At 40.9% G+C, this 72,089-nt stretch overlaps 1 non-coding gene across 1 annotated transcript; it reads right to left on the bottom strand.

Moving 5' to 3' along the window:
* Positions 1 to 50,456: 50,456 nt before the first annotated feature.
* Positions 50,457 to 50,529, bottom strand: Trnas-cga (transfer RNA serine (anticodon CGA)). The gene has a single exon. It is a non-coding gene; the product is annotated as a tRNA-Ser (tRNA).
* Positions 50,530 to 72,089: the final 21,560 nt, after the last annotated feature.

The raw sequence follows: 72,089 nt of genomic DNA, 5'->3' as shown, positions 1-72,089 counted from the left end.
GGTCCGACCATCATGATGCTGTAAGCAGAACCAGGATTCTACCGAAAATATGATCTTTCGCCATTCGTGCACCCAGGTTCGTCGTTGAGTACATCATCGCAGGCGCTCCTTTCTGTGAAGCAGCGTCAAAGGTAACCACAGCGATGGTCTCCGAGCTAAAAGTCCATGTTGTTGCGAATGTCGTCGAACTGTTCGCCCCATCTGTTGATTCAGGGATCAAGACGTGGCTGCACGATCCGTTACAGCCATGCGGATAAGATGCCTGTCATCTGGACTGCTACTGATACGAAGCCGTTGGGATCCGGCACGGCGTTCCGTATTCCCCGCCTGAACCCACTGATCCCATATTCTGCTTACAGTCATTTGATCGCGATCAACGCGAGCAGCAATGTCGCGATACGATAAACCGCAATCATGATAGGCTACAATCCGACCTATATCAAAGTCGGAAACGTGATGGTACGCATTTCTCCTCTTTACCCGATGCATCACAACAACGATTCAGCAGGCAACGATGGTAGACTGCTGTTTGTGTATGAGAAATCGTTTGGAAGCTATAGTCATGTTAGCATGTTGTAGGTGTCACCACCGGCGCTAAGCTTGTGTGAATGCTCTGAAATGCTAATCATTTGCATTCACAGCATCTTCTTCCTGTCGGTTAAATTTCGCGTCTGAAGCACGTCATCTTCGTGGTGTAGCAATTTTAATGGCCAATAGTGTACATCAGATGTACTCGAAAGGTGACAAGTCTGGAGACCGTGCTGGCCAGGGTAATTGCTGCTTGCCTCGTAGAGGTCATTGAGTTTCACTGGCCGTGTGTGGGCGAGGTTTATCCTGTTGGAACAACTTGTTTCCTGTTGCATAAACGGTAGCTGTACGATCTGCCACTGCTGCCCTTACAATACCTGGCGGGAGTCTGTGCTCGGCAGACGTACAGAAATTCGTTTACGGGGCAAAGAATGTTCACATGACCACTGATACCACCATTGTTGCAGAACTGACGGAGCACATCCATTAACCTGTTCTGTGAAAGGACCCTCCTACCACTCGGAAGGCAGCTGTCTGACACTATTCAGATTCGCTCAGTTGACTGCAGGAAAGACGAGTGGTCTCCTTGGAATTGTAGCCTGCTTGTATCAAACGTTTGTATCAGTGGATCAAGCACACAAACACACGGACTGGAATTCATGCTTGTAGTCAGCGTACTTCGTTCGTAAATAGTAATAGTGATAGGACAACTGAGATAGAAGTAGCCTAGATGAACGATTCTGACTCGGAAATCCAACCTGCTACCATAATTTTAGTAGCTGACAGTGGCGAGTGATATTAAATTAATATTTTGTAAGCGAGAATGCGATAAGTAAACATCTGAAAACGCAAAATGCTTGAACATATGGTTTTAAATTTGGAACTAAAGTGATGGTGATTCGTAGATTTTTTTGATTGTTCATCCCGCTTAGGCTGAGAATAGAGTTTCGTCGTCACTCGTTCACATTGAGACGTTTGTTTATTGTAAAATACCGTACTGAAAAAGAGAAAAAATAAAATATAGTACCTAAAATCTAATCTAAAGTTGAAATATATAAATAATTTTACAGCTAATTTAAAAGGGAGAGAAGGTAACGAAATTCCGTTTTACAAGCAGCGGAAGCTCGTTATGTCAGAGGTGAGATACAGACTACAAAATGACAGTTGTTGATTGAGAGCGGTTAGTGTGCCAAAAATCGCTTCTTACGCTACAATCCATTAAACAGTAAAAAGAGATTATAAGGAAGTATTGAGATAAAATAAAAGGTGGATATCATTTGAGGAAATTTTACACAATTTTCAAAAGGTCTCACTTAATTTTCTGTGAAAGACTGTAATAAGTAAGGAATAAATATATAACAGAATACCAGAGGTAGCGTTTAACGGAGTTTCTTATCGTTGACTTGACTACATCGAACCACCAGATAGAGCTTCAAGCCTTTTTTTAAATTCATTAATATCGGATATGAACAATGCCCTGACAATTATGGAGGTGCAAGTAACTTACGGTAGGTGAGAATTATTTATTTTGACGACAAAAGTATTCTGAAGTACAGACCATACTGGGAGGGAAAAGGGAGATTCTAGATTCCAGCTAAGTCACGTTAGTGTTCATTTATTCCTCGTCGTACGATCAATACATCGTAAAAGTGTTTGGAAACACTTTCAGGTTATATTATTGAGTGATAGGTTTACGAAGTTTTCTCCGTAGCAACGGTTTGACAAGTACTTGTGTTTCTTTACGTTCATGATTAACAGTAAGTTAATTCTGAAAGAGTGGATATCCATCTAATCCGGAGGTTATCAATAGTGCTGGAAAGTATAATTCCCATTTCAGATAACATCTCTATTATGTGTTGCGTACGTATAAATTAATTCAATATTTGTCGTTACCTGTGTACTTCTGATGAATAGGATGCACCTCTCTTGCGTTTCTCCATTACTATTTAGCAACATATTTTTTTTAAATTTATATGTTCTAGATTTTGCTTTGTGCTGGGACCACGTTGTGCCTAAACGGTTTAAAACAGGGCAAGTTAGGTGGACATTTGCGGACCCTAATTTCGGCACAGTGCAAATCCAGCGCTCGCTAACGTTAAATCAAAACAAGATAAACAAGAACTTCCAATTCATGACACGGCGCAGCGCACTACTGGGATTTAATGTAGATTTTAACCACAGGATCGTCTGGCAGCACAGTCGGCGCCCACAGCGCACGCGCAGAAGACGTTTCTACGACTCCCGCCAGGAGGCACGATGAGCGCCGATTTTCTGCAACTGCGAGCGTCCTCTCGTTCATGCATATTGCCTTCTCCTGGTCTCCTAAATTTCGGCACCGTCTCGCTATTAATACCAGTACCGTCTTGCAGCAGAGACGACAGCAGCTGTAGACATCGATCAGTTGTATAGACGAGGTACTGTGAAAGTTGCACGGTGAGATCCGGCGGCAAACCCGATAAGTTTACAAAGTTTGCTGGTTCGTGTGGAACATGATTTGCTGACAAACCAGCAGAAGCAAGGGAGAGAAGTCACTTGTTAACTGCCGGCTGCCGTCTGATGCGTCGTGTCCACATAGAACTCTCTCTCTCTCTCCGGCAACGGCTTTTAGACAATAACTTATACATCTTTACTTGGACGTTGTGTTGACAGTAGTATTAACGTATTATTGTGACAGCTGTGAGTAACGGTCCCACAGACCGTACTGGAAGGGCCCAGTTGTCTATTGTACACTGAGCACAGAGAACTGATTAACTTTCAAAAAATTATTTCACTGAGAAGAATCCCATCAGATGGCCACATCCAAGCCAACCGGACATGGCCAGCCTTTGCACCTTGTAATGAAATAGCTACTACCACCGCAATAATTATCAAGGCTAAATTTCACCTTCCAATTTAATAAACAACGAGCTATTTTTATTCCAAAGCATATGATGTTACTTCCAGGGTGATCTGCTGAACCTAATTCTGGGTTTTCCGTGCTTACGTGCAAAAGTTTCGTGTTTGCTTGCTCGCTATGCGCTTGCTGTTAGTCCTACAGAAATTTTAACAGGACTGTTTTGTGAGAAGTTTAATCAATGTTATACTGGAGCACATTTTTGCTGGAAGGCAAAATTTTCGAGTTACTCAAGAAAAAACGCGTTTGAAGATCGCTTTAGTACGTTTTACTACAGTAATTCGCAAACTAGCGATTTATATGCATTAAATTTCGTAAAAAGGTCCTGTTAATTTTTTTCTGTTGGACTAATAGTTTGCCTGTAGTAAACGAGGGAATATGAAAATATTGTATGTGGTTTTCATGGTGTTGCGGACCGCATAAGACCCAGGGGTAGCAACAGCTGAATCACTTGTATGTTTGACTATGTTCGCAACATTTAGCAGTTGTCATACAAACTGAGCTGGGAGTAACCAAAGTATGAGGCGATGTAAACTGATGTCACCTGGTATCATTTATTGCAACTGACTAAATGCTGGTTTTGATTCTCTGCAGACATCTTGAAACGAATGCTATGTTTAAAACTGTATTTAATAATTACTAAATTATTTAGTGGTTAAATAATAGTATCCATACAATAAGCAACCTAATATTTTTGCCAAAATATCTAAATTTGTTTCGAAGGAGAACAGTACTCATAGGGAGACTAGAGATGCAACGCGTTTCAGGGATGTACCAAACGACAAAAACCCTCGAGCCAGCCCATCCTGTTCTTTGAGTTCTTTGTGAGAGAGCGAAGTGGTCAGTCGTGGACATAGTGCACGAGGAAGTTTCTAATATACATTCGTATAAAAAGTTATCTTGCTGTATTATGTAAATTACACCATCATTATATATAAGGTAGACAAAGTATTCTACAGTTATTGTACAGCCAGCTTTTACAGTGATGAAATAGACGTCAAGACGTTGCTTGGTCTGGTTAATGGCTAACTGTAGGAAGAAAGTAGTATGTAGGAATGCTATCTACTGGATGGAGCTAACAGGTAAATTTGCTGCAGTTGTCGGAAATAAGTATCAACGGTTGTAGAGGCTTGAGACTGATCGTTTCAGTGGCTACAGTACTCAAATATTTTATCAAAACTGTTGGGTTAAAATGTTAAGTTACAAATATATACTGCCACACTAATTTAAGTGCTTTACTTTTACATCTACATCTATACTTTCCAAACAACTGTGAAGTACATAGCAAAGAATAAGTACCATTGTTATTAGGGTTTCTCCTGTTCCATTCAAATACAGAGCTCGCGAAAAATGATTGTTTAACAACTCCTCTGCATATTGTAATAAATCTGTTGTTGTCCACACGATCCCTGTGGGAGCTGTAGGTGGGTGTCAGTAGCACTGTAGTATATTCCCTCAGTCATCATTTAAAACCAGTACTTCAAACCTCGTAAATATGCATTCTCTGGATAGTTTTCATCTATGTTAAAGAGTCGGGCAGGCCAGTATCTTCAGCATCTATGTGACGCTCTCTCTAGGGTCAAACAAAACTGTGACCATTGGTGCTGCCCTTCGCAGTATACGTTCAGTGTGCCCTGTAAGTCCTATATGCAAATATCAGCACATCCCTCAAACTGGGGAACTATCAAGAATGGGGTTCCATAAGGGTCTGTCTTGGCTCATTTGTTGTTCTTAATATATATTAATGACTTGCCATTCTATATTCATGAAGAGGCAAAGTTAGTTATCTTTTCTGATGATACAAGTATAGTAATCACACCTGACAATCAAGAATTAACTTATGAAATTGTCAATAATGTCTTTCAGGAAATTACTAAGTTGTTCCTTGTAAATTGACTCTCACTGAATTTTGATAAGACACAGTACATACAGCTCCATATAGTAAATGGTATGACGCCATTAATAAATATAGACCCTAATCAGAAGCATATAGATAAATTAGAATATTCAAAATTTTTAGGTGTGTCCATTGATGAGAGATTAAATTGGAAGAAACACATTGATGATCTGCTGAAACGTTTGAGTTCAGCTACTTATGCAATAACAGTCATTGCAAATTTTGGTGATAAACATCTTAGTAAATTAGCTTACTGCGCCTATTTTCACTCATTGCATGGATATGGCACCATTTTTGGGGTAATTCATCACTGAGGAGTAAAGTATTTATTGCACAAAAGTGTGTCATCAGAATAATAGCTGGAGTCCACCCAATATCATCCTGCCGACATTTATTTAAGGCTCTAGGGATATTCACAGTAGCTTCTCAGTATACATATTCTCTTATGAAATTTGATATTAACAACCAAACTCAGTTCAAAAATAATAGCAGTGTGCATAACTACAATACTAGGAGAAAAGATGATCCTCACTATTCAAGATTAAATCTAACTTTTGCACAGAAAGGGGTGAATTATACTGCCACTAAAGTCTTTGGTCACTTGCCAAATAGTATCAAAAGTCTGACAGATAACCAACAAGTATTTAAGAAGAAATTAAAAGAATTTCTGAATGACAACTCTTTCTACTCCATAGAGGAATTTGTAGATATTAATTAAGAAAAAAGTTGTTATATTAACTTAATTATGTTGTTACATTAACGTAATTAAGTCATGTATTGGAAAATTTGACTCATTCCTCATTTTTCCGAAATATCATATTCATGATCCATGGAACTAGTATTACTCTAATCCAATCTTTTGTACAGGTCCCACGCATCATTCTACAACATGACGCACAAGTGTTCTGTAAGTAATATTCCTTTGCAGAACGATTGAATATCCCCAATGTACCACCTGCTTAACCCACGGCTGAGCCTATGTAACCATACAATTTCGTATCTTTAAAAAGTGTTACACCTAGTTGTTTGTATGAACTGGCCAATTCCAACTATGATTAACTGATATTACAGTCATAGGATCCTAAACTTTCTCGTTTTCTGAAGTGCACCATTTTATGTATCTGAACTTTTAAAGGAAGTTGCCAGTCTTCTCACAAATTTGCAATCTTATCAAGATCTAATTATTTATGCAGCTTCTTTCAGGCAGCACTTCATCGCAGATAACTGTTTCATCTGCAAAAAATCTGACGTTGCTATTAAAATGGTCTACGAAGTGATTAACGTACAACATGAACACCAGGTACCTCAGCACACTGCCCTGTGGTACACCTGAAATTACTTCTACATCTGACAATAACTCTGCATCCAAGATAACAAGCTGCGTCCACCGTATCAAAAAATTCTTAATCTATACGCTAATTTCACTTAATAATCCATACATCTCATACTTTTCATAATAAGCATGCATGTGGCATTCAGTAAAATGCTTTTCGGAAATCAAGAAAACCTATAGCTACCAGGATGCCTCGATCCAAAACTTGCAATATGTCATGTGAGAAAAGTGTGATTTCGGTTTCATATGATCGATGATTTCGTATCTGTCCTGGTTGGCGTGAAGAAAGTCATTGTAACGAGATACCTCATTATAGTACTAGCAAACCGTCAATGTTACGCAAATGATTAATATGTATGTCAACTGGATATACGCCCTAATATATCCCCCACCTCACTTTCTGCCACATCCTCCTCTCTCCGTGTCTTTACCCATCAGTCCCTCTTTCCACCCCTCTCTCTCTCTGTATTATCTCCAACCCCTTCCTTCTGTTCTTCTCCTCGTAACTCTATGTCCATTTCTTTTTCCTTCCTTCCTCTCTGTCCTCTTAGCCATCTCTCTGGCCTTGAGCCTAGTTTATTAAAAACAAAATCTTTATTGGGAATAGGAATCCCTGAAGACAAATGGGTAAATGGGCTGGGAACACTGATATGTGGGGCATGGCAGACATCTCTCCAGGTGATGATTCTGTGAGGATAATTGCTTTGATGACAATATTCCACATACTTTTAATTATTTAATGAGTAGGATTACAAAGTTTTGGGGGATTTGGATTCAGTAATAGTATTTTAAAGATCGGTTGATAAACCATATGTAGTTTCACAGTTCTCTGTAAAACCGACGGCGAGGAAAATAACAAAACAGCACAAGTTTGTCTATGCAATTTTTGTTTGTAATTATGCATAACGAGAAATAACGTACAGGGTGAATCACGCAAAACTTCCACCGCAGATATTACGGAAATGGAAAGTGCTATTGATATGCAGTTTTCACAGAATGCATTGTTAGTCATGGGTTCGTATTATTAATCGATAAACAAATTGTAATTTTACTTAGAAAGATTTATGGGTAAACATAAACTATTTTTAAATGTAACATTCCCTATTGACATTAACAGATATAAAATTGGGTAACTAAGTGTGTCAGTGTCGTCTGTTGTAGGATTATAGTGTTAGTCGTTCATAAGATATCGTATTTTGAAAAGTTCTCACACTGGCACATGTTTGTGGCATTCAGCCTGTGTAGTTGTTCCGTTTACTGACAGTGTGCTTGTGTCTTATTTGAGTGCACTGTAACTTCCTGATCGGTATGTGGCAGTCCAAGCAGTAGCTCGTGAGTGGACGATTGGATTTACCAGTTCAAAAAAAGCTCACATGCTCATGGTGTATGGAGAGTGTACAAAGAATTTAACTCGTACTGGTGTATGTGCCAAGATATCACACCAGACGTCTACCATCTCGGCAAGTATTTATCAACTTCCTTCTCGATAATCAAGTACCTGCGAATACAATTTTAGTGAGAACGTGTGTAAATGTGAAGATCTTTTACATTAAAGTGACTATATTGTGCTCACCTCCAGACTGATGAAATGTCTCTATTACGTCGTTAGTGTACTGTCTTATAACTGTCACTATTTTGATAAGATGGTAGATGACGTAAATAGATCGAAAATGAAATGTTAATTATTGTGTATTAGCAGTCTGACAGTTTCACTCTCATGACGCTCAATGTTTACAAAAATTATGCACAAGAACAGCGATATTGTTTTATTAACTAAAATTTTTTTACGTTTGTCTCTGGTTGTGGCATATGTGACTTCTTTTTTATCCATTTTCATATTCTAAAAGTTCAATTAAGTTTTTTTAGGTAGTACATGTGTCTAAATTCTTTATGCTCGTTTAATACCTCTTGTAGTTATTTTCTCGCGTGTTTCTAGATTTACATTTCTTCAAGGACGTTCATTGTAAAATCTATTGGTATTCTGTGTAGATTCTGGAGTATATTTTCGATCGTATCAGTCGTGTGGTTTTGATTTTTCAAATGTGTAAAGAAGCTCCACTGATTATTTTCGTTCTCTAATGTGTTCCTTATATCTGACGTAAAAAGTTCTTCGTATCTGGCCAATTTAAAAGGTATTTATTACAGCCGCCACATGTGATTATGGCCAGTTTATCATATCACGATGTTCTAGTGATAAAAGAACATTATCATATTGAAAGGCTGTTATTTTTTCGAAAGGATAGTTGAAAGTTTGCGCCTTTAAAAAAATGGATGTATTTTGTTGGAGAAATTTACCAAGGGACCACCTGTATTATTTTCTGTGTAGATGACGTTTCTCCATTTTGGCATATCTCGCTATGTATTGTGTTCTTCATTGGTGTTTTACACTTGTAGTACAATTCTGTGATTATTTTGGGGTCAAAGTAGTTTGTATAGGCTATACCACGAAGTGAGTTAATCTCTTTTTTAACTGTTGGTTTCTGTAATGACAGGATATTTAATCAGTTAATCATTGAATGGAATAATGTTAGTTTAAGAGCTGTTAGGTGACGGTAACTGACAGTTATAATGTTAACAGAAGTGCTGTTCTTTCTATAGATACCGAATGTACTGTGATTATTATTTGTTTAAATTCTGAGGCCTGGATAGTTAATAGTATTGCCTTTCTCTATTTCTGTAGTTTCTTGAGTTGTTGGTGGGTATTTTCGATATTTGTATGGTTGCCTTCTACCAACACGAGGGTATCATCTACATATCCTAAGCAGTACACAATCTGGTCGAGAATAGGCCAATCTGAGTTAAAGAATTTTTCTTCCAGAGAATTTAGAAAATATCGGCTAATGTGCCTGCTACACTATTACCCACAGTCACTTCATCTGCTTGGGTATAAATTTTGTTGTTAAATTAAAAATAATTTTGTTAAGCACTATTTACAAAATATTTATAATTGCAAGTGATCCATTCATGGATATGTCCCTGTATTGTAGAAGGTTATATTTTATTATTTGGACAGTTTGCTGTACTGGTAAATTGTTATATAGATTAGTGGCATCAAATTTAGTAAATTTACAGTTACGTGTACAGGGTGGGGAAATAAAAATTGCCCGGAGAATAGAGCTCCAGGGTACAAGGAAACACAGCAGAGGAAAAGAAATACAGTACTAATCTAAGTATAGCACATGGTAAACGTGACCACCATACATGTCTTGGTACTTTTGTGCTCTGATCAGCAAGATGCTGAAGAAGGATCGAATCAGGACTGCTGGCATTGCTGCAGTGTCATCCGAAACGTTCTACTGTAGTTCTTGAATACTATGAGGGTGGTTGCGGTATGCTTTATACTTGAGGGCTCCCCACACAAAGTAGTCGTACACTGACAGATCGGGTGACCTGGGTGTACAGCTAGGGTTGCGGACAGACTGACCTCTATTGACAACTCTGTCAGGCGTGAAGACTGTGTAAATGTGCTCCAACGTTCTACCAGCAGTATAGGGTGTTTTTACATCCTGTAGGAAGTAACTGAAGGTCTATTCCCCTCCGTTAATGCTGTCACAAATGGGTTCAAAATGTTTGTAATATAAAGCACCGTAGTCAGCGTCTGATGAAAGAAGATTGGACCAGTAATACGGCGTGCAGACACGGAATAATAGATCCCAACCTTCTGATAATGCAACAGTGATGGTAGAAGTTATGTGGTTTTTCCGCTGCCCACCACTTGTGATTCTGTGAGTGGACGTAACAACTCAGGTGAAACCAGGATTCATCAGACATAAACAACAGATCCATGTCCAAGCTATTCACTGTTACCTCAGTGAACAGTCACTCATGAAACTAGAGGCACTGAGGCAGATCTGCTGGTTTTAATGCGTGAACAACAGACATTCAGTGCAGGTCCAGCTAGAGTATTGGTCTGCATGATCAACGTGATGTGCCGGTGGTCTCTCGCAATAGTCGTACAGTTGATTTGGTACACCTCTGCAGCATTTTCTAGTGAACTGAAGCCATATTTTCTAATGTGCGGACACGTTTAGGAAGGTATTTCGACTGTTTCCAAACAGATCCTGTCTGAGCCATTTGCATTGCATTCCTTTCTGACACTTTGACACCATTAACGTTCTCAGCAAACAGTGGAACACACCGTTTACACGACTTCGTTGTCACATATGTTTCCACAACGTACACCCGCTGCACCACTGTGAGATCCGTTGTCCCCTTACCACGGCTCTACTTAACAGCCACAGCCCGCATTACACACTTAACCGGTGTGGATCACCTGGCAGGCGTACATGTGCTATGCGCGTCACGGTGTGTGTTTATATCCATACAGTCATGTGCGATTGTATCCCCTCGTCCAGGCCACTTCTGTTTGCCCCAGTCTGTATTTTTATGTCTCTCGTATCTCTTGCCGGTTTACACGAATTTTTTATCGTGTACTTTTTGCAGAAAGTAAAAACGTTTGTTATCAGTACGCTTAGCTTTTGATTATCAAATGTGATCGTTTATTTATGCTGTTACTGACGAGGCGAATCAAAAATGTCTGTTTGTGTGTTCTTGATTGAACTCGTAATTTTGGTGTACTTGGGTTCATCACTATACATGTTCTGTTTTCGTGTTCAGTGTAATGACTTTATTTATTTTACCAGCAAATCTGTTGGTAGGGTTGAGAAGCAATTCTGTGATCTTATTAGATTCTCATAATGCCATGACCTTATTTATATAGTAGTTTCCGTTAAGCATAACCACGCTGTTTCCTTTATCAGCTTTTAACGCTATAGCATAACTTAATGGCAGTTTATGTTTTATATTATTCAGAATTTTGTGTTCTGTTTTGGGATAGTATTTCTATATATTCTGTTTGCATAGTTTCTTGTCTATAATTTTTGTTACATAACTGGAATTTCATTCAGTTTTCTATATGGGAGGTTCGCTAGTACACACAACTGGTCTAAGGATTTACATGCCCTGTTATTGTAATTCAGACTGACTGCGCGGAAGGGAATGAAACCGCACTTCTTCACCCCACAGCTCTGAATTTTCTCTTTCGCAATAGATTTTAACAGAAAAGAAGTACTTTTTTTTAATATCATGCACCCAACGTCCAACTGAGTTTTTACTAGTGAATCATGTAAAAATTTGAAATAAATCGGTAAAGATCTTTTCGAGTTTTTTGATAACAACGTTTCCCTGTTGTAAGTTACGTACACAATATTTTTTTTAAAAATATTGTGGTAGACGTCCATCCCAGTGTTGATTAGAATATTATAGATATCTCATTATGTTTGAGCTCTTCATGCGTTCATGATTTTGCAGCAGATCGACGTCAAGGCTACTGCATGGTAGTTTGGTTGATCAGTTCTAATACTCATCATGTACAAATATTTACTGTACTTTCCTCCCACTATCTGGCATGATTTTTTGTTCGAGGAAACAATGATAGTAGTTGAAAGAGGAGCTAACACAGCCTCAAATTCAGTAGAGAATCATAAGGATTCCATCGGATCTTGGAGCTTTAATTAATTTTAACAAGTACCCATGTAAAGCCATTCTCTCTGTCACCTGTGTGAAATGATCTTAATAACTGCGTAAATGACACCTGCTTCTGTTGTTACCTATTTTCGTTTTACAAGCAGTGAGTGAACTCACTCCCCTGTCAACGCTCAACAGGTAATACATATTTCGCAATTCTGTACGTTTAATCCCGACGAACGTAAAAAAGTACATTCAACCAAGTATGTCTAGAATCAGATTACTGTCAATATTTGTGCGAAGTGAAATGAAAATTAGACGGATACGGCGAATCTTAGGTATCAGAACATATTCATTATTCAATGGATGCACTGTGGTAAAACTCGTTACAGTGAAGACCATTTTTTTCTGTTTGCGTATGTTCAACTTACATCACTGATTGCTCAGTCTTGATTTCAGAGCACCTTCTCTGTTAACATACGTTCACTACAGTAACTATTCGAAATAGTTGAATTCAAAAACGTTATTGCTAGTTCTGAATGTTAATTATGCAATCGCACAGATAAACACAGCCAAACACTGCACCATCAGCACAGCGCCGTATTCTGCGTGTTTTATCACATATTTGTTGTTTAATACTGTATGCTGTGCTTGGTGATATTATGATTTTATTTGAGAGTGTGTATGGCGTTGGGCAGTGTTACTTAACTTAATGGACACCATTTATGGTATTTATCTCACGCCCCAGCAATCTCGTCATTAGAGTGAATGGTTTATTACAGCTAATGAACTGTCAATCACCACTCCCCAACCAACCCCCCCCCCCCCGCCCCCTCCCACCTGGGTACGGTGTTTTGGTACAGGTTATTAAGTGTAGTAGCTCGAATGATCTGTGTTATTATAAGATATACATTACAGAATTAGTTACCAAGCAGCTACTACACGCTGTTGCTGTTGTTTCAGACGGATGCCTCACGATCAGCGCAAGGAACGGACGAATAAGGTGAAAAGTGACGGCAGAACCGCAACCAGTGCACCAGTGTTCTATTCCACGCTGCTGTGTAGTTGTTGGCACGCCTATAACCTCAAGCGTAAAAATTATCTAGGGATTCAAATCAGATAACCGCCACAAATAAAAAATCAAAACAGTCAGGCACCAGAAAGGAACTTACAAGTTATTAAATAAAAATCTTTGTCGTTCATTCCGGTATTTGACTATAGACATCGGAGTCTTAGCTGCGTCGATGCCTGACTCAATGATTTCTGTGCTATGAGGCAATTAAGTTTGTTAATTCTTCGGTTACAGCTATAGAGCGGTGTTCTTTGACTTGTAGAGCGTTCATCAATGTGTGAAAAGTTCTTGAACACCTAACTGGTGATGTCTGTGGAGTTGTAAAAACTGAAGACCAGTTCTTCACTATTCGAAAACGGCATTTGGTAAGAGCTGTCTTCCCCGACAAACGGTGATTATTTGGTAAGAGCTGTCTTCCCCGACAAACGGTGATCATTTGGTAAGAGCTGTCTTCCCCGACAAACGGTGATATCATCGTGCAACTAATAAAATGTAGAAGCATCAGCAGAAGTGTTTTGAGAAGGTTCTGATCAGGAGTAGAGTAATAATTTTAAGCATGTGAGCATGAATGGGGATGGGATTTTAAATTAACTGCTACATTTTCGTTAAGGAATCAACGGCTAAATTAAACAGGGCACTGATAAATGGTGTGTATATTATTCAAGCATTCACCAGTGTTTTATTTAACACTGTGCTATTGGACGGAGAGTTTTAGAAAAAAAGATTCATCGTCGAAGGAAGGCTGAACGGAGGCTCGCTTGATCATGAGGAGAGGGTATCATGAGAGCAACGCTAATGTGCAAACTCGGAAGAATAATTAGCTAATCACATGAAACTCTGTACAGGCGTCTGTGTTGACTGCCGGCAGTTCTCGTTGCTGTCCTCTAATTTCATACACCGACAATGAAAGAACCGTTATTCTACAGGACGAGGAGCAATGTCAGTAGAAGTGTCTGGATGATAAAGTTTGGAGCGTAAAATATTTTCTAAGGATTACATTTGTAGCTCCATTCAGCGCTCTAAATCACAAATAAATTAAATTTATGCATATGCATGATCCCATGTAACAACATCATCGAAAACAATATTGTACCACCTCTGTGGGTTGGTTGGTTGTTTGGGGAAGGAGACCAGAGAGCGTGGTTATCGGTCTCAGCGGTGTACGAAAGGATGGGGAAGGAAGTCGGCCGTGACCTATCAGAGGAACCATCCCGGCATTTGCCTGCAGTGATTTAGGGAAATCACGGAAAACCTAAATCAGGATGGGGAAGGGATTGAACCGTCGTCCTCCCGAATGCGAGTCCAGTACCTTACCACTGCGCCACCTCGCTCGGTTACCGCCTCTGTCTCTTACATTACGAGTACATATTAAATACACAGATATAACCAAGGGATTTGGTCACAGAGAGAGAGAGAGAGAAAGAAGTGAAACATTATGCGGCATCGCTGAATGCAACATCGAAACATGGGGATAAAATTTGAATGCGGCTCTTGCAGTAAAGTACTGAACCGTTGCACGATCGGCATTTCGCGCTACGTGTCTCCTGGGACACGGTCTTTGGCGTGAAGGGGCACGTTTGCCACGAGTGGCGCCGAGGCCGTTTTCCGAGGGAGTCCGTGAGTGGACCAAAATGGACAGTTTTGGCTGTTTGTTCTGACACGGGCTTGACTTTCAAGTTTTTCTGGCATCTTCTAGACACGAGGTGCGTTCACCGGAGATGGGAATGGACACACTAAACCTTTGGCTGACCGGATCTGGAGGCAGACGGTGGTCGTTGTCATCCATCTCCTGGCGTCTCCACGTTTTCCCACTGTTGGCCATCGCACAGCAGCTTTGGATGCTCGGTGAGCTACCTTCAGTTCGTTGCTTCCGTTCAGAGACCACGCGACATTCGTAAAGACCTATGTTGCTCCCCGCTATGAGCGTTATAATTGTGACTGGTTAGCTGCCTGTGCGTGTTTGTGGTTTGCTGCTTCTATATCGTACTCCGTGCAGCCTCCCCTTATTGTTCCCTGTTCCAGTAGCCGGCCAGCCGATTTTAGAAGCGTGTCTCTCATATGAAATCATAACAGCTTCAATTTGGAAATTGTCGTAGAGTTGTGGTTTGATTGTGATTTTAATTATTGTGGTTTCGGACTGATTGGGTTTATATACATAAATATATATTTACATTCAGTGCGCCATTATTCTTGACTATTTTTTATCTGGTACGTTGTCGCCTAGTCACTTCCCTCAGTTGTTCGGAGAACGCAAGCTTATGTTTAACGTAGGTGAGGTGCATCGGTCAGCCATTCGCGTCTACCTCACACCTATGTTATCCGCGCTACTCGACAGTCATTTACCGTTTCCGCCTAATGGAGTGATTTGATGCTGAATTTCTGTTGAACACTTAACTTTTTTCTAATCTGGTTACCTTATTCTCTAGTAGAAATTTATCACAAATGTTTTGTCTACGCTACGAGCGTGTAGTCTGACGACTTAAGTCTTTACTCGTTCTACTGGAAAGTTACATCTTTATTTATCAAGCTATCCTTGCATTATGTACCCACTGTTTGCTTAGGAAAGGCGGAGCAAGCAGCGTATCGAGCCTGCATTAAGTAATTTCGGGGCAGTCCGAGCAAGATTGCCCGATTTGGGGTTCCTTTAGATAAACCAGTTTTATTGTTTTGGTTTCTTTTTAATTAAATCTGAGTTAATTGTTGTATATTAGTGGGACACATTCTACAGACTTTTATTGCCTGCCTGATTTGATGATGATGATGGTTGGTTTGTGGGGCGCTCAACTGCTCGGTCATGAGTGCCTGCACAAATTCCCATTCTAGACACTTTCACGAATGATGATGCAACGATGAGGACAGCAACAACACACACTCCCCAGGCAGATAAAATCCGCAACGTGACCGGGAATCGAACCCAGGAACCCGTGATACAGAGGTATGCCTCTTTTGAAGACTGTTTTCTTACAATGATATACTTGTTATAAAACTGTTATTTTAGGCGTTCTTGCAGTTCGTACTCAATCGCTTGTACTGTGAACTAAGGCAAAGAATTTTTAAATAGATTGGATATCCATTATCGTTAATTGTTCTTAAATTGTACTATCTAATTGGATGGTTAAGCCTTAGTATGTCAAGGTCCTGTAGATCGAACGGGTAAAGTTACCTTTCCTGAGGAGTCTTGATAAAAATCTTGATACGAATGTTGTTCAACTGAAAGCTTTTGTGTTTTATTAATTAAACAATGGAAGCGCTATATGCGCTCTCAGAATAGTAATGTGTAGTATCTTTGTCAGTTGGTACAAAAGGGATGAACACTTTTTGTTTCATTGCCTTCTGGGTTCTGATGTTGTAGCTGACGTACTCTTATTGTTCACGGTCTGTAACTTATACAATAATCTATAGTAATACTAGTAATATTTTGAAAATATATAAAATAATCATTCAGAACTGTTTTTTTGCCATAGCAAGTGTCTTTCCTGCACATGATGTAGTTACGTAATAATAAATGTTGCCCTGGCCATTTTGTATAGACTCATTGATGTAGAAACGCCATTAACAGTAAAAATTATATATGCTATTTTAATACTCATTTAATGTTAAAAATATTTAAAACAAATTATATCAATGAATACCAAGCGTCGTATTGTAATTCATTTGTGGCCAGAGCTATAGTTTTATTACGAGTAATTTCTATAAATGCGAACTCTGCCATTGCAAATAGGCAGCTATCCTGGAGCATGAAGCTTCACAGAATAAATAATTAAGCATTGTGTTTAAATGGCTTATTGCTAATATTAAAGAAATATTTATTTAAATACATCGTGAGTAAGACGGATGTCTTCACCTTGAAATACGTATGATGTTTCTGGCGATAGCGCCCTGACAATATTAACCGTGGCTATTAACAAACAGAAAAGAGAATTTTTAACAATACATTTCATTCAACTGTCAGAACATTCTCTTTTCAAAAAAAAGTTACCCGGTAACTTAAAAAAAAATGTTGCCCGGTAACAGGCACACAGAGCAGGGCTCGACGTTACACAGAATTTATGTATGACAAAAGAGTATATTATTAAGATAAGAAAATTAATGCTTGTATATGTAATGTGTTTCATGTGTACAAGAATTATTACTTTCGATGTTAAGAGAAACTGGAGACCTGGAACGCACCCCAGATTTGAATAAGAATAGTAGCGACACTAAAAACGAAGGTATGGGCTTCAGAAAACATCTCTTGCTTTCGTTTGTTGTGTTGTTTGCCAGTATTCATGGTTTGTAATGGGTCGTAATGTTTTGCAGACAGTAATTCAAGTAGGCAAGAAAATTTACATTTGCTGTAAATTTTATCTAGATTTAGAAATTGTAGATTGTATTATTATTGATATTGTTGTGATTACCGTATGAAAATAATTGTGACAGAAAAATATCCCGTTCAGAGTCCATGAGATTACGTAGTAAGACTAGGAGAGAAGTTGATATGGAAGCAGATCACTAGAGGGTAGTGGTAGCGAATTGGAGGAAATCTACATGGGATCTATATCCAACAGAAATATGCAAGAATATATTACAAGTCATCAAGAAGAAACTTCACATCGGCGCTCAGAGATAGAGCGTAGTGTTGATAGCAGTGTGTTATCAACTGTTGCAGGTTAAACTGCCACGCCCGCAACTAAGCCAACAGTTACGTGCGCCGCGCAGGGCTATGGAGCCGTAACTGCAATTCTGATGAAGTTACATCAGCTCCAAAAAAGCACGAGGAGAGAGAAAGAGTCAGAGTAGAAAGGGAAAAAGAGAGGGAAAACAGAACATATGAACAGCTTAAAAGTTTCGAAGTCACGAAAGCAGACGTAGCCAGTTTGAAACGAGCGTACCAAGAAATGCCAAATTTGGTACCCTGTCTAACAACAGATGTACCAAATATGCAGACAGAGCACAATAGCATGAAGGAAGATATTCAGAACATGACTGAGAGGGTAGAAAATTTTGTGATAGGAAATGAGGAAAGAATGCAGAATTGCCTAGCGGAACTTACTAAAACGATCGCTGAGGAAGTAGAAAAAATGGCTAGATAACAAAGAGAAAGCGACAGACGAAAAAATACAGAAGTGACACGCGCAGATCTTACAGTTCACTCGGCTAATCAAATCAGACAGAACGGGAAAGAATAAATAACATGAGTATGTAGGACGATTATATATCTGCTTCTAATTTTTCACACGAAACTCCACCGTTCGCTGCCACATGTAACACAGTTTGTGGGCTACAGGCAGGAACGTGTGTAGTCCTGACAGTGAACAGTTGCATGGTGTGGAGCCTGTGCATACTGTGTCTTCACTGCTGATGGACGAGAGCTTAACTAAAAACCGCCAGTTTCAAACGTTATCCACCGACAAGAAAAATATTCACCCGGTAGTATTTATAAAGAGTTTTCGAAACATATTGCCCAGAGCATGGATCGAGAAACAAAAGGTAAAGTGCATAATTTAGCACATAGTAAGAGATGCTGCCCTATGGGAGACAGATGCAGCGTAAACTAGCTACACCTGTGAACAGCTTGAGAAAGCCTTTTAGATAAGGGCTGGTTACCTTGTATTCAGGAAAGACTTATAAAAAAAGGTATACTGCACAGAGACATGTAGTCCTACACAAGAGAGTATTTCGAAAAACATATTAACAAAACGTGATATTCGCACGAACCAATCTTAACATCGTGATGTGATCTGGTTATTAAAACCAGACTCCTACACAAAATTAGAGAGAAACTAATCCATGTGCCAGAAAATGATTTGCATAACTTCCTCTTTGTCTTGGATTCAATAGACTTAATTCAGGAAGACTTGAAGTGGCAAAGAAGCAATGGAAATGGTTACAAGTGTAAAGAAAAGAACAATAATAGACAAAATGGTGGGAATAACTGTGGGAAATGTTCTAATGGACGAAACCACAATGGTAAATCTATGAACGGAAATCATTCATTTAACAGTCAGCCGAATGAAGACTAAGGTAATAACAATAGATGGGCTTGGGGAAACAGTTCACCTCAATGCAGACGAAAACTAAGAGATGAGGAAAGGTTTGGCCCAGGAGATGGCAATCAACAGCAGATGCGAGACGCAGGTCCACAGGGGAAGAATAGGTTTGCAATGTCATGGTATTCGAGACAGGATAATCAGAATATCACAGAAAGATACTCAACAACAGAAATAGTAAGAACGAACACGGTCAAGCAGATACTTCAACAACACAGCTTGGCAGACTCAGAATCTAAGTGTGAGGATAGTTGATGTGACGAATGACAATCGTCCTACATCAATAAAACTGCCTGGTTTCTAACTATTGATCTCTTTCCTTTTTGTTAGGTTATTCATGGTTTGTACCTTTAGGTGTACTACGCTCACGACCAATTAATAAATTCTTTAGCCCCTTTTAAAATTCTAGATATATCATTGCATTTGTCATTGCATGTTTCTAATAAATTTTATTATGACATGTCCTGCAGAAAACTTTTACTACATACTAGAAAAAAAAACCTTCATCTTGACTACAAATAAGGTGAAAATTCATTAATGAAAAGAAATACTTATTGAGTATAAAACTACATCTATTAAATACACACATAATATTTATAAAAACAATTCAAATCATTACATGGGTATATTGTAACTGCCAGTAACAGGCTGCCAGAAGTTATTCCCCATTCTAGCCAACTTACGTGTTTCTAGTTTCACTGCATCCTTTTTACTTACAACCTCTGATGACCTCTGGTCTCTCAGAGAATACTCCTATATGTTCCTTTAACAGCTGAGATAATTGTAATTGCTGCAGTGTAAGATATGTGGATTCCTCTACTTTATCTTTTATAGATCCCCCCCCCCCCTCCAAAAAAAAACAATGCTGCATATACAGAATTTTTGGCAGGTTACATTTAGCTTTCACATTCTGACATTGTCATGAATAGCTTTTGTGTGCAGCAATTCCAGTTTCATCCTTACTTCTCAATTCTTTAAACTGCATATACCTTGAGAGAAGTCCATATAGGCATCCTTTCCCTCAAAAACTCCCAACCCAGAATACAGGCGATTCTCAATCCCTTTACAACTATGAAAGTGCAATTGAATACTCCACTTCCCATAAATACGTCCACGTGTACGTGACTCTTCACTACCAGCGCTTGGGCACCAATGGCACCCGACACTTTGCAGTTCTGAAATGGCAACACTGGCACTTTATGCAATTGGCAAAATTTCGTATAGAAATCATAACTCATCAGATTAACTGTAGCTCCTGTATCAATTACGATATTGACCGGTGTGCCAGGAACTCTAGCCTGAACCATGGCCTGCATCAACACACTATCTACTTGGTTACATCTCTTACTCTTAGATAAATCGGATTCTCTTTAGTCTCTTATGAGCGCTCCCTCCGTCCCACGGCCACAAACGGAGAGCTAATGGCAGTCGTCTTTAGCTTGTCGAATCGTTTGACGCAGAACGATTGTCATTCATCTCATCAACTAGTCTCACGCTTTGATTCTGATTCTGCCAAGCCGGGTTTTTTGAAGTACCTTCTTGACCGTCTTCGTTCTTACTATTGCTTTTGTTCAAGTATCTTTCTGTGTTATTCTTATTATCCCCTCTAGGATACCATGACATGGCCCTGCTTCTCGCATCTGCTGTTGATCGCCACCTCCTGGGTCAAATCTTTCCTCATATCTTCGTTTTCGTCTGCATTGAGGTGAACTGTTTCCCCAAGCCCATCTATTATTATTACCTTTGTTACCATTCGGATGACTGTTAAATGAATGATTTCCGTTCATAGTTTTACCATTGTGGTTTCGTCCATTACAACAATTCCCACAATTATTCCAACCATTTTGCCTATTATTGTTCTTTTCCTATACTCGTAACCATTTCCATTGCTACTTTGCACTTCCAAGTCTTCCAGAATTAAGTCTATTTAATCCAAGACAGACAAGAAGTTACGCAAATCATTTCCTGGCACATGGATTAGTTTCTCTCTGCTGTTGGGTGGAAGTCTGGCTTTTAATAACCTAATCACATCACGATTTGAGATCGATTCATCCCAATATCGCATTTTGTGAATATATTTTTTCGAAATACTTTCTTGTTTAGGACTACCTGTCTTTGTACTGTATACTCCTTTTATAAGTCTTTCCTGATTACAAGGTGACCAGCACTTATTTAAAAATGCTTTCTCAAATTGTTCACAGGCGTAGCTAGTTTCAGCTTCATCTGTCGCCCATAGAGCAGCATCTCCTACTATGTGCAAAACAATACACTGTATTTTTGGTTTCTCGGTCCATCCTCTGGGCATTATGTTTCGAAACCTCTTTATAAATACTACCGGGTGAATATTTTTCTTGTTGGTGGAGAACGTTTGAAACTGGCGATGTTTAGTTAAACTCTCCTCCATCATTAGTGAAGACACAGTATGCATAGCCGCCTCACCTTTAACCTATTCACTGTTAAGACTACACGTTCCTGCCTGTACCCCATAAATTGTTATAGGTGGCAGAGAACGGCGGATTTTCGTGTGAAACATGAGAAGCAGGTATGTAATTTTCCTTCATTCTCATGTTATCCATTCTTTCCTTTTCAGTTTATTAAGCTGACTAGCCCAGTGAACTGCACGAATTCCGCATGTCACTTCTGTCTGTATTTTACCGTCTATCGTTTTCTCTTTGTTATTTATTCATTTTTCTACTTTTTCTGCGACCTTTTTAGTACGTTCCGCTAGGTAATTCTGTATTTCTTTTCTCTTTTCCTACGTCAATGTTTTCCACCCTCTCGGTTATGTTCTGAATATCTTCCCTCATGCTGTTCACTCTATCTGTAGATTTTGTACATCTGTTGCTAGACTAGCTACAAAATTTGGCAATTCTTGGTATGCCTGATTCAAAATGGCTGTGTGTGCTTTCGTATCTTCGAAACTTTTAAGCTGTTTATGTAATCTGTTTTCCCTCTCTTTTTCCCTTTCCTCTCTCTCTCTCGTTCTCTCCCCACCAGCTGTTTCTAGAACCGATCTAACTTCTTTAAAATTGCAGTTACGGAGTCGTAACCCTACGCGGCGCCCATCCGGCACGAGGTTGTGTACGGCTCGTAGCTGTCGCGCGTCAGCTGATCCCTCGCCTCGGTGACGTCACAGCCTGCAGTACACGCTGTCGGGGACGCTATCAGTCGCTCATGCCCTCATCACTTCACCAGCTTACCGCGGAAGAAGGTTAACCATGAACATTCTAAGCTTTGTGAAAAACATTAACGATGAACTGAAGTTATATCATTTATATCTGTATTTATATTTTTAAATATTGAATAAGAGTTGAGTGTCATAGCTCTGCCATCGATTGCGCTCGGCGTTCCAGTGCCTTTTACCCAAAGGGGGGATCATAAAACAAATCATTCCGAGGAAAGACAGTAGAAAGACTGCACTCATTTTCAGAGTAAAATCATCTATGTGCAAGAACTGCAAGAAAGTACCTGTATTATCACAAATATTGAAATCACATTTGTCTGTAGTCACCTCTTTAGACGTAGGCATACTTCAAACTTATTATAATAATGACAAATCTGTCGTCACCTGTTTGGACGCAGACGAAATTAATCAATACTAATAATAATAATAATAATAATAATAATAAATGTTATGAATCTGTCATCTTCTGTTTGCACACAGACGAACTTAAAATATAGTAATTCCATGATTAAATCAAATATGTATACCGTCACGTGTTTCTATGTAGACATTAAAAATCTAAATTATGCTATCGTTGAATATGACGATGCTATATAACTATGCAATTGACATTCCAGTGGGCTTTTACAGCATAGCCTGCACAGAAAAAAAGAGTATAAATTAAATTATCGATACACAACACTGGAAGAGCTATTTGCGCTCTCAGAATAGTAATTTGTAGTATCTTTGTCATTTGGAACAAATGGAATGAAGTTTTTACTGTTTCATCGTGTTCCTGGGTCTGATGTTGTAGCTGACGGACGGATGTTGTTCACGGTCTGTAACTAATACAATTATCTATAGTAATACTAGTAACATTATATATATATATATATATATACAATAAAAATAATCATTCAAAATTGTGTTTTTGTGAGTAGCAACAATCATTCCTCCCCATGAGTTACTAACGTGATAATTAAATGTGGACCTTTCAATTTTGTATTGTCTCATTGTTGTAGAGACGCCATTAAAGTTGAAAATGATATATGCTCCTTTAATAGTCATTTAATGCAAAAAATATTTAAAAAATCTAAGTCAATAGTACAAAACGGTGTCTTATAATATTTTCCAATTCATTTTTGACCAGAGGTACAGTTTTATAAAGAGTAACTTCTAAAAATGTGTACGCTGCAGTTGCACATTGGCACTCATCCTGGAGCTTCAAGCCTCACAGAAAAAATAATTAAGCATTGTTTTTAATTGGATCATCGCATAATATTAAAGAAAGATTTTTTTTAATCCATCACAAGACGGATGTCTTCGCTTTCGAATACGTGTGATACTTCTGGTGATAGTGTCCTGAGAAAATTTAGACATGGCTTTCAACCAACATAAAAGAGAGTTTTTAGCAAGACATTTCATTGAATTATCTGAATATCTTGTTTTAAAAAAAAGTTACAAGATATAATGTAAGTCAGAACACAGGAGGAATAGTGGTTTAAATACCAATTCATTTATTCCTTCTTAACATCACATGCAAATGATTGCTAAAGAAACGCCAAACAAACATTTTTATCGGACAATATGTGGTCTATGGTTAACAAAGTGATCAGCTGGGGATCAACGCACCACACTAACCAGAACTTATGGCTTTATCACTTCTTAAATGTAAATCTCTGGTATGGACCAAAAACTAAGCTACTGTGAAGGATATATACTCTACAATTGCACAAAGGAAAATATAGTTCCAAAGAACAGTGTTTTCAGAAGCATATATTGCAGCTCTACGCCATTGCAGCCAATACTTTACCCTTGAGCAGGTGAGGGCGGCACAGCACGATGCCCTCGCCGAGTGCAGTCACGAACATCGGCAATCTGTTATGAATGGCACGCGTCCAGAAGTATGCAAGTACGCGGTCTCGCGTTCGGTTGATACGGACTACAGATACTTCCCTATGAGCCTCTGAAAACCCTGTGGAGTGCAGTGTGCAGGTAAAACTAATTGCTCGACTATCAAACCAATCTGACTCCATGATACGCCTGTGCGTGATGGAGTATGTCAACCATTTAGACAGCTGACTCAAAACAAGTAAGTACACCCACGAATCACTCATTGTGTGTGTGTTGCTAGAAGCAGTACCTCTGACAGTTCTGATAGTGACTGGCACAGGCTCTACGTAGCACACTAGCAAAGGACACAAGTCTCACCGGCTACGTAAACACCTGTCGTTCTTTACTAGCTAAATGCTAGTACAACAGATATCTTCTCTTTCTCAACAGCTGTCCTCTGCAGCTCGGTAGAACAGCACATTTGCATGCTTAGACTACAGCCACTTTAGCACAAGCCAATCACGAGCTTGAGGTAAGCATTCGAAGCTGGGAGACCACCCCCTTGCTCTGTATAAACAGATTTGACCAACCAGCGACTTAAAATTTTAACTAGGAAAAAAGGAAAAAAGATTAAGCTTCACGCCCTATTTCCCACACGGTTACGCAGTGTCTTCGCTAAAGGCATGACTTGGATGCTACCGCAGCCCTCAATATAAAGACCCTTGTCTCCCCTGTTGCGTCCAATTTGAGCTTTCTAAAGAACGGCTATAAACTCGGCAAAAGCCTCCTGCCTTCAGAAATATGTTTTGTAGCAGAGTCGGTACACCTGGGCGCCACTGCCCTGTCACACGGAATTCGCAAAAACTCTCTGCTGTCTCATCCGCTTTCTACCTAACAAGAGCCCATATTCTGTTTTATTGCCAGCCATCAGGTCGTACAATGGGCCGGTCAAACCTGCAGCGACTCCTCAGCCCTAGTCAGCCCACCCAGATGTGGCCACTAAGCAACCGGCGCCATCCAATGTGTCTGCACAATGAGACTGGGTAAGAGGGCTGTCAGTAAACGTTTTCACCCAAGTTCTTGAGCAAAATCTCTCCTCAGCACTCAGCCATAGTACGCTTTTACTGCTGTCAATTAACTCGGCACTCTCTTCCTTCGAACACAGGTAAAACCTACCGCTATGCCTTCACTACAGCACACTGGCAAGAGCGTTAACTACTGCCAACCATTTCATCACATGAAAGAAGTCAGATTATATCATCTGTAGCAACTAAGTAATAAAGATCACCTTCCCTATCAACATTACGCAGTATGACACCGTGTGAAAAGTGTGAATGCCCTGCAATCTCTTACATCCTTCCCGTACCTCTCAAATTTTTTCTTGGGAAGTGTCTCACTTTGAGATGATTAACGTGACATAGAACAGAAAAAACTGTGACACTTTAGTTGGGTGATTATCAAAGAAATAAACATGAATCAATCTTTGTTCACCATAAACCCTGTCCATACCACAATCAACCAGGGGTCATACACACACTCTGTGCTGCATGCCTACAAAATTAAAGTGAGGAAAAAAATGTGATGGGCATACCATCAAGTCATATTCCTTTTTACCCAGAGTTTGATGATAATTATTAAACGGTTACAGGGTCATGCAGATATTTATCTACTCATTCATCCTGAAATTGGGGCCAAACGGTGTTATTTCCCTAGCCAGAATATAATATTGTTGTCTTGAGGATTCTTTGCCCCATAGAAAACTACTACCTTTGCTCAATTATACACATGACTGCACTCATTCCTTGACAGAACATCGACCCCAAACGTTGTCACATTCATCTAGTATAAAGGAATCATAGTGTTCTTGTGGCATGTCACCTGTTCAGCTTATTTCTTTAACATGTGTTAGTCTGTTCCTTTAGTACAAAAATGGAAGTGTCAAACAACATATAAGTATAAAAAAGTTAAGCTTTACAAAAAGACAATAATACATGAGTTTATTAAGAAGAAATAAAACATGGTAAGAAAACACAGGATATAAACGTAATCTTGTAAAAACAAAAATAGCAAGACACATACAAAACAAATTAATGGAAATTATCTAATATCTCCTAAAGCTACCTCTCAATGGTCTTTAGAGAGCTCAATTCTTTAAATTCACAATTGTCACACGAATGAACTCAGCACTTCACATGTCACAGGTTATATGTGGCAGCTTTGTGGGTTGAGTTTGGCAAGATGGGCTACCCTTTTTATTTGGCATGTACAGGACAGGCAGCAGCTTCGGTGTGGCAGGATGTTCTTGACTGTGGCCAACAATCAGTGAACCACCAGCTGCCCATACCATCTGTGTCGTAACGTGTCTCCAGAGACATAAGCTCCCCCATTCAGCACTCCGCAACTCCTCCCCTTTGGCAGCGCACGCCCTTTCATTCAGCGGTAGGTCCTACAAGATCTTGGAAGCTAGAAGCGGCGTCAAAAGTAGAACACCAGCCCTTAGTTTACACCTCGTGGCACACAGAGGCTCGTCCGCTCCTGCCTCTCGATGACGTCATGTCGACTAGCTACCCTACTGTCGCTACGTGGGTTACTGCTGCCTGCAGCTACAACTGAAACCCCACCCCCTCCATCTCCCCCCCCCCCACCCACCATCCTCCTCGGTTCACAGGTCTGGCGGACGACGTTGACCGGGCCAGTTTTTTTAGCATGCCGCCTCCCCCCCAGCTGATATGGCTTTCCCGTTGTCAGTGTCCTCTCCAAGTACCTGATGCATCACCATCCAATCAGCTCCCATAGTCTGCACAATGCTTATATGTGTGGGGCTTAGTGCCATGTTTTCTTACAAATATGTACAGAGGATAAAACAGACAGAATGATAACGAAATTATAAAGGAACGCTTTACATGATAACTCCAAGGAAAATAAAAATAAATTGGTTTACAAGAACTCTTTTGACAAAATAAAAAATAAAAGCAAATTCAATTTTATAATTGCTCCTTGATTGTATTACAGCAATAACTTTCAATGATTAATGTTCTGTGTCTTAATCTTTTTAATCGTAAGTAGTTGAGAGTTCATGACGTTGTAATGTATGATAGCGTAGTGTTCCCACGACCTTTCGTGCAACTCAATGTACTAACCCGAATTAGACTATACACTCACTTCAGTCCCTCTCACACCATCTAAGTCTACTACTTATTCTTGCAAGGCGAAAACTATAAATGATATACGATCAACTGGAGGTACTAGAGATTACAGCCCCATTACTTGGTCGTTATCTACATCTACATCTTCATCTACATCTACGTAATTACTCTGCAATTCACATTTAAGTGCTTGGCAGACATTTCATCGAACCACAATAATACCATATCTCTACCATTCCACTCCCGAACAGCGTGGAAAAAACTAACAACTAAACCTTTCTGTTCGAGCTCTGATTTCTCTTATTTTATTTTGATGATCATTCCTACCTATGTGGGTTGGGCTCAACAAAATATTTTCTCATTCGGAAGAGAAAGCTGGTGACTGAAATTTCGTAAATAGATCTCGCCACGACGAAAAACGTCTTTGCTTTAATGACTTCCATCGCAACTCGCGTATCATATCTGCCACACTCTCTCCCCTATTACGTGATATTACAAAACGAACTGCTCTTTTTTGCACCCTTTCGATGTCTTCCGTCAATCCCACCCGGCAAGGTTCCACACCGCGCAGCAATATTCTAACAGAGGGCGAACGAGTGTAGTGTAAGCTGTCTCTTTAGTGGACTTGTTGCATCTTCTAAGTGTCCTGCCAATGAAACGCCACCTTTGGCTCGCCTTCTCCACAATATTATCTATATTCTCTTTCCAACTGAAGTTATTCGTAATTTTAACACCCAGATACTTAGTTTAATTGACAGCCTTGGTTCAAATGGTTCAAATGGCTCTGAGCACTATGCGACTTAACTTATCAGGTCATTAGTCCCCTACAACTTAGAACTGCTTAAACCTAACTAACCTAAGGACATCACACACATCCATGTCCGAGGCAGGATTCGAACCTGCGACCGTAGCGGTCACGCGGTTCCAAACTGAAGCGCTTAGAACCGCACGGCCTCACCGGCCGGCGACAGCCTTGAGAATTGTACTATGTATCAAGTAATCGAATTCCAACGGATTTCTTTTGGAACTCATGTGGATCACCTCACACTCTTCGTTATTTAGCGTCAACTGCCACCTGCCACACCATACAACAAGCTTTTCTAAATCGTTTTGCAACTGATACTGGTCTTCGGATGACCTTACTAGACGGTAAATTACAGCATCATCTGCGAACAACCAAAGAGAACTGCTCACTTGTCACCCAGGTCATTTATATAGATCAGGAACAGCAGTGGCCCCAGGACCCTTCCCTGGGGAACACCTGATATCACTTCAGTTTTACTCGGTGATTTGCCGTCTGTTACTACGAACTGCGACCTTCCTGTCAGGAAATCTCGAATCCAGTCACGCAACTGAGACGATACCCCACAGGCCCGCAGCTTGATTAGAAGTCGCTTGTGAGGAACGGTGTCAAAATCTAGAAATACGGAATCAGCTTGGATCCCCTGTCGATAGCGGCCATTACTTCGTGCGAATAAAGAGCTAGCTGCGTTGCGCAAGCACAATGTTTTCTGAAACCATGCTTATTACTTATCAATAGATCGTTCCCTTCCATGTGATTCATAATGTTTGAATACAGTATATGCTCCAGAACCCTACTGCAAACCGACATCAATGATATAGGTTTGTAGTTAGAAGGATGACTCCTATTACCCTTCTGAAACACTGGTGCGACCTGCGCAATTTTCCAATCTGGAGGTACAGATATATCGGTGAGCGAGCGGTTGTATATGATCGCTAAGTAGGGAGTTATTGTATCAGCGTAATCTGAAAGGAACCTAATCGGTATATAATTTGGAACTGATGACTTAACCGTATCAAGCGATTTCAGTTGCTTCGCAACCCCTAAGATATCGACTTCTAAGAAACTCGTGCTAGCAGCTGTTCGTGTTTCAAATTCTGGAATATTCCATTCGTCTTCCCTGGTGAAGAAATTTCGGAAAACTGCGTTTAATAACTCCGCCTTAGCGGCACAGTCTTCGTCAACAGTACCATCGGCACTGCGCAGGTATTGATTGCGTCTTGCAGCTTGTGTACTTCACATACGACGAGAATTTCGTCGGATTTTCTACCAAATTTCGAGGCAATGTTTCGTTGTGGAACGTATTAAAGGCATCTCGCATTGAAGTCCGTGCCAAATCTTGCGCATCTGTCAATTTTAGCCAGTCTTCTGGATTTCACGTTCTTATGAACTTCGTGTGCTTTTTCCATGGCCTCTGGAACAGCGTTCACACCTGTTTTGTATACCATGGGGGATCAGTTCGATCTCTTACCAACTTATGAGGTATGAACCTCTCAATTGCTTTTGCTACTATACCTTTGAATTTGAGCCACATCTCGTCTACTTTTGCATAGTCAGTTCGAAAGGAATGGAGATTGTGTCTTAGGAAGGCTTCTAGTGACACTTTAGCCACTTTTTTAAATAAAATTATTTTGGGTTTGTTTCTGGTGGATTTGGAAGAAACGGTATTGAGCGTAGCTACAACGACCTTGTGATCACTAATCCCTGTATCATTCATGACGCTCCTATTAGATCTGGATTGTTTGTGGCTAAGAGGTCAAGTGTGTTTCCGCAACCATTTGCAATTCGCATTGTTTCGTGGACTAACTGCTCGCAATAATTTTCGGAGAAAGCATTTAGGACAATCTTGGAAGATATTTTCTGCCTACCACCGGCTTTGAACAAATATTTTTGCGAACATATCGAGGAAAGGATGAAGTCCCCACCAGCTATAACAGTATGAGTGGGGTATTTATTTGTTACGAGACTCAAATACTCTCTGAACTGTTCAGCAACTATATCATTGGAGTCTGGGGGTCGGTAGAAGGAGCCAATTATTAACTAAGTTCGGCTGTTACGTATAACCTCCACCCGTACCAATTCGCACGGAGTATCTACTTCGACTTCACTACAAGATAAACCACTACTTAGACACAAACACTCCACCACCAATTCTGCCTACTCTGTCTTCCCTGAACACCGTCTAAGACTTCGTAAAAGTTTCTGCAGAACTTATTTCAGGCTTTAGCCACATTTCTGTACCTATAACGATTTAAGCTTCTGTGCTTTCTATTAGCGCTTGAAGGTCAGGGACTTTCCCAGAAAAACTACCATAATTTACAACTTCAAATCCGACTGTTCATTGATCCAAGCACGTCCTGTATTTGTCACGCACCCTTTGAGATTGCAGCCCACCACGTACTTTCCCGAGGCCTTCTAACCCAGAAAACCACCCAGTCCACGCCACACAGCCTCCGCTACCCGTGTAGCCGCCAGATGAGTGTAGTGAACTCCTGACCTATTCAGCGGAACCCGAAACCCCACCACCCTATGGCGCAATTCAAGGAATCTGCAGCCAACACGGTCACTAAACCGCCTGAGCCACTGATTCAGACCCTCCACCCGACTCTGCACCAAAGATCTGCAGTCGGTTCCGTCAACGATGACGCAGATGGTGAGCTCTGCCTTCATCTCGTAAACGAGACCGGCAGCCTTCACCAAATCAGATAACCGCTGGAATCCAGAGAGAATTTCCTCAGATCCAAAGCGACACACGTAATTAGTGCCAACATGTGCCACCACTTGCAGCTGGCTGCACCCTCCACTCTTCATGGCATCCAGAAGGACCCTTTCCACATCAGGAATGACTCCACCCGGAATGCACACGTAGGGCACTCTGGATTTCTTCCCCTCCTTAGCCGCCATATCCCTAAGGGGCCCCATTACGCGCCTAACATGGGAGCTCCCAACTACCAATAAGCCCACCCTCTGTGATTTCCCGGACCTTGAAAGCTGAGCATCATCCTCTGAAACAGGGCAGGCAGCTGCATTTGGCTCAGCCAGAGACAGTACCTGAAACCTGTTTGTCAGATGCACCGGGGAGGCTTTCTGGTTAGCCTCTGGGGATGACTTTCTCTGCCTGCCACATCTTCGAACGACCTAACAATCAACCATAGGTGAGGGCTCAGCCCCACTGCAGGCAGCATCCGCGGCAACCACAGCGGCAGACCGATCTGGGGACCGACGAGACGAGGTTGACATCCCCGTAATACCCAAGTCCGGTTCCCCATAGTGGTGCCCATTGACAACAGCCTGAAGCTGCGCGACCGAAGTCAGCGCCGCCTGCAGCTATGAGCAAAGGGATGCCAGGTCAGCCCTCATCCGAATACAGCAATCACAGTCCCTGTCCATTCTAATCGATTTTGAGCAACAGTTACTGAAACACGAGTCCATACCTAGATAACAGAAGGGAAATACGCAAAGAATGTATGAAGTAAACTGTGCAAATGCCTAACGACTGTGCTACAATCTGCCTGAATCTACGATTACAGTAACTAAATCTAGAAATTACACCTCCTATACGAAACTCACACGCAATTTTAAATAAGAATCTACAAAGTAAACACAGAAAAGGAGATATGTAACAAATAAGTGAGCTAGGAGTATACGACTTGCTGCTGGCAGCTGCTTATCCAACGGTGGCAGGAAGCACACTGGCTGTGACCAACCGACACTGGTCGTTCAAAACAAAAACAGAAGACAGACGACTACGCGAATTTACACTATTCATGTATTAAACGCGATGTTACAACTCTCAAATACAGTTATTCTCCAAAAATTTATGAATTAAACAATGCAAGTACACAAAAACACGCATAGAAATTAAGAATTAAACTATATAACAAATATGTGCGCTAGGAGTATACGACTTGCTGCTGGCAACTGCTTATCCAACGGCGGCAGGGAGCACACTGTGTCCAAATCTTTTTAATCGTATGTACTGGTGAGGTCATGATGTTGTAATGTATGATAGAGTAGTGTTAATTTCCCACAACCTTTCATGCAACTCAATGTACTAACCCGAATTAGACTACACATTCACTTCAGTCTCTCTCACACCATCTAAGTCTTCTACTTATTCGTGCAATGCGACTACTATGGTGGCACTAATACTGGTGTGAATCTCAATGAGTGCTGATGTCAACAGTCTGCTCTCTCTGTTATGTGGGCAAAACAATTCTGCTGCGGAATTCTTTTTTGCTGAAACAGACACAAATGTTTCTCAGATTGGTTTACCAATTTTCCACTCCAGCTGCAGAAACAAAGATACAAAAAAAGGTATTAGCGACGTATGACTGCAAAGCTACATTTCTTCCGTTCCTCTCTTTCTCACAAATTCGTAGTGTGTCTAGCTCACTCTGCAAGGACCTATCAAAGTGACTTGCACATTTCATGCTTATGCCATGTAGTACAAACTATCGCCCAACATCTGCCACTCATACGCTGGCGAACCACTCACGAAAGCCCACACGAATGTCATCCCATAATCGTGCGGAAAACCACATATCAAATCCTCAAGTGAAAAAGCTCAGTGAACAACAGCCACATTTGACGCGAAACCTCATCTGTGTAAACACACTCGAAAATAATATCCTATTCATGAGAAACATCAAAGACGACATCCCCAGAACAAAACACGCCACAAATACCTCACGCCACTGGCGATGATAATAAGCAAACGAAAGCGAAGACATACTGCACTGAGCGATGGTCACAAGCCACGGCGAAATCACACAAGAACGTCAACACGCCTCTCACGTGGACAGTATACGACCATCCTGTAAAATACCTCCACGGGTCTTGCAAACTAATGTCAAGGACGCTCCTCTCACACACTATGGTCCAAATTTTATACCAGGTCGTAGCAAGTGCGTTTACTGCATTGCACACACAGTAAAAAGAAGAAATTTGAATGTAGGTGAACTCCAAGATGCTACGAGAAGAATTCCTTCCCCAATACTCGTGCCCTTGTTTCGGACTCCAAGACATAAATTACTGTCGTTGTTGTGACACCTGATTCTGTTATACCGTGCAAACTGCAAACCTGCTATGAGAATATATCATCTCGCACAAAATATGACTCAATTATATAACGAAGTTTCCGTTGTGAAATCGGCACATACATACTCTCAACAATTGTAATTAGTCTGCTCTGGGATGAACACCTGTACATCTATAAACTTAATACACGTGAAGAAGAAATACATGTACAGTGGAATTCTATCAATGCCCAAGTCTTACGACTAGAAGTAATGGGAGAAGTTGATATGCTAATTACCAATGTATCTTTAAGATCGTCGTATCTAATAATTCTGAAGAGTCTAGATCCGAGATGAGCTGCAAATGCGTTTTGCGCCTCTCCCGCATTTTCAACTAGTCATTGACGTTGGTTGTCATTTCCTCGCGCTCCTCGTTCTGGGTTCGATCCCCAAATATCAATTTCCTCAGCTTGACCTCCATTTTCGTTTCCTCCGTTGGTGTTCGAGCACATCTCCCATTGTGATTGAAACCGTATCCATGGTTTCGTCATCTGTTGTTTTGTGCTACGCAGCCGTCATTGCTCCTTCCATTACAGCCTCTGTTGCGTAGTACATAACTATTAGGGTTCCATACAATGAAGGCTTTCACTACCGGATGTTTCAGCTGCCGAGAATTCTTCCGGGTTGTATGGGCGTGATCCATGCAACTCTTCTATCTCTATCCCCATGTTTATATAGAGAAGCCATCGAAATATATAAACATGATGATAATTTTAGCAGAAAAGGAGAAGCTATGAAACTCAGAGATATATGGACATTGGCGCTACAGAACCTATGAGAAGTTATTATCTTTGACGTAATAGGATGGATAGTTACATTTTATCTTTGACAAGGTTCATATCTGCTATCACGTGAAATCCAGACCACGCCCGCTTTCCACGGTATTTATGTCGTTCTTCGACGTCCGAGTCGTCAGTCGCCATGACTCAGCACAACCAGGAGCACCTCCGAAGATGTCCAACGAGGCTTTGGACGAATCGTCAAGGATAGAAGAGTTTCATGGACCACGGCCATACAACCCGAAAGAATTCTCGGCAGCTATTACGGTTCCCATCCCAGTCTCTTTGTTGTTCCACGCCATTACTCCCGAAATTTCCTGACCATGAATGGTTTCCGTAAGGCTTTCCATTTCGAATATTTTCATTCCTATTGTTGCAATTGCTACGTTGTGGCCGTGACATAGGGCCTGCGACGTATCTGTCAGAATTTCTTCTCTGATATTCTCTGCTTGGAATACATACTCTAAATAGTGAAGAGTGTTACGGAAAGTACTGAGGTCCACATGACACCTGCCACCTAATACTTGTTGATATGCTTACGGAAGTTTGGTGTAACAGTGACGTTTGAATTCACTGGTAGAGCATGCTACGTCAAGATACTTGTTCTTATCAATCATTGCATTGCTTTAGTAGCCTGAACTCTCGAAATTCTTGCCAGCAATCATCTCGTTCTTCATGCACTCTTGCGTCTCCGTGGACCACCAGAATTTTAAGAAGCTGTCCTTGAACTCCTGGTAACTCCTACACGTCCCTGATATTCCGCGCATTTTCTACGCAACTGATCCTTGCACGTGCCTGCAAATAAAGTCTGATTTGTATTTTAAAGCCCAATTTTGGGGTAAAGAGAATCCAAATTGCGATATCCAAGTGCGTGGGCGAGTAAATTTACCCTCATCTCGGAAAATTTCTAATTTCCGGACTTGTAATAAATGTTGAAAATCGAATGGGGTTTCGTCGACAATTTCCGTGTTACGGAAAATATTAGTCTTTTGGATGTCCTCGTTCGACATCCCCTGTGTTGCCTCCACGGCTTCGAGAAAATACAACGTTCATCACCATGTCCTCTGCTCGCTACTAACTGCATGCAGTTATCCTTGCCGCCCGAAATTGTTTCTGGTACTGTTACGTCCGCTCTTGGCCGTATTTGAAATTGTTACCTTAGTGCCTCCTCCAATTTCTTCTCCATACGCGTGTTGACAGCTTGCTGTTGGGATCTGAACAAAAGAAGAGTCCGGATTCTTCAGTCTTGCAGCCTGGAGTTGCAGTTTTCACTTGCGAACCAGTCCCTAATTTGCGCATTTCAGACTCTAATTTGTCTATGGCTGCTGTCGCATGAAGCTCCGCGCCATTTTGCTTCTTTTCCACCCCTTCGACTTTCTTGTTCAAATTCATCACTGCCTGTCGTCCTTGCTGTTCTGTGTGTTTACTCGTTTTCGATGCTTTAGCTGCTACTCGTCTTGCGGAAGTTGCTACTGGCTTGGCGCCCTCTACAGTCATACAGCCATCATGTGTTATCTGTAGACTTTCGATTGCTTTGAAGTTAAGCTTACGTAGGTTTTCCTGTAGTTGATTTGCCCATGACGTGTTCCTCTCGCATCTGATTTACCTGAGCACAATGAGACAGGGGATGTTGGCTGTCTACAAACGTTTTCACCCTGGTTCTGCGTAATAACCTCCCCTCGGCTCCCAGCCGCCGTAAGCTTTTACTGCTGTTAATTAACTCAGCACCCTGTTCCTTTGAACGCAGTTACAGTCTACCGCTGTACCTTCACTACAGCACACAGGCAAGAGCGTTAACTACTGCCAGCCATTTCATCATATGAATCAAGTCAGATCGTATCAAATGTAGCCACCTTCCTTGTGAACATTAAGCAGCATGACACCATATCAAAAGTGAGAGTTCTCTTCAGTCTCTCACAATCATCATTTTGCCCAGTGCTTGCGCACCCGGACCTGTAGCGCATACCACTTACCAGTTTATTTCAACATCTTAGCAGAAATTGCGAGATAATATATGCCAGGTAGAATGACATACCTGTTTAGTATCAGTATGAAGAAACCTACAACAATTAATAGATAATATCTGGTGGCTAGTATCCCCAGAGCCGTTTGTCCAGTATTCTCAAAACTATTTCGCCATTCATGTTCTAAGAGATTCCAGTATTTTGTGCTTTCATTTCACAATGATTTCTTTCATGTCATATGTTAGAGTCAGAAAATTTAAAAAAATAAAAAAATAAAAAAAATATATATATATAAAACACTATTCGCATCTATCTGTACTTTATCAGTTTAACTACAAGATCTTATGTATAAATCTCGAGGTACACCATCTTAAGATAGTACATACCTGGTCACAGGTAGCTATTACAAAGTGGTAGCATTCACCTACATTTACGTCTACATGATCAGACTGCAATTCACACGTAAGTGCTTGGCAGAGGGCTCATCGAACCACCTTCTAGGTGTTTCTCTTCCGTACCACTCTCGAACAACCCGCGAGAAAATCGAACACTTAAATCTTTCTGAGTGAGATCTGATTTATTTTATTATGTAGATCATTTCTCCCCGGTCCAGGAGGTCCCGACGGAGGTTCGAGTCCTCCCTCTGGCATTATCCTTAGGATAATTTAGGTTTAGTGGAGTTTAAGCTTCGGGACTGATGGCCTTAGTAGTTCAGTCCCATAAGATTTCACACACGTTTTAACATTTCCATTTCTCCCAAAGCAGGTGACCGTCAATGAAATATTTTCGCACACTGAGCAGAAACTTGGGTCTGAAATTCATGCCGCAGAGAGCAACGTCTTTTTGTCAATGGCTTCCACACCAATTGTCGTACCACATCCTTGACATATTCTCCACTATTTCGGAATAAGACAAAACGAACTACCCTTCATTGAAAGTATCCGATGTCCTCCGTCAGTCTAATCTAATGCGGGTCCCACACCGCACAATACTCCAGAAGAGAGTGCACAAGCGTAATGTAAGTAGTCTCTTTAGCAGACGTGATGCATATTCTAAGCGTTCTGCCAGTAAATCGCAGTCTTTGGTTTGTTTTCCCCACAACATTATGTTTGCAATCTTTCCACTTTAAGTAATTCGTAACTTCAACCCTAAAGTATTTAGTTAAACCATCAGCTTTTGGATTTGTGTGATTTATCATGTAACCGAAATGTAATAGATTCTTTTTTTTAGTACTCATTTGGATAAGTACGCACCATACAGATATGCTGTCTAAATCACTTCGCAGTTGGTTTTGTTCGGCTGGTGACTTTACAAGAAAACATCACCTGCAAACAACGTAAGAGGGCTGTCTCCTAAATTGCTTATGTAGATCAGGAAGAGCAGAGGGCCTGTAACACCTTACTGGGCAACGCCACATATTACTTCTGTTTTACTCGCTGAGTTCCCGTCAGTTACTAGGAACCGTGACTTCTCTGACAGGAAATGACTAATGCACTCGCACTACAGAGTCGATGCATCTAAGGCACGTAATTGCACTAAAAGTCGCTTGTAAGGAACAGTGTCAGAACCTTTCAGGAAACCTAAAAATATCGGATCAATTTGACCTCTTCTGTCGATATCATTGCTTCGTGAGAATAAAAAGTTTTGCTTCACAAGAAAGTATTTTCTGAATCCGTATTGATCGTCAGTCAATAAATCATTTTCTTCGAAGTAATTCGTAATATCCTAACACAGTATATGTTTGAAGGTCCTATTGCAAATCGGCGTTAGTGGTATGGGCTTGTAATTCAGTGGATTATCACTTTTTCCTTTCCTGGGTATTGGTGTAGGGAAACGGTCTTGACGCAGTGGATACACCGGTTCCCGCCAGATCACCGAAGATAATCGCTGTCGGACGTGGCCGGCACTTGGATGGGTGACCATCCGATCTGCGATGTGCTGTTGCCGTTTTCCGCGGTGCACTCAGCCTCCTGATGCCAGTTGAGAAGCTACTCGACCGAATAGTAGCGGCTCCGGTCACAGAAAACCATCATAACGACTGGGAGAGCGGTGTGCTAACCACACGCCCCTCCTATCCGCATCCTCAGCTGAGGAGGGCACGGCGGTCGGACGGTCACGATGGGCCCCTTGTGGCCTGAACACGGAATGCTTGGGTACTGTTGTGTCTCGTACAACTTAGGTGCGAATCTTTCTACGAGCTAGTTGTTGTATATGACTCTCAGGTAGGGAACTATTGTATCAGCATACTCCGAAACGAACCTGACTTGTCCATGTTCTGAACCGAAGGCCTTGCCTCTAGTAAGAGACGTACACTGAGGGGAGGAAAGTCCTAACATTGTCCCTGGAATTCTTTTGCCGGCATAGTGCAGCAATAGTGCGTGGCATGGAATCAAAAATTCGTTGGAAGTCCTCTGCAGAAATACTGAGCTGTGATGCTTCTACAGCCATCCATAATTACGAAAGTGTTACCAGTGTAGGATTTTGTGCACGAACTGACCTCTCGGTTTTGTTCCATACAAGATTGATCGGATTCATGTCCGGTGATCTGGGTGGCCCAATAATTCGCTTGAACTGTGCAGAATGTTCTTCGAACCAATCGTGAACAATCGTGGCCTGGTGAGACGTTTGGCAACATGAAGTCCATGAATGGGTGCAGATGGTCTTCAAGTAGCCGAATACGACCGCTTCCTGTCAATGATTGGTTCAACTGGCCCAAAGAACCCAGTCCATGCCATGTAAATACACCCTATACTATTATGAAGCCACTAAAGTGTCTTGTTGGGTCCGTGTCTTCGTCGGTCATTTGCCCAGGAAAGGCGATGTCGTGTCCTTAGCAAAAGCACTCGCGTCGATCATTTGCTGCCATAACCCATTAACGATAGATTTGGCCGCGCTGTCCTAACAGACACCTTCACCGTATGTCCCACATTGATTTCTACGGTTATTTCACATGTGTTTCTAGTCTGTTAGCACTGACAACTCTACGCAGACGCCACTGCTTTCAGTCGTTAAGGGAAGGCCGTCAGCCACTAACTCGTCCGTTGTGACAGGTAACGCCTGAAATCGGATATGCTCGGCACACCCTGACATTGTGGATCTCAGAATATTGAATTTCCTAACGAATTTTTGAAATGAAATGTCTCATCATCTAGCTCCGCCTACCGGTCAGCGTTCAAAGTGTCTATATTCACGTTGAGTAGCCATGAACTCATCTGAAACCTTTTCGCATGTATCACCTGAGAACAAATGACTGCTTCGTCTATGTACCGCTCATTTATTCCCTGTGTACGCGATGGTATCGCCATCTGTATATGTACTTATCGCTATCACATGATGTTCGTCACCTCATTATAAGGTACTTTGCTTCACTGTACATTTGTATGCATGGCGATTAACACGCATTGTTTAACATTAGGTCTGCTTTTAATTTTGTTCGGAAATTGTGTGTTCTTTCCTTGGCCTCCCCCCTTTCTACGAAACTAACATTTCTCCTCCTCTCTCTTGAGAAACGTGCCAGTCACCTGTACCTCAGATTTGGGGACCCTCTGGGGGTTGTAAACGTTAGGTTCTGAGGCCTATGAAGACAGACAGGAAGCTGGTCACTCGAGGCTTCGCGATCAACCCGCCGGCTCTGCTGTTGAAGTGAGCCCAGACAAAAGATATCTTGCTTCTCCCCTGTAGATCCCCAGGGCGCCCGCCAGCCTAGTGAAACTTTCATGCGACTTAAAGAGCAGTCTTACGTCAGAGCAGGAGGGAGTAAAAAAGGGCAGGCGGCCCTCCGAGTGGCAGAGCATGTCCGGAATTAAGGATGAGCGCCTCCTGGCAAATTGTCCGCATCTGGACGGGTTTTCTTTCATTTCTGCTTTGTTGAATAGCACGGCGGAGGGAAAAGTCTGAGGGATGTAACTCGGAAAAACTGTAATTGCAGTAACAATTAGTTCCTTTGTAGTAACAGCGAAATTTAAACGTTAGGAACAGCTCATTTTACGAAAAGGTCTCACAATATAACGTCAGAAGCAGCTGGCAGCCAGTCTTTACAGGCGACTTCTTGAAATTAGCAAGGGCGATTACGTAACTAAAAAAGAACTTTTTTGTAAGCTTGACGTAGGTGGGAGTGATAAGGTTAGTAGGTCTACATCTGTTTTGTGATCTTGTGCCCATCAGAATATTTGCTCCAAGCTTATACAGATTGATTTATTTATTTTATTTTTCGAGTCCAGGACATAAAATAATTACAAAAACTAATAAATATTGATTCACATAACAAATTTGCATAATTGAATATATACGCTAGTAGTTATGACACAGATTCAATAATATATACAAACAAATAGAAGATAAACAAGCAGCAAGATGATTATATTTTTTGACGGGCCTAGTATTCGGCGGTTATCACAGCAGTTTCGCTGGCTGCAGCAAGATCACAGATAGTGCATGCAGCCCGTAGGTTCCTGCAGACCAGCAGATGTTGTTCGTCCTGTACGTCACCACACTGACAAGCATCCTCATCATTACTGAAGCCCCACTTCCTGAGGTTGCCTTTGCACCTTGACACCCCAACTCGCAACCTGTTCAAAGTTTATACAATTTATACAGATAAGTAGAGGTGGTGCTGCAGGTTTTGTTATATAAAATCCACTCTTCTCCCACTACTGATAAGTTAACAACTTTGTTGCTGAGGTTGAAGATATAGATTCTGCTTTGACCCTATAATCATCCAAAGATGGTAGTCATCAACAAAATTGCCTATATTGTACCTCGTTATTTAAGGAGGAATGCACCGCTCTTTATTCCCTGTGTACGCGATACTAACGCCATCTGTATATGTACTTATCCCTATCACATGATCTTCGTCACCTCAGTATCAGAAAGAAAACTGGCGTTCTACAGATCGGAGCGCGCAATGTCAGATCGCTTAATCGGGCAGGTAGGTTAGAAAATTTAAAAAGGGGAGTGGATAGGTTAAAGTTAGACATAGTGGGAATTAGTGAAGTTCGGTGGCAGCAGGAGCAAGACTTTTGGTCAGGCGAATACAGGGTTATAAATACAAAAATAGGGGTAATGCAGGAGTAGGTTTAATAATGAATAAAAAAAGATATGAGTACACGTAAGCTACTACAAACAGCATAGTGAACGCATTATTGCGGCCAAGATAGATATCAAGCCGACGATTGCTACTGTAGTACAGGTTTATATGCCAACTAGCTCTGCAGATGACGAAGTAATTGAAGAAATGTATGATGAAATCAAAGAATTTATTCAGATGGTGAAGGGAGACGAAAATTTAATAGTCATATGTGACTGAAATTCGGTAGTAGGAAAAGGGAGAGAAGGAAACGTAGTAGGTGAATATGGATTAGGGCTAAGAAATGAAAGAGGAACCCGCCTGATAGAATTTTGCACAGAGCATAACTTAATCATAGCTAACACGTGGTTCAAGAATCGTAAAAGAAGGTTGTATACATGGAAGAAGCTTGGAGATACTGACAGTATTCAGATACATTACATAATGGTAGTAAAGAGACTTAGGAACCATGTTTTAAATTGTAAGTCATTTCCAGGGGCAGATGTTGACTCTGACCACAATCTTTTGGTTATGAACCGTAGATTAAATCTGAAGAAACTGCAAAAAGGTGGGAATTTAAGGACATGGGACTTAGATAAACTGAAAGAACCAGAGGTTGTACAGAGATTCACGGAGGGCATTAGGGAACAATTGACAGGAATGGGGGAAAGAAATATAGTAGAAGAAGAATGGGTAGATTTTAGAGATGAAGTAGTGAAGGCAGCAGAGGGCCTAGTACGTAAGAAGACGAGGGCTAGTAGATATCCTTGGGTAACAGAAGAAATACTGAATTAAATTGGTGAAAGGAGAAAATATAAAAATGCCGTAAATGAAGCAGTCAAAAAGGAATACAAAGGTCTTAAAAACAAGATCGACAGGAAGTGCAAAATGGCTAAGCAGGGATGGCTAGGGGACAAATATAAGGATGTAGAGGGATATCTCACTAGGGGTAAGATAGATACTGCTACAGGAAAATTAAAGAGACCTTTGAAGAACTGAGAACCACTTGTATGAATATCAAGAGCTCAGATGGAAACCTAGTTCTAAGCAAAGAAGGAGAAAATAGAAACGTGGAGGGAGTATATAGAGGGCCTATACAAGGGCAGTGTACTTGAGGACAATATTATGGAAATGGAAGAGGATATAGATGAAGATGAAATGGGAGATACGATACTGCGCGAAGAGTTTGATAGAGCACTGAGAGACCTAAGTCGAAACAAGGCCCTGGGAGTAGACAACATTCCATTAGAACTACTGACGGCCTTTGGAGAGCCAGTCCTGACAAAACTCTACCATCTGGTGAGCAAAATTAATGAGACAGGCGAAATATCCTCAGACTTTAAGAAGAATATAATAATTCCGATCCCAAAGAAAGCAGGTGCTGACAGATATGAAAATTTCCGAATTATCAGTTTAATATGTCACGGATGCATAATACTAACCCCTATTCTCTACAGACAAATGGAAAAACTGATAGAATGACTGTAGACGACAATGGCAAGGACAGCTTTTCTGAAGAAGAGAAATTTGTTAACATCGAGTATAGATTTAAGTGTCAGGAAGTTGTTTTTGAAAGTATTTGTATGGAGCGTAGCCATGTATGGAATTGAAACATGGACGATAACTAGTTTGGACAAGAAGAGAATACAAGCTTTCGAAATGTGGTGCTACAAAAGAATGCTGAAGATTAGATGGGTAGATCATATAACGAATGAGGAGGTATTGAACAGGATTAGGGAGAAGAGGAATTTGTGGCACAACTTAACTACAAGAAGGGATCGGTTGGTAGGACATGTTCTGAGGCATCAAGGGATCACCAATTTAGTATTAGAGGGCAGCGTGGAGGGTAAAATCGTAGAGGGAGACCAAGAAACGAACACATTAAACAGATTCAGAATGATATAGGTTGCAGTAGGTACTGGGAGATGAAGAAGCTTGCACAGGATAGAGTAGCATGGAGAGCTGCATCAAACCAGTCTCAGGACTGAAGACCACATCATCATCATTTGTCGCTAGGTACAATCCATCTTGAAATTCATGGTGATGAAGTGGGAAACCTAACAATCAAGAGGATAGTATATACCACTGTAGTTCATGAAAAAGACATAGGCGATAAAATGATGAAGAGGATATTGGAATTCACGGTAATGCGATGACAGACCAGACAGCTGAGACTGGTACTTCAATCCAACAAACCCAAAGTCAATCACTCCCATAAGACTCTCTAACAAAATTAGTAAATGATTGATTTCGGAAAGATTGCGAAAAAAATTATTAACAACGCAAAGTAAAATGAAGAAGCAAGAAGACCTATTACACAGTGAAAAAGTTACTTCCGTAAATGCATAGCACACCGAAGTAGGAACAGAACGACTAATCATAAGTCATGGTTTTTAGGTAGGTACTTGCACGATTTCGTACTTTTCATCACCTAAGACGTGTAAATTGCATTAGCTAATTTTAACTGCTTACATGAGTAAAAATACAAAAACGTAAAAGTGTTAGGTGTGGAATATCGTGTTGGAAATCCTAATAATCAGTGCCCATATACAAAGCGCAAGAACATTGAGAATAAGATGTTAAGAACATTTATAAAACTTGGAAAGGTATCTGACAATCAGAAAATACTATTCGAGGTTTTGTGAGATACATACACAGGCTAGATAAAAGTGGTTCCAATAGCTTTTAGCGCTATGGGAATTTACATCTGAGGTCATCAGTCCCCTAGAACTTAGAACTACTTAAACCTAACTAGCCTAAGGACATCACACACATCCATGCCCGAGGCAGGATTAGAACCTGTCACCATAACGATCGCACGGTTGCAGACTGAAGCGCCTAGAACCGCTCGGCCACTGCGGTTGGTGACAGATAGTTGAACAATTTGGTAGATACACGAAAAACGTGTGATGGAAGGTGACAATGAAGAGAAACGTACAGCGAATAATTGGAAACGGAGAATATAAGTTTGCTCGCAATCGCCGTATTTGTTTAATTCTTTCATCGAAACTACAACTACGAACTTCAGAGGAATAACACCAGTTGCAAAGAGTTTGCAGACTTCACTGCCAAAATAGCTATTAGTCAAGAACAAGTGCTGAGCACGCTTTCTACTATTAGGACTCACTTCGAGATGCTTTGAATTTTAAATCATTGGTAAGAAAACCAAAATCAACACAGTAAGTAAATTAAAGATAATAATCAAGTACGCAGACGATATAAGAGGGTTACAACGGAAACTCGAAAAGCGTATGTTGCAAGACGAGTCGGGGTTCAAGAGACGTACGTTCAAAATCATAAAAAGAACTGCGCGAGATAAACGTTATTTCAGTTGAGGAAGACACTCTACGCTAGAAAGTAGTTTGTAATGAAAAGTATAAGCAATCTGTCGAAGTATTTATCTGGAGACTGCTTCTGTATGGGTGTGAAACTTAGACACAATTGGTGAGCGAAACTCCTAGCAGATATGTCTTCGTAGAATGACAACAACAATCAACTTGAAAGAACGAACAGCAAAGATCTTTTGAAAGGTGTCAATGAACAGAGAAAACTTATAGCAATTACAGTGAAGGAAAGAAATTATGGTACATGGAAATACGACCTCGATTTTGATCCGATGACGGCATATGCCAGCTGGGTGGGGAGGGGGGGGGGGGGGTAGCAGATGTGCTTATAATGGTTTTCAACATCGTCCGCCAACAGTTAACCGTAGTGGCATAGATACCAAAGCGCCATTTGTGTCAACCCATTAATAGGGAAATGTCACAGCCAGAATGTGGTGTAGACGTGTGAAAAAATCAAGCAACCATGCCACTGAGACACGTAACTTCTACAGACAACTGAGTGCGTATGATAAGGGCCAAACCTTTGCCTTCTGAGGGATAGGCTCATCCTTTCGGAAAACTGCTACACACAATGGAAGTGCTCCATTCGTTGTGCAACGGTGCTGATATTAGTGACCACGTGAACTTAGGAAGTGGGGATGAGGGGTACACTTAGGATGGAAGGTCAAGACCCCTATAATGTCACTCATTAAACACGACAACTAGCAATTCAAGAAATATATTAACAACTTATTTTAGACCACATTAATCAAATAGCTAACATACAACCAACATGTGGGCATCATTAACACAATATATGGCAGCTCAATTCTTAAGCAAGCTGGAAATTACAATTACTTAACGAACAGTAAATTACATCAGAGTGATTTAAAGAAATGTGGAATGTGGCACCATATATATATATATATATATATATATATATATATATATATATATATATATATATATGTGTGTGTGTGTGTGTGTGTGTGTGTGTGTGCGAGCGCATGTATATATATATATATAAGCGAGTTTATCAAACTGGAAGTGACTCCAGGCTGACCTGGGTGTAATGTGACTTAAGATTACGGATTTCAGAAGCAGCAGAATAACCAACCAAACAACACCTAAACGCCAGGGCCCAACTGAGAGTCACTTCCCACTAGACGGCAGGTCACATTGTAACCTCCCCCTCACTTATCGACCTTAATAACAGTGAAAAATTAAACCGCATGCACCTAATGGAGTTTAGGAAAGCAATCGTCACCGAAGTTAATTTGTCGGTAGGGAGAGAGGAAGAGGTTACATCTAAATGAAAGGAAGAATGCAAATGAAATTGGTGGAAATTAATTTTGAGAAAAGGGTAAAATTAATATTGGAAGTAAATGTGCGGTCGCTACGTTAACAATTAATTGGCGTTAATTAGATATTTGAGATTTGGGGAAAACTACGGTCGCCAGTCCTATGGACCACTACTTTAATAATTGAAAATGAAAGATTAATGCACAAATAATTAGCACTAAAAGCGTGGCAACTGAAGGTTGACACTTGTTTTGTGAAAGCTGAATGTCTGTCAGAAGTAATAAATTTCGATACACTCTGACTTAATTTAGCAAAAGAATTAAAAAAACCGTAAAATTGAAAATTAATGTAGTGTCTGAAATTAATAGTGAACTTTGTTTCTGAAGCACTACGAAATTCAATAAAATAAGGTTAGTCTTGGGCTACCTCAACAATCATTTCAAAAGCTACTTGAATCTACACAATTTAGAAATAAGAGATTACCTTTGAACTTGAATTAAATGATTCTGAACAATTAACAATAGTAAAATTTAGTACACACCAAGCTGAGCTGCAGTCACAGGTAAGCTAAAATATGGTAACAAAACTAGCACTCTTAATTTGTGCTTGAGTAATCTAAATATTGTAGCCAGTTATGAATACTTTAACTCAACTTAGAAATTAAAGCAGTGGAATGGAATGACATTACTTTAATGCTGGCATTTCAATTTCAACGACTTTCGGGTTCATTCCGGAAAAAGAAGGGACCCTGCTTGGTAATGCAATTGGGACAATGAGCAACAAAGGTTCATGCTAAGTTGCTATAATTTTGTGATGCAAAACTAACAGTTTTTTGAAAAACTGAGGTTTACCATACAGTTTTAAAACTTAACCTGCTTTCAGTCTTCCTTGTTGGTTGATTGGAAGTTTGAAGTCGTCGATCGAGGAGGTAGCGACAGTCACTCATTGTCGGCCGTCGCTGTTGCAGAAGCTGGATGTAGGCGCGCCTTCTTCTCGACACAGTCACCAGGCGAAACGGACTCCTGATGTGCGCTAGCTAAAGCTTCCCGTCCGCGACACCGTGTCAGAAACTATCATAGCAAGTCGAGGGCAATTACATGCTGCCAAACCCCGAAAACGAGGCACCTCGCGAGAGCGTCACACAACACACGTGCTCCACCGCCCTACTCCAGCCAGACTCCCCTACTGCCCGCGCTCCACGCGGCAGAGTTAACAATACCAAAAATACTAAACACTTTGTTTCTCCACACGACCCATCGATATAATCGATTGCATAGTTTTCCCCAGGCCAGACCCAGCGTGAAAATACAAATAATATTTACAAAGCAAACCAATTATACATCGACATATATATATATATATATATATATATATATATATATATATATATATATATATATAATCAAATAGCAGAACCATTACAATATATAAAGACACAGAAATGCCGTATCTTCAGGTAACAAAATAAGGAAAACATTTATAATACAATAGATGGAAATAGGAGGGTATGCATTTCCGGCGTTACATCTTCTGTGCACTGAAGAAGGGACGTGGCGCCGCACCCATACACCCCAGTTCGCAGGAAAACTGGAACACAAACAGACCGCAGAAAACACGGCAAACTCCAAGGAAACATCAATTAATATGAGTTAAGAACAAATAAATAATATTTTTTTAAAAAAAACAATAAGTGCTTTTGATAAAACGTCTAAAATATCAGACTTTTACACTCTCATGAGCAAAGAGTATTTGCATATATCATTAGGGCCGACAATGAGTACAACGATGAAATGGAAATAATTTCAAGATAATATCAGGTTATTAAAATGCACAAATGCAGCACAAACTAGGTTTTGTGCATTTTAATTTACTTGCATAGACCTGCAATTTACTGCCGATAGTATAAGTATGGTATGTAGAAAATTACAACTACAGTATGACCTAATATCTTCAGTAGCTTACAGTCACTACATCTTTCGGGGTCGCTGATTTCCTTAAAGGAAGTATTGACTGCTGGTCTCCTTCCGGTCACACATCTTGGCGGCTGCTCTCACTTCATCAACACATACACTAGACCAACCAACCAACCCACAAGTGACAGTCGCTACAACGCAAATGGTTTCACGAAACAAAGGCACCAAAACCACACACACCTCCGATGGAAAACGTTGTTCGACATGGTCTCGAGGGAAGTGTCTGTTCGAGAAAACAGGTACCAAGGCAATGCGACGAGCAGCGACCGGAGTTGACATCAGGCAGGTCCACCACAAACTCGCGACTGTCCTGCAAGGTAGACCGGCCGCACCGCTGCTGGGCGAGCCCGCGTGTTTTGCTTCTTCGCCCCCTCAAGCACGTACTATCGCCTCGTAGCGAGTCCCACGAACAACTCCCCAACAGCAAATACTCGCCGCCAGATCACAACAGGGACAAAGATCTTAGTACAGCCGGGCAATCGATAGTACTGCTAAAGAGTTGGTGTGTCATGAAAGGCGAACCACGGCTCAATTCTCACATCAGTAGAGGGGATTTTCGACGTCCAAGCAACGCAGGCAGCTGCTAGATTCGTCGTACTGCAAAGGCAGTAGTGATCGATCGTACAGCTGCCACAGCAAAAATAAGAAGGCTTGTGAGCCCAGACGTGTTAACACGAACTGTCACGAACCGGTTATGAGAAGTGGTTCTTTGGGCACGCACACATCTAGCCCGTCATCCACAGATGCCACAGCATCGACATGCACGGCTCTGCCGGTGACGTCAGAGGATCACTTGGAACACGGAACGCCGGACCGTTGTTTAAAGACACTAATGCACATTCTGGCAGGACGCAAGTGATAGTCGTTTGCACGCACGATGAAGATGTGTTGAGATATGTGCATTTGTCCAAGACATACTGGGCTCTCCCCAGGACTTATGTTCTGTGGTTAGGATAAACTACATCTCCACCTTTGCTGTTTCTCGACGGAAAGCTAACTATCACTATGTACTTGCAGAATGTTGCTATACTGTTATTTTTCCGTTCTTGAAATACGAATTTAATTTGTTGTTCCAGCGGGATAATGCTCGATAACACACTGCACGTGAAACTCAACGCAAGCAGCAAGATGTGCAGCAACTTCCCTGTCCAGCACGATTTCCAGACTTGTCTCCAATCGAGGACGTGTGGTATATGATAGGATGAGAAATGTCATTTGTGACTCTTAAAACAACCATTTTTACAGAGTTACGTCAATAGCTCGAGGTGGAATTTTAGTATGCATCCCAGTGCAGTATCAGCCGGATGTACGAACGACTGAATGCCAGAGTCAGCCCTTTCTTCCCTCCCTTGGACACTACACCACGTACTACTATGGGTGTTTCAGCATGATTAGGTACCAAGTACCTCAAAACCGCTTGTGGTGTGGATATGTAAATGTAATCATCTCATGGGAGGCATATCAACCGTTACAACAATAACTATTAAGTGAAATAGAATCCCCTAAAAGGGTGTACAAATATTTCTAGGGCAGTGTATCCAAGAACGGGACGAATGTTTTCTGTGTTTAATGAGTGCGGCCGTCGATGCAAGCGTAAAATATACGCGCTTCAGTCTCTCTAGCAGACCCATCTATATAATTAAGAATAAATATGCCTTTATAAGTTTATCCTCTATGCATTCCAAAACTGTCGTCCATTTGGTCAGAAAATATAAACTCATCGGAAAGAGATGTTATTGGCAGTAACATTGTATATCATATTTGTTTTCGTTTTCCGCATAACCGCCGTTCACACCTACACATTTTCTGTATCGATCAACCAGATTCTTTCACCCGTCTGCATTGAAGTCTGTCGTCTGGGAATTGAAATAGTTGGTAACGCAAGTCTTCAGTTAACTGTCGTTCATAATAGTCGTCCACACAGTCACTTTTTCAAATGCAGGAACAGTAAATAGTTGCTTGGTGCTAGATCGTGACTATACGGAGAATGATCGAAAAAATCCCAATGAAAATCTTGAATTCCTTGATTTTGGTAGCAGTGCGGGTACGTGCGTTGTCGCGAAGGATGGAAATGGAAATGAGCGTTTTGAGTCATTGGCCAGGAGGAACCTTACGGGGTAGGTCCGGTCGCCTTGGTGCGGGTCTTGTTACATTCGACGCCACATTGGGCGACCTGCGCGCCGGATGGGGATGAAATGATGATGAAGACCACACAACACACAGTCCCTGAGCGGAGAAAATCCCCTACCCAGCCGGTAATCGAGCCCAGGCCTCTTTGGATGTCAGTCCGTCACGCTGATCTTTCAGCTATCGGGGCGGACGTTGCGAAGGACGATCATGCCAGATGACAGTTTTTCACGGTTTCGATTTTGTATCGTACGTCTCAGTTTGGTTAGAATTTCTTCGTAAGCATTAGCTGTAACTTTTGACCCACGGTACATTAAATCAACCAAAATACTCTCTTTTCGCCCGGGAAATGGTAGCCATCTTTTCTCGTTCGACAACTAAGAGAGAGATTGTGCAGCTGCACTGACTGTTGTTTCGATTCTTTATTGTACGATATCCGGGTCTCGTCGCCGTATCAATGGGGAAAAACTAATCGCCTCTATCTTGTCTATAGGGCTCCAACACCTGGTGGTGGTGGTTGTGGTTAGTGTTTAACGTCCCGTCGACAACGAGGTCATTAGAGTCGGAGCGCAAGCTCGGGTTAGGGAAGGATTGGGAAGGAAATCGGCTGTGCCCTTTCAAAGGAACCATCTCGGCAATTGCCTGAAACGATTTAGGGAAATCACGGAAAACCTAAATCAGGATGGCTGGAGACGGGATTGAACCGTCGTCCTCCCGAATTCGAGTCCAGTGCGCTTACCACTGCGCCACCTCGCTCGGTCCCAACATCTGCGTGCACTAAGCATTCTTTTCTCTATGTGCTACAGTGAGAATTTCAGGAACCACCTCGCACACAGTCTGTGATAATCAAGCTGTTCAATGGCAGCCCTGTACGCTGATGTTCGAGCAACATTTTGGAATTCATTAGTCAGACCACTAATTTTCATTCACCGATCACTTCGAAGTTTTTGGTTCACCTGATCAACGATATCGTCGGACCGAATACTGGGCCTGCCGCACAGCTGTTCATTATTAATATTTGTACCAACTCTTTGAAATGCTCGACACTACTTTCGAACATGTTCCGCGGGTGCGGCAGCACTGCCAAAGGGCAAATGCAAATACGTAAACCGGCCCAAATGAGTGCTGACAACACACTTTTTTTGAGATTCTTCACCTAGTGGTATTTGAAGATACTTGTCACATCAATCAATTTTTGAAAAGTGGTGACCAGCGCCTAACTTGTTCGTAAGATCCTCCGGGTGTGGTATTTCATAAATATCAATCACAGTTTGTGAGTTGACTGTAGACTTAAAGTCAACACAGAGGTGAATGCGATCTGAAGGTTTGTGGAGCAAAACTAGTGTTTCCCACTGAGTAGCTTGGTATGGGCGCAATAGCTCCGCTATCTGGCAATTCTTTACGTTCAGCAGCCACATTGTCCCGTAATGCAATGGGAACAGTTCGGGCCCAGCAAAATTTCGGCACAGCATTGTGTTTCATAGTAACAGGTGCAAGAAAATTGTTAGCATTGCCGAAACCTTCAGAAAAGAGTTAAGCGGATACTTTCAGCAAGCTAGCGAAACTATCTTTGGCATTGAATGCAGTCACTGACAACACGTCGTCCTGAATTTGAACGCCAAACATATCAAACGAATCAAGGCCAAATATGTTCTCACAATCGCGAGACTGTAGCACAGTGAAAGTCACAGTTCGCGTTTGGGCGTGACGCATTCGTTAAACGTCTTTCTCTACATTGAACCTGCAACTTCCGAGTAGATTTTTTGTAATGGTTAATTCATATTAGATTACGATCAAATCAAATTTATTTACGAACTTGATATCCAGATGTGACAAGCGGCAGATAAACGTGGTATTCTGTTCGGTAATTCTACCCTATAAAACTCCCTCGTCAGTCGTAGGTGAAGCTCACGGTAGACTTCAGTTGCTGTGTAGGATACTACGAAATGCAATCTTGCTACAAAGGGGACTGTGTTAAAAAAAATCGTGCAACATATCCTAGAATCTTCCGACCTGTTTTATATCCATACTAAAGCACCGTATACAGTGAAGAGCAGCAAAAACGGTCACAGGATTGTTTGCCCCAAGAGCGACCGAGAGAGAGAGAGAGAGAGAGAGAGAGAGAGAGAGAGAGAGTCGAGAGAGTCCAGGAGTTGCCGAAAACCGTTAACTGGCCGATGCTTCAAGACAGACGACAACTATGCTAGAATACGCTAAATCCAAGGTGGTACACCGCTACACGTAACGAATCGTTCGTTCCCATAGATAGCGCGAATAATGACGTGACTGCGGAATGCAAGAATTCATAAGAAAGTAGTTATTGCCGTTTGTCACGCTCTGTTCGCAATTGGAAAAGGAAGACGCTTTACTACGGGGTGAAATTAAAGACCTCCAACAATATAGTTTAAAAATTTTTCAAGATGTATAAATGATTGTCGTTCTCCTTTGGTACTATTAATTTGTACGATTTATTATGTGTGATCAACTGCTATAGAAACATGTATGTACTATATTTTACAATATTCAGAAACTTCTCTTAATTTTTATTTAGCTTTGCATATACGAACGTTGCATATCCTGGAAAACACGTTGTGATTTGACGTTGCATATATTATTTTCTGTTACAATGGCGAAAATTATTGAAAGCATTAACAGAATATACTACCTAACATACTGAAATAATAAACTGCATTTATTTTATTAACTTCCAAGCTGCAGAAATCTAGTTCTATATAGGATAAGGAACAACAGAAAAGAAAACATTAAATAGAGAAAAATATATTGAACCTTTCACTCAGAAGATGAGTTGACATAATATTCCCTGCATTGTACATCAAGGTATTCACACATACCCAACAAGTATCTCATTCTGTCTGGAGCTTCTTATACGGGGTGTTCAAAAAGTCTCTCCGCGGTGCCGTATGACATTTAGCCGCGCGTGTCGTATGACTGTTCACCTGCCTGGGTTTTTCAACGAAACAATAAACGCACAACGATGCTGCAGTGGTATTCAGTACCCATTCATAGGGGAACTTGCGTTATGTGAAATACTGAACGGTTATTTTCAACAAGATGGTTTAACCGCGCATACAGCTCGCGTTTCAATGTCACTGCTTGCTGATGTTCTTGGTGCTCGCATAATTTCACAGGAACTTTAGCCTCAACGATCGCCTGACCTATCACCACCTGACTTTTTCTTCTGGGATGCAGCGAAAGCAACGGTCTATAAAAACCGTCCAAAATCCATTTATGAAGTGAAAACTGCAATATCCACTTTGACTGGTTCTTTTACAGAAGAAATATTACAGCAGTGTTTGAAAACATGATTAGACGAATTTAATTGTTTATTCAACTACAGGGGGTACACTTTCAACGTTCAATGTGACAATTTATAAGTATAAATGAATATTCTATAAATTAATAAATTGTATTTCACGGAGTTGTATTTCGGTACATTCACTGCGGCATACGGCACGTGCGGCTAACAATCATACTGCACTGCGGAGACACTGTTTGAACACTCCGTACAACAAAGGAAACCTCATAACTGTTATAAGGATGTTAACGTGGAAATAATTTTATTTTTTGTTTCTATCCAAGGCTGAATGACATTATAACTAAGACGCAGATACACTACAACTTTGCCAAAAATATGTAGTGCAACCTACATTGACGGAAACCTTCAATTACTGCTAGAACGCGCTACCTAGCCCTTATCGGCGGTTTGAAGAGAATGTAGTGATGGTTCAAATGGCTCTGAGCACTATCCGACTTAACTTCTGAGGTCATCAGTCGCCTAGAACTTAGAACTAATTAAACCTAACTAACCTAAGGACATCACACACATCCGTGCCCGAGGCAGGATTCGAACCTGCGACCGTAGCGGTCGGCCGGCACCAGACTGCAGCGCCTAGAACCGCCCGGCCACTCCGGCCGGCGAATGTAGTGATAATAATCATCTTGTGGAGCAGTTCTTCTTGTTCTCTCCGTGCTTGCTAAGAAAATGGGATGAGAAGTTCCGTCTTACGCAAGACACCTTTTTCCTTTTTGTTTCACCCATACATGTTTCAGCACTTTTGTGCTATCGTCAGTGGGCTCTATTTTTATTTTTAACTGTATATTTGTTGTTAACAAATTAACATTTGCGTTGTTTACAAAATTATGTAAAAGTTGCATTTATAACTTAACTAGCGAAAAGGAACATACCTTACAAGATGTTATTTGTCCTCTTGTTTTGGTAGCTGTTTTGCTACACAATATACAACTTGTCATCTGCAAACAGCAAAACGTAATTTATTTTCTGTTTGTTATGAATTTACGAACGGAAATAAGACTGTATCTCGTTTTCTTTCTGTAACTTAAAGTTTTGAAGTTGTGGTACGTTTTCCTGTGTTGTTGTCGAAGTAAATAGGCTTACTTCTGTGCCTGTGTTTTGAGTAATCGAAAAACTGCATTGCCACGCGAACACAGGGAAAGAAGGAAGCCTATTTACTTTGCCAACAACACAGGGATATGTACAACTTCAAAACTGTAAGTTACATAAAGAAAACGAGAAACAGTCTTATTTCCGTTCGTAAATTCATAACAAACAGAAAATAAATTACGTTTTTCTGTTTGCAGATGACAAGTTGTATATTGTGTAGCAAAACAGCTACCAAAACGAGAGGGCAATAACATCATGTAAGGTATGTTACTTTTCGCCAATTAAGTTATAAATGCAACTTTTATATAATTTTGTGAAGGACGCAAATGTTAATATGTTAAAAACAAATTTACAGTTAAAAATAAAAATAGAACCCACTGACGATAGCACAAAAGTTCTGAAACATCTATGGGTGAAACAAAAAGATAAAAGGTGTCTTGCATAAGGCGGAACATCTCATCCCATGTAGTGATAATGTTAACACCCGTAACTGGCAGAATACCTTGAAAAGGCGTTACTGACCGTACTCTCGGATTTATGTCATCGAGAATCGAGCTTAAGATTGAATTACTAGCAAGCCAATAGGCCTCTAAAAAATTATTTATACCAATATTATTTCTTGCTTTATTTTGGTTGTCCGTATGGAGTAATTCGTATATGAAGTGCAATACTATTTTGTTTTGTTTTGTGTTGCAGGAAGGTTTGACCGGCTTTGGGCGTCTTCGCATAAAACTCTTCAGGTTAAAAATATGTAACTAAAATGTGTTCATTCGACATTAACGAAATTTTGATAAGTTGAAGGCACATGATTTGGTAATGGAAATTGTAAATTACAGAATTCTTCAGTTAATCTTATGATTTCTCTAAAGTACCTTTTCCCCAGCCCACAATAAGATTGTGACAAAAGCGTGGATTTATTGGGAAAGTTTCTGTCGTGGTTGTAAGAAACTGCAACAGAATGATACGGATTTTATAAAAAGTAATGTTGAAGAGTGGTTCCGTGCGTGTATGACCTTGCGAATAGCCACGCACTCAACTGCGAAATTGAGTGCAGCGTTGCTCATACCATTATCTACCACCGGAAGACTGCGAAACTGAATACTTGTATGCTATTGTTAGTATCTGATTGCCTCCATCGTAGTAGCTACATCCTATCATATCTCTGAGGCCACCGTTGCAATGGGTGAACTAGCAACAGTTTTAAGTGTTGTTTTTTTTTTCTTTCGATATGATGGTATATGTAGGGGATAGTATCTTTCCTGTCTATCGGAAAGCGGGACACTGTCTTGGAGTATCCTTGACGTCAGTGAAGGGAATAGCAGTTGCTTCAAAGGAGAATGATAAAATACGTCGCCCAGATCAAGGAAAAAAACTGTGATTGTACAGTGTGTCAGAAAATCCAGTCCGATGCTTTTTATTTACCCGCAGTACGAATAACTGTTCACAATTTTCACATGAATAATTCTTCTACATGGCTAAAAACCTCTACCAGAAAGTGATAGAAAATATGGCACAATTTCACGATATTTCAAACTATGAGACGGGACTCTAAAAAGAATAGTGGTAAGATATTATTATTTTAAAAATGTGTAAATAGCGTAAGTGGCTGGTTGTCTGGTGTATTTGGGAGAAGAGACAGAACTCCGAGGGCATCGGTCTCATCGGATTACGGAAGGACGGGGAAGGAAGTCGGCCGTGCCCTTCCAAAGGAACCATCCCGGCATTTACCTGGAGTGATTTAGGGAAATCACGGAAAACCTAAATCTGGACGGCCGCACGCGGGGATCAACCGCTGTCCTCCCGAATGAGGGTCCAGTGTGCTAACCACTGCGCCACCTCGCTCGGTGCGGAAATAGCTCTTGTAAATAATGGAAGCAAACAATTTTTAAACCAATCATTGGAGGTCCAAAGCTCTCAAGAGGAAAAGTTGAAGGAAAATGGGTTTTCCATATCACAAAACAGAGTCAAGGACTGATAGTAAAAATAAAACTTCGTCACTTCCAAGCCGTGGCTCTTATCCCTAACAGCACCTGATTCCGCTCCTGCGCCCACTGCTAGTGGCATGTTCCAGTACATAAACAGTCTTCATTATTACTCTTCATAAATATCGGTTATAATACTGTACGCCCGCAGTGGGTGCTGTTCGTTATAACCACATTAAGAGACCTTGAAAACACAACCGTGCTTTCTGTTACATGTTTATTTTGGACTGAGAAATATGTACTTTAGAAAATCATAAGTACTTTTATCTGGGTTACTGAAAAATTCTGTAACTTGGGATTTACACTACCAATAATGTGCCTATAACCTATTAAATTTCATTAACAGTGGACAAATACATTTTACGCTACATAGTTTAAAAGAGAACTATTCCTAGCGAATACGTCCAAATCCGATCAATCCTTACAACAATGTAAAATAAAAAAAGTATGTATTGTACTTTAAAACCAAACTACTCAATACAGTCTAAAGCCGAATAAGACCAGAAAAATTTTGGTATAATTCATTTTGCGATACGCCTATTGGCTCGCATGTAATTAAAGATTAAACTCGAGTATCCATAATGAAAATTCCGATAGTAGTGTTAACTTCCCTGGAGGAGTCCTAGACGCTTCAAAGTAACCACAGTGGAAATGTGTTTTGCATTCCAAAAGAGCACTTGGGGCGGCGGAGCGCGGGTGGGTTGCGCAACATCACGTGACCCGCCCCTGCTTGTATTCCATCGCCGCCGCGGCCGGGCCGGGGCTGTTTCTGTAGGACTACGCGGCCACTGAGTGCTGCTACTCCTGACCCCCCACCCCCCCAGCTCCCACACCAAGCCCCACCCAGTCCCTGCGCGCCTTTCCGTGTACCATCAAGGCGCTACATAAAACGCCGGCGTAATAGGATTTCCAAAGGCCTTATTAAATTAACAGTCCAGTTACGCTTCGGCAATAGGAGAGTAGGGGCGAACAGGCTCCATTGTGTTCGCTGGCGCCCAAGGAAACGAACGTTGCCACGTCCGTATCCAAACGGCCATAATGGCACCGGTCTCTCCCGTGAAGCCCCGTAAGCGCAGATTTTGGTCAAATTATAAGTTCGTAAAACAATACGACTTAGCGAATTAGGCAGTCAGTGATTACATTCAGACAACAACAGCGAAATTCGTCGTTTAGCGTCGTCTTACAGTGCTGAAGACGTCAAGATAACCCCAGCGAACTGCTCGTAAATGCGCAGAAAGACCCGTTATTGTTCACGTCAGTGGCTGTAAATCTCAGCGACCAGTCACAATCATTAAATTATCTAACCCTATGTAGACGGTGTACTTTATTGTTAAGCGAGCACACAAAATACGTCATAAAAAGTACATGAAAGAATGTGCTTCATTGGAAGACTCGTAACTTATAAAACTTGCTTCCGGTGCTTTCATTAGAATTACCTGTCAGTCTGGGACGCTTATAAGGAGAATGATCAAGGAAAAGGTCCGCGTTTCAACATGATTAGGTCTAGTTGACTTCAGAGCGTACTGGAAATGTTTAATGGAATCCAGAAGCAAATGATACAAGACAGGCACTGTACATCGAGGAAAGGTAAACTATGTGATCAAAAGTATCCGAATACCCCCCAAAACATACGTTTTTCTAACAGAGACATTCTGCTGCCACCGACTGCCAGGTACTCCATATCAATGACCACAGTAGTCATTAGACATCATGAGAGAGCAGAATGGGACGCTCAGTGGAACTCACGGACTTCGAACGTGGTCAGGTCAGTGGGTGTCACTTGTGTCATACGTCTGTACGCGAGATTTACACACTCCTAAATATCCCTAGGTCCACTGTTTCCGACGTGATAGTGAAATGGAAACGTGAAGGGACACGTACAGCACAAAATCGTACAGGCCGACCTCGATTGCTGACTGACGGAGACCACCGAAAGTTGAAGAGGGTCGTAAGGTGTAATCACACAGGAGTTCCTAACTGCATCGTGATCACTGCAAGTACTATGACAATCAGGCGAGAGTTGACAAAACTTTAATTTCATGGTCGACCAGCTGCTCCTAAGTCACACATCACGCCAGTAAATGCCAAACGACGCCTCGCTTGTTATAAGGAGCGTAAACATTGGGTGATTGAACACTGGAAAAACGTTGTGTTGACTGGCGAAACGGTACACTATGTGGCGAAACGATGGCAGGATGTGGGTATGGCGAATGCCCGGTAAACGCCATCTGCCAGCCTGTGTAGTGCCAACAGTAAATTTCGGAGTTATGGCGTGTCTTGTTTTTCATGGAGGAGACTAGCACCTCTTTTGTTTTGCGTCGCACTATGACAGCACATCCCTACACCGATGTTTTAAGCACCCTCTTGCTTCTCACTTTTGAAAATTTCGGGTATGGAGACTGCATCTTTCAACACTATCGAGCACCTGTGGCGGAGTGGTTAGACGACAGTAACATCCCTGTAATGGACTGGCCTGCAAAGAGTCCTGACTTAAATCCTATGGAGCTCCTTAGAGATATTTTGGAACACCAACTTTGTGCCAAGCCCCACCGAATGACATCGATACCTCTCCTCAGTGTTGCATTCCATGGAGAATGGGTTGCCATTCGCCAAGAAACCTTCCAGCACCTGATTGAACATATGTCTGCGAGAGTGGAAGCTCTCGTCATGGCAAAGGGTAGGTCAACATCATACTGAATTCCAGCATTAATGATCGTGGGCGCCACGAACTTGTAAATCAAAATGGCTCTGAACACTATGGGAATTAACATCGTCATCAGTACCCTAGAACGTAGAACTACTTAAACCTAAGTAACATAAGGACTTCATACACATCCATGCCCGAGGCAGGATTCGAACCTGCGACCGTAGCAATCACGCGGTTGGGGACTGAAGCGCCTAGAACCGGTCGGCCACCAAGGTCGGGCCTTGTAAGTCATTTTCAGCCATGTGTCCGGATATTTTTGATCAGATAGTGTACATTAAAAAATTTCCGAAGATCCACGTTCCAAGATGGTTCAATCGACGTATATTTTCTCCCCGTATAATTCGTCAAACAGTGTTGAAGGTGTAAATTTAAAATTCCGAACGTAATGAAATAACTACGAAACGTGTTGCCTCCCGCCTTACTTTAGCGAATAGATCAGTGGACGGAAAGTACCGCAAAGGGAAGAAAGTGGACCATTATTGTAGTCGATTGCCTTTTACTGCATCGTAAGATAGCTTGAAGCGTGCAAGAGCAAATGTGAATGTAGATGCGGACGACTGTGAAATGTTTTGAGAACAGAAATGGTTAAACAAATACGACGAGCAGTTGCTACAGACAGATCTATTTTGCCACTAAATATGAAGATTTTTAACTACTGACTCATCATCCTGCACCTTTTCCCACTATAAATCATTTGTGCTTTAACTGTAATTCTTCAGTGTGAACGACTGTCACTAATTTGTGTAGTCTGAACTTTTTGATTTGAGTTGCTGTTGTCATTGATGAAATGAGCAGAAAGACGACCACTGTTGTTATATAACTTAGTGAAATCCTGTCGAATAGCCTCGACAAGCTAACGATTTTTGGGTGTCCAGATATGGGCATTTGCTCCTTAAGACACTGTAACGAAGTTTGGAAGTTATCTTGTAGTACAATTTCGTGATCAATAACTGCACTCCACCAACTTTCCGATATCTAAAACGTACTAATGACTAATAAAAAATAAGAGAAACTGCAAATCATTTAATGACGAGTTAATTCTGGGTTAATATGTCTATGAGTTTATATTTTATCTCGTAATAAGTTTCTATGACTCCTGAAGATCAGTCAGATAAAAAGGAAGATTAGTGTTCACAATTCTGTCACCGTCTAGGCCTCAAACTCAAAATGGGGAAATATGTGGTAAGAAATCGAGCAGTTCCCTTTGGGACCGCTGCAGCTCTTACCTCACTTGACTTTGGAAAAGCAAGTAAAACATAAATCGTGACGCCCAGCCGTCAGTTTGTGTATGGACGGTGAGTTCATATTAGGAAAATTTGCTCTATACCAGACTACCAGTGGCAGTAGCCTGCCCTTCGGGAATCATACAAGAATCAACTACAATTACCTAGTTAATTACTTAGGTATAGGATCCATAGATCATTTGAACGATTATTTAATCGAAATAGTGTTGATTGGTTCACATTACAGTGTACATACACATGATTAGTGTTAACATAATCGTTGCATCATCAATTAAGTCTTACTCGTGCAATTACACTTATAATTTAGTTATTTTTTGGAATCCAATTTTGAGAAGAAATACATTATTTTAAGTTAGATCAGAAACTTGTTTCACTGTCTATCAGACTTTTATGTTATTCGTCAAATGAAGAAAAATATTATTGCTGCCTACTGAAATCCTCTCTGAGCCAGTAACAGCTTTAACAGTGGGTAGTAAAGATCCGTCCTTCCTCCCTCTAGTGTTGTCACTCTTCTTCTAAAGTTGTGATAGATTATTTATGACGGATTTCATTAGTAAAAATATGTATTGTGGGGAACAGTCAAAATGTCTAGCTTCTGTAAATGGTACCTACATGACGTCCATGATGCACACCACATATTTACCCCCAAAAATTTTGAACGCTCTACTCTACCAATTGAGTCTTGCTCATATACTACATCGATTGTTGGTATGACCAATTGTTGCACAGAACTAAGTAAAGTTTTTTTTCAAGATTTAAGGAGACTGCATTTTCAGAGAACCATTTAATAATTCTTCAGAAAATATAATTTACTAACTTTTCTGTTATTTTCGCTCCAACGGGATTTATTATAACACAAGTGTTGTCTGCAAAACGTACTTACTACGACGCCACACGATTAGAAACTCAACACAGTACAGGAGAAGAAACGCGGAATTGATAGAAAGGTTAAATGTGATGAAAAACATTTCGATTACTATGGGTGTCAGATAATGGAAAATTGAAGTGTTATTATATTCATAAACAGATGAACGAATTTCCTTTGGTTCTTAGAAAACCTGTTGAAATCGAACTCAATCATAAGCCACTAATGTGCTAGATGACTTCATTGCAAACTTCGAAACTACAATTACTACACTGCCAGAGATAATCGTTATACCTGGAAACTCGAGTCGATTATGATCCGATGACAGCATACGCCAGTTGGGGAATAATAGATGTACTGATAATGGTTTCGAAATCGTCCGCCAACAAAGAGCATGGCAGCTTAGCTACCATAGCGCCACCTGTGTCTCCCCTTTATCAGGGGTGTTCACAGCCAGAAGGCTCAGTGTCGTGTAAACGTGTGATGCAAGCAGACATCGATGACAAGGAGATCACCCGTGCTTCCTACAGTCAACTCAGCGAACCTGAATAGGGTCAGACTGCGGCCTCCCGAGTGGGGAAGACCGTCCTTTCGTAGAACTGACACACGACCTGGACGTGATAAAGGAATATGGTTTTGTATTACCAATGTTGTCTGAAGATGAGGTGTGTACCTCGTGAAACGTATTGCCTTTTCAAACAATTAAAACGTAAATAGCTCAGAAAATTTGCGGCTGTTGCGGTCATCTGAAAAGCCTTTTCATTCTATAACGTTCACCCTGTACTGTGTGTTTACTACGCAGCCGGCTGTTGCAAGAGTGTGGTGTGCTATTCCAAAGAAGTGCAAGGTATGCTAAACGAGCATTTAAAATTAATTAACTACCAACAAGGAGAGCAAGAGTTGGTTTCGACAGGAAATTATTCAGAAATATTATTAAAGAATTTAATTATTTGTCAGATCATAGCTTATATACATAGTTAACAAGATAGCTGTAGGTAAGAATTTCACAAGAGATAGAGAGCAGAGCGCTATATCTGACAATAATGCCATGCAAACGTCTGTACCGCCTGCTGACTCTAAATGTCACATTTCATTGCACAATGGACACTTTTTAATGTCATGCCTATTAACGTTTCCAATTTTCTCTGCGGTATAGCTACAGAAGAAGGGTAAAATTTAGGTGGCGTGGTAAGGTAAGGAATGTGGAAGTTCTTCGCAGAATCGGAGACGAAAGGAATATATAGAAAATACTGGAAACAAGAAGGGAGAGGACATCTATTAAGACATCAGGGAATAACTTGCACGGTACCAAAATAGCTGTAGAGAGCAAAAACTCTAGATGAAGACGGATTGGTGTACATCCAGCAAAGAATTGAAGGTATAGGTTGCAAGTGTTTGTATGACATGAAAAGATTAATACTGAAGAGGAATTTGTGATGAGCCGCATCAAGACTGTAGTACTATCTGTCATCGCCAGTAGCTATGTACAAATTGTTATTAAATTAACGCCCGTTCTACAATTACACGGGTACATTACTTAACGAATCATCGAGATCAACAAAACTAAATGAGATATGAATAGAAATAAGGGCAGTATAGAATGTGCTGGCTACCGTATAGATAATTCCCTGTGCTGATGTAACTTGCCCATTACGTGGTCGCCTACACCGTTTCACGTTGATACAATTATTCCTGTCGTTCAAAAATATAAACAAATGTCTCAGTATCAGAGTCAGTGCGTAAACACGGCTATCCAGTCGTTACCTATGGAATCATATGTTGGAACCGACAGGCACAACATATGCGAACAAATCTGGAACTGTTTGCTAGTGCCATGTAAACAATAATTATTGTTACGTTGATTCTGGTGACTTGTTTGAAAACATACAAAATAGTAATTATTTGATTAATTCGCTGATGGAGGACGTCCGAACAAGAAACTGGCTTAACTTACGGTTACACACACCCACCCACCCACACACCCACCCACACACACACACACACACACACACACACACACACACACACACACACACACACAAAGAATATTCCATCATGTATTACAGAATATGATTTTATAGTTAACAGTCGAAGCTGATTGCAATACATACAAAAACTCAAGATTTATTTGGCAACATATCTTAGCGAATTGTAGAAGTCGAAGAGGATTATTAAATAGATTAATACTATCAAATTAGAGTATTAATTCAGTGTCATCTATGAATTCTTGGCCAACCATACTAGTAAGCACTTACTTTGGTTAACATACTGCTACTGTTAAATGTATTCATCAGTTTCCCAGAAAGCGTCATCTATGGATACAGTAACCATTCGAAATATAATTTTCCCATATATTAATGGGATATTATTTGTAAAACTGACCTGTGCATATAGTTCTTGCTTTTCATATTTCCTCTAGCAGAGTTAATGGTACCAATGATTATGCTGTAGTTCAACGAAAATTACTGTTCAATGTGTTGGAAAATATCTGTTGGAATACATGGTTTTGCAGCACAAATGGACTGAATTTAAGGCTCAGCCAGTAAGTCTTGTTATTTAAGCCGAATTTTATGGACTACCTTAAATGACGGCCGCACTTAACCATTGCTTAATCAAATGAGTAGCACTAAATTAAATAGCACTGAACTGGTACTTACTATAATAAACTGTAGTATAATATTTAAAGGTTTCGAGATATATGGTCTAAAAGCGGGAGGGCTTCATAAAAATGAACAGTGATGTTTAGCATGTGAGAAGTAAATCTATGTATTCAGAACTTTGCACAAAGATTTTGTGTGTGATATCGAGAGGAGAGAAAGAAGTAAATTAGATAATATTATCCTTTAGGTGCAGATTTATCACTGAATAACGTTAATGTTCATGTAATCTCACGCACTCTACAGTAATAAATATTAATCAAGATGACGTTGACCGATAAGCAGATTTTTTCGTATGAAGGACGACGCTATGACCAGAAAGATATCTTTGGTGAGAAGAACTGCAGTGTAAGGACCAAGCAGATGAGGCAGAACTAATGGATCTGTTATTTCCGTGAAAGCCCACCTAGTTTTATGATGGAATGACCGTTCAAGGCGGCAAAAGATAATATGCTATCCACAACAGTATCGCGTGTTAATACCAAGATCACGTCTTTAAATACGATCTAGGAGCGTCACTCTGTGTTACAATTTACCGTTTTACTAGCAGCGATCACGTAATGCCCATGTCATAGCTAGCCTCTGAATAAACGAATGTCGTGATCGGCGTCATTTTTAGAAAATACTTGTTTTCAAAGCTCAGGAACTCAGTAGAGGAATGAGAGTCTGTAACATGCAGCGAAATGTATGGTGTTCGTGAGAGACTGTGGAAAGAAGCTGAGTAGGAGTCGGGCAGAGGAAGTTAGCCACACTGATAACGCACGAATCTTGCTCGTTGGTGCGTAAAAATTCGTAGCTGCCTTTGCGCGCGCTGATAACCTCGCAGTTCAGTGTCGAGTGCCCATAAACACACACACACACACACACACACACACACACACACACACACACTCCATTGCGCTTCCTGCCCTGTGTTTGTAGCCATGTACACAGCTCGAGGAAGGATCTCTGCATGGCGCTACCACGTAGCGTCCCAAGTCTGAACAATGTGCACCCCGTAAAAGTATTGTGCACATTACGATTCTTTATTCAGCCTGCATTCCTTCCTTGTGCTATGTCTATCTTTGATCACCCCCTGCTAGCGCTCCACATAGTTTTGCATCTCCAGTTCCAATGACGCCGGTGATTTCAAGCCACCGACCCATCGACGATTCTGGTTGAGAAAGGGCTTTGGTCTGTTCCTTATGGACATCACTCATGCTATATTAGGAGATGCCGAATGTGAGAGAAATAAAAAAACGTCCCCCAGTTTCTAGTACAGTTAGAGTTGGACTGAGCAGACTGAATAGGCACCATTTTTGCTTGAAAGGTACCACTTACTGAAGAAAAATGACACACTACACGTGTCTGCAAAATGTGTTCAGAAGACAGTAACACAATTCAAGGGAAAAATCTGCCGAAAGAAATATGTCCGGACGCTGTCCAAAACATAATGAAGTTCTTTGTGCTTCTGTGTGTTGAGAACATACAACACTTTGGCATGGTCGTCTGCCGAAAATTTCCCAAAAGGAGGTGGCATTTAGAAATCGAAGTTTTGATCAGTTTGGTTAATCGATTTTTTAAAACGTTTTGTCCACAAGGAACTACTCTTTACAAGTACACTACATTTAGCGTATCTCAAAATATACATAGTTACCCACTTACTATGTTACAGGGAGATTACTTTGATGCATAAATGACTTCCATATTTCAACAGCATACGCAAAGTACATTTCTGCGTATTATTAAACTAAATATGCACGCCACATTTCTGATTCGATCATAGATGAAGTGCAGGATATCCAATGACTAGTGAAATAAAGGTAAAGGAATTAACCAAAGTTATTTATTCATATTCTCACACTGTTAGGGTGAAAATGAATATTAAAAATCTGAAGTATTAAAAAAAGAATAAGAGAGAAAATCCTGATAAAAATCATCAAAAGTGCGACGTAAATACATTCGAAGTAGAGAAGTAGGAAACAAAGTTTAAAAAACGTTTAAAATCCCGTCTATAATACTTAATTTGCTTACAAACCTATGTTTTCGATCATTTATAAATGTATTGCATTACTGTCACCAATTCTACATTTGAGTGTCGACCAGCGTAACTAAAACAGAACAAAATGTGTTCTGAAAGCTTCATTTATTTGCCTGGCTACAACAGTGCGTTAAAAACATCATTTTTCAAGAACCCAGCAGTTGTCATCCATTACGACGCATAAGTTTGATAATGGGTTCATAAGTACCTACCGTTTTCCTTATAGTGCTAAAGCTTGTTGTCCGCCGACGTCACACAGGGCTCAGTGACGCTTCAACTATCAGGGTGTCGACACAAGCACAAACAAGGCTGGGACGTTCATGTGAGGTGAAGGTGGGTTTATGATGTCACATTGGCAACACATTTCAACCCAATTCTGTCCAACGTCTTAGTGGACGTGTCACATAATGGGCAGGTCGTCAAACTCCGTCTTACCCACATTTCACGCTTTCTTTAGAAGCCTATGTGGTGGAGGTCAGAAGCGTGATACAACCTTGAAATCACGCGGTTGTCTTCTGAGTACTGGTCCCGGCGGGGGTTAGAGTCCTCCCTCGGGCATGGGTGTGTGTGTTTGCCTTTAGGATAATTTAGTTTTAGTAGTGTGCAAGCTTAAGGCCTGATGACCTTAGCAGTTAAGTCCCATAGGATTTCACACACATGTGAACAGTTTCTTCTGAGTAGCATAGGAAAACACTTCAGACACACTGCTGCTCAGAACAAATATGAAAAACCTTCAGGAGGCGGGATAAAAGGCGACAGTGAAATCACCTTTCACTTGTGGCGTTGATTTCCTTACATCTAGCAGTCCACAACCACTGTTTGCGGTGTGGTAAGCTGCTCTAGCACCTGAGAACTAGCAAACACGCCGTCTGAGGTTAGGCAATCCCTCAGACACCCATTAGGTAGTGTTGACTACACTCAGATACTAGAGCAGCTGCGAGTGAACACATAGCTGTATCAGGGTAGAGGTCTTGGACATTTACATTTTTATCTTAAATTAAGATATGAAACGGGTAACTCAGTACGTAACGGGGGAAGAAAGAATAATAATCGTGAGAGACTGGAATAAGTGGCAGATGTGGGGCTAGGGGATAGGGTTACGAGAAAATATCGACTTCGTAGTACTACGAGAGAAGAAAAGACTAATTGTGTTCTACAGTAAATTCAGTTAGTAATAGCAAATACTCAGTCCAAGAAACAGAAAATGAGTCGATTTACGAGGAAAAGGCCGCTAGATACAAAAATATTTCACTAGATTACATCAAGGCCTAGTAGAGTTTCCGAAATCAGATACTTCATTGTAAAGCGTATCCAGAAGCAAATGTAGACTCATATCACAATTTAGTAAGGCTCATGTTTAAGAGACAAGTCAGGAAGAGTCAATGAACAAAGAAGTGGGATACAGAAATACTAAATAATTAAGAGATGTTCTTTAAGTTCTGTGAGGCTATAGATACTGCGATAATGAATAGATCATTAGGCACTTCAGTTGAAGAGGAATGGACATTTCTTGAAAGGGCAATTACAGAATTTGTAAAAGAAACCGTAGCTAAAAAGAAGGAAACTGCGAAGAAACCATGGATAACCGGGGAAATACTTCAGCTGATAGACGAAAGAAGAAGGCACAAAAACGGTCAGGGAAATTCAGGAGTACAGAAATACAAGCCACTTAGGAACTAAGTAAATACGAAGCGCAAGGAAGCTAAGGCAAAATGGCTGCATGAGAGAAGTGAATAAATCGAAAAAGAAATTATTATCGGAATGACGGACTCAGTATATATGAAGTCAAAACAACTTTAATTGATATTAAGAGCAAGGGAGGTAATGTTGAGAAGAATTCCACTATTAAATGCTGACGCCGTGTACTCAGTGTTGGTAGCACAATCACAGTCACACGCTATTTGATGAAACTCGCAATGTAGATGCAGGTGGCCGAAGTACGATCTTGGTTGCCGACGTATCAACAGTATAGCATTCGTCATGTCTTAAACTTATACGTACTATACGAGGATAATCCCAAAAGTAGAGTCCCCTATTATTTTATAAGTACATAGACCTGTTTATTTCTACAATGGTTTACATCAGTTTACAGCTAGAACATTTAGCTATTTCTCGACACAATCACCATTTCTGTCAACGCATTTTTGTAGATGCTGTGGTAGTTTATGTATTCCCATGTCATACAAGTTCACCGCCATGCTGTTCAGAAAGTTATAACCCTCTTCATGCACCACGACGTCGGAGCTGAATCGCTGGGATCACAATTAACGCCGACACGTACTGTGAGTCTCTGAAATAAACTCAAACGGTCAATTCAGAATCGGAGAAGAGGAATGTTGAGCAAGGGAGTACACATTCTCCACGACAACGCTCGCCCACACATCGCTCGGCTAACCGTTGCTCTCCTGCAACATCTTAGTGGAACATAATCACCCACCCACCCTATAGTCCTGACTTGGCGCCTAATGACTATTACCTGTTCCCCAGGTTAAAAGAACATTTGGCCGGAAAGCGATTCAGTTCCGATGACGAGGTGAAACAGCATGCTGAACAGCATGGCGGCGAGATGGTATGACATGGGCATACCAAAACTGCCAGAGCGTCTACAAAAATGCATCGACAGAAATGGTGCTTGTGTCGAAAAAGAGCTAAATGTTCAAGCTGTAATCTGAGGTAAACCATTTTGGAAATAAGCAGGCCAATGTAATTATAAAAAAATAGAAGACCTTACTTTTGGGGTAACTCTCGTAGATCTCTTGGTGCATTAAACTGCATTGCTTAATTGGATTGACGCCTGTGTACAGAAATCGAGTACAGTTTCTGGTTCATCGTTCTCTAGGAACGAACAGAGGTTACCACATTCTCATGGTACAAAATCAAGAAATACAAACTGCTACTGTCTCACAGATACACGTGAAATAGGTGCGCAAGAGATGCCACGAGTTATCAAACTCCTGCGAAGTCGGAAACACTGAAACGACAGAAGACGATAGTCATATTTTGTCAAACCTGCAAGAAATGTCTCTGGCCACGTTGATATTCACAGACGCATTGACTGCTATGAGCCTGCATACTCAGTTTCGCTCGCCGGCTCAACAAATACTGTATTCGCGGTCGTTTCCTTTCTTCTGATTTGTCTATTGTTTATTATTAGTGTTTGTTTCTAATCGTCATTAAGGGATTGTGTCGGCGTCCTCACGGGACGCTGAATTCACATTTAATTTTGAGCTATAGAGGAGATAAGTAAGACAGAGTAAAAAGGATTATTTTAGTGATTTCTAGATTTTTTTGTTAACGTGAAATAGCGTGGTCTGGTTTGGAAGTGTGGCCCGCAGGGGGCACTCCTCGTCAGGCTTGAGGTTCTCTGTGTCTGCCAGCAGCCTCACGGCAGTCAACAAGTTGACCTGCATCTGTCCACACACATCTCCGCAAGTCACGGTATGGTGAATGGCAGAGGGTACCTCCTACCACTACTACTAATTTTCTTACCCGTCCCACTCGCAAATGGAGCGAGGAATGAGAGACTGTCTAAACCTGTATGCTCTCTAATTGCTCATATCGTACTCCATACACGAAACATCCCTTGGCAGCAGCAGAATCTTTTTGTACCTAGCTTCAAATTACTGTTCTCTAAAATTTCACAGAAGTGTTTAACGAAAAGATCGTCTTTTCCTCAGGAATTCCCATTTAAGTTTACGAAGCATCTCCATATTACTTGCGTGTTAATCGAACGTATCAGTAACGAATCTGTATCAATATAGTGACAGATCGTTTGACTGTAAGTACTATGCTTCCGTAATGAAGTGAAACTGAGTTTCTTTCTTGGAGTTCCGCGTGTTAGAGGAAGTAGTAGCGGCATAAGCATAACAGTGGGGGTACATGCCTTACGGAACATCTCTTGTAGAATTTCGGAAGCGGGAGCCATTAGCTCTGGCTGGACAACTGTTGCCATTAATTTCTATGGTCAGGATGGGAGCTTCAGAGTTCCTTTTTTAGTTCGTAATGAGATTCCGGATGAAGATAAAGACTGCCGGCCGACGCGAGCGTAGCACCGAGTGACGTGGCCAGACCGGTCCGATTTCTTTGTTGCGTGACGGTAATGGTGCCCGTAAGAAGGTAGCTCGTGCATTTAGGCAGGGTTGTAAGGCCCTCCATTAACGGAGTTCGTGTTGTCTGGAGCTCGCAGGAATGTTGCCGCCGTCTGAATCGAAACAGTCCAGGCCACTCACGTTTCAGCCAAGATATCGAAATAACGGACATTCTTCCGAGTGCTTACGAGGGCTACAGCAGCGCCAAATACCAGCTAAATTGTTTTCACATTGCTCCTGTTCAGTCAGTGGATTCAATGAAATCCGATGTTAGCGTGGGTAGGCAATTTTTTTCCTCTTTACTTATTACCCATTGGTGTGAAGCGGATCGTATCGTATACGTTTCCCGTGACAATCGTTTTATCACAGAGCAGTAACAGACAATGTCCTCATTTACTTGTTGCATATGTTTCAATTAATGCAATCTTCAACAGACTTATTTATAAATACAAAAGCCTTAAACGCTCAAATGGCTCTAAGCACTATGGGAGTTAACATCTGGCGTCATTAGTCCCCTAGACAGAACTACTTAAACCTAACTAACCTAAAGAAAGCGCGGTTCCGGACTGAATCGCCCAGAACCTCTCGACCACAAAGGCCGCCTAATACAAAAGGAAATGCGTATATATATATATATATATATATATATATATATATATACCGTAAAATACGGTATATAAGTTGCATTTTCGTGCATTGAAACATACATAAATGGATGTCAATGACATTGAGCAACACTGTACCTGAAACGCTTCAGTTTTCCTACTTTTCGGTTTTACTTTGATGGAACGCTGCGCTCGAGATGTATATTTTCATAAATTTATTTCTAGAGTTATAGCCTGTGTTTGATACTAGATACCCTCCTCTGGACTGTGCTAGTCTGCTTCTTATGTCGTCCTTGCCACGTCTCTCACTCCTTTTCTTAGCTTCCAATGTCCCTAACATGGCGCCCTCTCCTAGTGTTACGTTTGCATTTACTTTCAGTTATTCGTAAATGGTTCAGAGGTTTCATACCACAAAGATGTTACTTACACGCTTCCCATGTTGACATCTCCTGTCAATTTCGTTGTCTAGCAAATTACACTTCCAAATTCAGTGAACGCTTTTCTCATTGTTCTCGTTAAGTTCGTTTTCGCTTGTTTCAGCATTTTTGTCAGCTATACTTTAAGATCACTTAAACCTTCCTTGGAACAAATTCTTCTGAGGAATATTAAATACTAATTTTTAATTTTATCTATTCATCTTCCTAAGAAATCAATATTTGATGCTGACTGTCGAGATACTCTGCAGTTTGTATCCAGTCGCTTTTGATCGGCAAAAATGTTTCCCCACCTTCCTAATATTCCTGTACTCATTGATGCTGACACAGCCTTTTGTGCACTGTCAGTTAACTGGTACGAAATGTTGAGATCAGTTTATCGCTGAGAGATCTAAGATGTTACTCTAATGATATGATTCCCTATCGGCGCCAAGTAAACTTGTCTATAGGACATTCATAATAATGTTAAACAAATCCTTTTATCTGGCACGAGTTTCAGTAACACGACTCCTCCGTTCTATAGCTGAGAATATGAACTCAACTGTTATTACACCAGCGTAATCAGGAAGTCTATTCACGATACGGTGCAAAGTCTCTCTGCAGAACCGTGCCGTTACATTTCCTGACACAGCTTGCCAATAGAAGTACCCGCTACCCATAGCTGTCACACCTTTCATGCTTAGCTTCACTCAAATTATGTCACATTAGTAATCTGTAATAAACTCTGTATTATGTAATTATTTGCAGTAATAAACCATTCACGAACACCTGTGGCCCGGTGAAATAGTGCATTGTCATCCTTAAAAATTCCTTCGCTGAATGCCTGCAAACAGTCTCCAAATAGGCGAGCATAACCATTACCAGTCAATGATCGGTTCATATGGACCAGAGGACCGAGACCATTACAAGGAAAAGCGGCCCACACATTTATGGAGCTACCACGATCTTGCACAGTCCTTTGTTGGCAACCTGGGTCCGCGTGGTTTGCACCACACTCGAGCGCTACGATCAGCTCTTATCAACTGGAAATGGGGATTCATTCGACGAGGCTACGGTTTTCCAGTCGCCTCCGCATTGAATCAAACAGATCTAGGATGGCGTGCACAGGTACAGCTGCCCATGCAGCTTCAACACGATACCACAGTTCATCAAGAGTAGTGACTGGCGTATTGTGACGAGCCACTTGCCCGGCCACCATTGACCAAACGTTTTCCATTGGTGAGAGATCTGGAGAATGTGCTGGCCAGGGCAGCAGTTGAATAGTTTCTTTATCCAGAAAGGCCCGCACAGA

This window comes from Schistocerca gregaria, chromosome 4, assembly GCF_023897955.1.
Source record: "Schistocerca gregaria isolate iqSchGreg1 chromosome 4, iqSchGreg1.2, whole genome shotgun sequence".
In the NCBI taxonomy this organism is placed as follows: domain Eukaryota; kingdom Metazoa; phylum Arthropoda; class Insecta; order Orthoptera; family Acrididae; genus Schistocerca; species Schistocerca gregaria.
Note: the sequence above shows the minus strand (reverse complement) of the source record. Positions and strands in the feature narration are given on the sequence as shown.